Source organism: Abramis brama, assembly GCF_963993115.1.
Source record: "Abramis brama genome assembly, chromosome: 6".
NCBI lineage: Eukaryota > Metazoa > Chordata > Actinopteri > Cypriniformes > Leuciscidae > Abramis > Abramis brama.
Window position 1 is genome coordinate 14,678,955 of NC_139968.1, and position 72,089 is coordinate 14,751,043.

General features: G+C 36.8%; 2 protein-coding genes and 1 long non-coding RNA gene across 7 annotated transcripts in view; 1 reads left to right on the forward strand and 2 right to left on the reverse strand.

The window, feature by feature from the left end:
- Positions 1-14,592: 14,592 nt before the first annotated feature.
- LOC311084409 (uncharacterized protein) lies at positions 14,593-57,929 on the reverse strand. 2 transcript variants are annotated; one of them, XM_084116414.1, is made up of 5 exons: positions 57,745-57,929; positions 55,228-57,632; positions 54,851-54,891; positions 16,399-16,725; positions 14,593-16,191 (listed from the first exon to the last, which is right to left on the reverse strand). In XM_084116414.1, exons 2-5 carry the CDS (start codon positions 55,236-55,238, stop codon positions 15,956-15,958), a joined length of 615 nt encoding a protein of 204 aa, XP_083972540.1. In that variant the 5' UTR covers positions 55,239-57,632; positions 57,745-57,929; the 3' UTR covers positions 14,593-15,955. The 2 variants fall into 2 exon arrangements, with proteins under 2 accessions (XP_083972540.1, XP_083972539.1); XM_084116413.1 differs by lacking the exons at positions 14,593-16,191; positions 16,399-16,725 and adding exons at positions 51,001-52,123; positions 52,333-52,671 and having other exon boundaries at positions 57,745-57,911.
- Positions 31,655-33,864, forward strand: LOC311084653. Of its 2 annotated transcripts, none has more exons than XR_014606563.1 (7): positions 31,655-32,022; positions 32,529-32,635; positions 32,743-32,834; positions 32,948-33,030; positions 33,136-33,231; positions 33,365-33,427; positions 33,730-33,864. It is a non-coding gene; the product is annotated as an uncharacterized lncRNA (long non-coding RNA). The 2 variants fall into 2 exon arrangements; XR_014606564.1 differs by lacking the exon at positions 31,655-32,022 and adding an exon at positions 32,372-32,431.
- A 10,166-nt stretch (positions 57,930-68,095) lies between the features above and the next one.
- Positions 68,096-72,089, reverse strand: part of LOC311085074 (uncharacterized protein) — a 6,185-nt gene continuing 2,191 nt past the window's right edge. The window contains exons 1-4 of one of the 3 annotated variants that reach the window (XR_014606721.1): positions 71,794-72,056; positions 71,618-71,658; positions 70,149-70,472; positions 68,096-69,939 (exon numbers count right to left, since the gene is read on the reverse strand). Coding sequence is in view for 1 of the 3 variants with exons in the window: in XM_084117490.1 (XP_083973616.1) it covers positions 69,704-69,939; positions 70,149-70,472; positions 71,618-71,658 (601 nt within the window). In the remaining 2 variants the exon portion in view is untranslated. Of the gene's footprint in view, positions 69,940-70,148; positions 70,473-71,617; positions 71,659-71,793; positions 72,057-72,089 lie in introns of those variants that run through there. The other 2 variants (XM_084117490.1, XR_014606722.1) reach the window with 2 other exon arrangements.

Sequence of the window (72,089 nt, forward strand, 5' to 3'; positions counted from 1 at the left end):
CGGCTCTGCCAATATCCGATAACGGGGACAGTGATAACCTCCTATGCCCTGTAAGGGCGCTGAGAGTTTACATCACGCGTTCCGCTGCTTTCAGGCGGTCCGAGCTGCTCTTTGTTTCTTTTGGCGGACGCACCAAGGGTCTCGCCGCCTCGAAACAGAGCCTGTCCAGGTGGATAGTAGACGCGATTGCAGCAGCTTACGCCTCCAAACACCTGCAGTGTCCTTTGGGTGTCAGAGCCCACTCCACTAGAGGCATGGCCTCTTCGTGGGCCTGGTCCAGCGGAATTTCTATTCATGATATTTGTATGGCGGCGGGCTGGGCCTCCCCATCTACATTCGTGAGGTTTTTTAACCTGGAAGTTCCCGCCCTGCAGGCTAAACTGTTATCAGTATAAGTGGCATGTATGCTGCCCAGTCGCTTATGCGCAGACTATGTCCACATACTGGTTAATTTTCTGGTTGGCACCAGGGGAAGGATTCTTTTCCACAAATAGACCAGTGTTTCTGCTCTATTCCCTTTCCCTATACGTGTTTATGCACTGTGTGGGCCCGCGCTGCCGGCCACACCATTTCCACTGATGTATACAGACCGGCTATGCCGCTCTATCATTTATGTGAAGTGAAGTGCTTGGTACAGGTGTTGGCCCGACCGGCCACCTGTTTCAACGTTATGTTTTTCCCCGGTCTCCCTGGGATTCATGTGTTGGATGCTCGGCGCGCACGGCGTTGACAATGGGTTCCCGAAGCGTAAGCTACTTACGCAATACGAGAGAACCTCTCGTAAGAGAACGTACTCGGTTTTCTAATGTAACCTCGGTTCTCTCTAGAAGAGGGAACGAGTATTGCGTAACCTGCCGTGACGCGCCACGAGCTTTTGCGCTTCAGACTATGAAAACCAGAGTTCAGCCTGTGAGCCCTCAATATGTACACACTGGCCACACCCTTCTTGACGGTTAGAAGGGTGTGGAGGGCGCGAAGCGCCCTCATTGGGTGTGACGTCACACCGGGCTTACTGGTAGGCTTAAGCAGTTGCCGCCTGGCAACCAATGAGCACGCTTATACAGCTTGCTTTGGTCTGCCTGCCGCTGCACTGCGTTGACAATAAATGCAAAATTAAGGATAATTGTTTGGCTTCAGATCTCGAAGAAAGAGAACTTTCCCGAAGCGTAAGCTACTTATGCAATACTCGTTCCCTCTTCTAGAGAGAACCGAGGTTACATTAGGTAACCGAGTACGTTTTGTCTTGTCCAGAGAGTGATGGAGCTAGAGGCAGATGCCATGGGTCATGAGCTGCTTTTTGTGGATGAGGCAGGTTTTAACCTCACTAAAACAAGGAGAAGTGGCAGGAACATTATTGGACACCGTGCCATAATCAATGTCCCAGGACACTGCGGTGGTAACATAACTATGTGTGCAGCTATAAGTCAAAATGGTGTTCACCATCATGCAACGCTAGGCCCATATAACACTGCACAGTGCACACATTATTACATTCCTGGACACCTTACATGACATGCTCACTAATGTTCAGAGACCAGAGCAGACCAGATATGTCATCATATGGGACAATGTTAGTTTCCATAGGGCTGCTTTGGTCCGCAACTGGTTTACAGATCACCCACTCTTCACTGTACTCAACCTCCCCCCATACTCTCCATTCTTAAATCCAATTTAAGAGTTCTTCTCTGCCTGGCGCTGGAAGGTCTATAACCATCATCCCCATCAACACATAGCCCTTTTACAGGCAATGGAGGAGGCATGTGGGGATATTGACCGGGCATCATGTCAGGCCTGGAAACGGCATTCCAGAAGATATTTTCCCCGGTGCCTTGGACTAGAGGACATTGCATGTGATGTAGAAATTTTGTGGCCGGACCCAGAGAGACGACACGATGTAGACTGATTTTTTATTTTTATTTTTTTTCAGTAAAAATTACTATTTTGTGTTTTGACTTGGAAAAAAACACTTGTGTTTGTTTTGATGTGTGTAAATAAACAACAAAACTTGAAGTTTGGATCCCTGTATGTTTACAGAACTATGACAAAAGCATGACCTCAAACTGACATACCTTGTGCACAGAGAAAGCAAAAGCCAGATGTGTTTTTTATTCATACCATCAGTGTGTAGTTGGCGCATTGTGTGCTTATTAATGTGATGGCTTGTGTTAACTGTTTGATACGAAAATACCATTTTTACAAAGGTTTGAAGAGTTAAGCAAGGTTTATTAGCTTTTGCAAGAGAACTACAATGTTTTGCTGATTTGGTGAAAGGTTTTCTTATTTGTGTGTATAGAGTTTTGCAAAAATAGCCAATAGTTACAAAAAATGTGCTTAAGCCATCAGGAAAAAAAAACTGTATTATGAGGCCTACAATAGTAATACATTTCATAATTTTCTTCTAAAGTTAGTTGAACCAAACTTTTATTTTGATGGGTTGTGTCCTGTTTAAGATTGTATTTGACAATGTTTTTCTCAAATAAAATGATTAAAATGCTCATTAGTCGTTCTCAGAGCAGCTCTGGAAATGTTCATGTATTCATGTCTTAATATTGTTTGTGAGATACTGAAAACACCATGAGCGCCACGCGTACTTGTAGTGTGGGGAATTGTGTTATTTTAGGAACGGTTCATATAGATTTTTGAAACTGGTGTTTTTTTATTTGCTAGGACCCCACTGAGTACAAAACAACCTGTTTCCAATTTTTATCTTCATTTTTAGCGCCAAAATTCAAGATGGCAGACAATATATGCAGAAAAATCACAGAAAATAAAATATATAATCTTTTCACTTCTATAAAGGCTTTAAAATGGTAAACTTGTTGATGAATGTATTCCTAATAAGGCAGACAAGTGAGCCACAGACTATTTTAAAAATATTTATTGGATCATTTGCCAAAAAATTGGGTAAAAAAAAAAAAAAAAAATGGAAAAAATGAAAAAAAAAAAATCTGCATTTTGTTTCATTATTGAAGACTTCAACAAAACAGTCAGTCATTGTCACTCAAGTATTTATCCTCATCACTCTCACTGTCTGACTTTTCAATATTGGTGCATGTCTCCTCAGAGCCCTCACACCTGCAAAGTTGCGTGCATGCCATGGTAAGTTGTTGCTCTTGCAAGAACACCTTCTACTGCATTGGCTGGCAAGACAACAGCACTTCACAAGCTCCACAACAGCCTCTGGTGCTGGTGGAAGTTTTGACAGGACAGGAGCCCATTGCCCATCATCAATTTGCCTCCATCCCAGTGATAGTGCGTCAAGAATCTTTGGAGCAGGCACTGTATCTTGTGCCCAAACATGCGCTTGCCAGTGTGCTCTCAGAATGGGCTCTGTAACTGCTCCTGAAGTGGGACATAGTTTTTCCACTCCCTGGTTGGGTTTTAGAGTTTTAAACGTTCCACCGAAGGGCTTTAGCTGTTTCATAACCAGGTTTGAAGAGCTGACACATGAATTTCTCACATCCAGCTAACACGTCTGGAGATGGATGAGGACCTACACACCAAGCCTACAAAGTGCATTAATGACATCATCATCTGTCTCCATGAATGGAAACAAGAAACCTTTCCTTTCCCACGGATATGGCCTGTGGTATCGCAACCTGTGAGTGCATGGAACCCTGGTAATGGTTTTGAGGCCATAACACCTTTGTGTGTGTGAACTGTGATTGGCAGTTTACATAGTTCAACAGCTTGTTAACAATTTTTCTGCATATATTGTCTGCCATCTTGAATTTTGGCACTAAAAATAAAGAAAAAAATTGGAAACAGGTTGTTTTGTATTCAGTGGGGTCCTAGCAAGTAAAAAAAAACACCAGTTGCCCAGGCTGGAAAAATAATTTCCCTCTTCCTGCAAAAGCTCAAAAGTTTAATTTTGTTTATCGTTTCCTAGTAACAAGGGCTGGCTATCTTTCCCATCTTTCCCATTGGCTTCATGTAATCCATTCTCCCCAATAATTTTCCATGTCATCTGATTGTTAACAGAATTATTGTGGTGAGCGCAGAACATTATTTTAATTAAAATGATTATTAGGTTATATGAAGGAAACTTTTAATCAGTCAATGTGTTTTTCCGGGTATGCCAATAAATAGCATAATGGTGGTTACACCCATCATTGGTTGATAATCATGATAATTCATGTTACCCATGGTCATATTTATTACCCAAGTCATTCAATTAATTAGAAAATGTATGTATATAATGATATACCTAACATATATCCATTTGAAATGTTTAAAAAGGCGATTATTTGCAATTTTTGGTGATATATCCGCCATCTTGGATTTTGGGCCTGTGCAGCCCGGGAAAAAATCGGAAACAGGTAGTTTTGCAAACTATAGGGTCTGAAGAAGTCAAAAAACATAATTTGCAAAGATCTCTATGAAATGTTCCAAACACTTTATTTTGCTACATATGGCCCTGCATTATTGAGTATAGTAGACGAAACGGCACATCTTATTCGCACATGTTATACATTTATATAGCAGTCTTTTGCGCTTTAATATTCAATATTTGATTTATTATACAGCTTTACTTTAGTGTGTTTTACGTGACATCTACGTTAGGCCTAGTAACGTTACTGTAAATTCCATTTTCATGACTGGATTCCCGGATTTCCTCTGCATCACAGAAATGATTGGCGTCATAAACATAAATCATAAACGGACATACCTTTATCTGCATGGAGGGATGGTGTTCCCGAACATGTTTTATGTGTTTCCTCCTTTGCAGCCAAATTTGCGCCCACAATTTTTGCAAAGTGGATAGGCCTATATGCTCGATTCGAGGACAACCACGCGTTTGTTTTTCTAAATCCAAGTATTCCCATACTGGCCAGGGGTTCGCTTCACGTGTGTGTGTGTGTGTGTGTGTGTGTGTGTGTGTGTGTGTGTGTGTGTGAAGAATCGGTCTTGTCCGTCTCCATATTTGTGTGTCTGAAGAATCTGTCTTGTCCGTCTCCATATTTTTTTGTGATTTTAGCGCCTCTGTTCTCCCGCCCTTCAATCAATCAATGCTGCAGTTTCCGGAGCGCGGTCTTCTACCCACTAGTATTTTTTATTTTATTTGTTTAATTAGTATTATTATTTTACTCAGTAACGGATATGATTTAAAATGTAGCGTAGTGTAGTAATACTTCAAACAATAAAATACTTAAGTAAAATTAACATTACAGATTTAAAGAAAAATACTGTAAAAAGTAGAAGTAGGCATACACAAAAAAATATCAATTACAGTAATGTGAGTGTGTAATTCATTACTTTCCACCTCTGGTATTTTGTATAATTAGACTGAATGATGCTGTGCACTTGATAAGTGCACTTAAGTAAATTTACAGTAACACAGTGCACTATGTCGTTAAAATAAATGTCATCTGGTTTAATATATGTTGTTATAAAATTACATTTTAAAGTGTGGCTTAAGCATCAAAATACAGCTTCACTGTATTAGCATTTCAAAGATTTGGTTCAGGTGTTTATCCAGTAGAGGGCGCCACACAACAGTGAGAAAAACACTAAACAACTCCTCCTTCTTCACTGTATTTCTATATCTTTAGTTCTGATCATAGCCTGCACTGTATTCTGTTATATTTATGCTTAAAACAAAGAATAATGACTTTATTGAAGTAGTATATTCTCAGAAAAGTCATAACAGCTTAAACCGTTTGGATTCTTGAAGTCACCTTGAATTTATCTTTATCTTTTATTTTCTTGGAAATATGACTAAAATATGGTATGTTTGATATTCAAGGTGACAAGGAGCACATTTGCATCTTTCCCAGAAGAATGTGTACATAGAGGTGAACATGATTTCACCAAGGAGGACATTTTCTGAATCAACATCCTTGTTGGTCCTGCAAAAACATCCTTATCAACCAATCACATTTTAGTGTTAGGTTTAGGGCTACTGTTAGGTTTAGGCTTGGCTTGGGTAAGGCAGAAATATGACATGTTCTAGATGTCACAGAGAAGAGGCCACTTTGGGTCATATGTTCTGGACATGTCCACAGCCGGCGATGATGGAGGGAAGAGCCATGGAGGAATGGAGGAATAGAGGAATGGTGAAGAGGGCCGCCATGAGGATGACAGGATCAGCCTTGTTTATAGTCATATAATGCATATTTTAATGTATTGTTATAACATAAATATTTCTCCTGATTTTGACATACTGTACATTCTTTTGTACTGTATAATTGCATTTTGTATTGTGTTACTATATTATGGACAAAATGCTTTTGATTCCTATTGTCATCATACTGTTTCTGGTTTGACCTGATGCCATTATTTGATGCGTTTCATTGACTAGTGTGGAAACTCTCAGCACAATCTTTGTCATATACACACACAAAGCCCCAGTGCACTGCCTCAAAACACAACTCCAGGTTTGGCTTTAATGTCTTTACAAAGTTTTACTGACATTTTTAATTCTTGCATGTTTGGTTTGTCTTGCGCATTAAAACTTGTTAATTTTCCATATATAATAAAGAAATACTACAAAATAAAGGTTAAGGTCGATGTCTTCATGGCCAAACCAAAGCAAGACATCATATTCTGTAGAGAATACACTGCAGTTTCCTCTTCTGCCTCCAATAGGCTGATAGTGATAGTTCTCCACAAACTAAACCAGTTGAACAACTTCATAATAAACCTTTAAATAGACTGTATATTCAGTGTCTACAAAGTGTAGGTTATGATGAGGAGACATTTATTTGGAATTCAAACATTATTTTCAGAGAATCCTTGTGGTGTTTTTTTTTTTTTATTATTATTATTTTTTTTTTCAAGTAGAAACAATGTAAGGGAAGTGTATACCTAATGGGCTTTTTTATTATTATTTTGGTTATGAGAAAACATTTAGTTTTATTAAAATATTCAATATAAACACCCAAATAAATATCCAAAAACTTCAACAGATGAAAAAGAGATTGTCTGCGTACAATGAAACACAAAGCTCTGAATATACCTGAGAATACTGAGTATTTAAACAATGTCTGTAACTTTACAACAACTTTTTTTGGATGAAAAACTTAATACACAAATTAACCAATTTCACACATCACTGATGATCAGCTGTACAGTCTGAAGTTCAGATGAGTTTGTGATTTTAGGTGTATTTTCCAACATCAGCGTATTGAAGATTGCTGAGTTTGATGATCAAAAATCACCAGGGAAAGTTTCAGTTCTGTTCTCAGTCTGAATCCTGTTTCTGACTTTCTGCTGGGAAGTTAAAATGTCTAGTTAAAATTATGGAAGTAAAATAATGCCAAATGTTTTTGAAACAAAAAAGCCTGTTGAATTTCACAACTTGAAAAAAATAAGCATTGCATTAACCATGCTTGCATTTTTGCATTTTAATGCATTGTATTTTCAGGGCTTGCATTTTTATGGGCTGAAATTCAACATGGTTGAATATTTAAGCTGTGGATATTTCAATTAAAAACATTTCAAACCCATTTTCATTATTAAAAATTCAATAATCCATATTCACCTTTCATATTTCACTTCCAAAATATTCAAACTTTTTAAAAATACAACCTATAATATTCAACAGGCATTCTTCGGTCCATTTTATTTCGCTTTGCAAATTCGCTTACACAAATTCAGTAGTTCAAATTCGACAGTAAATTTAACATTGACATCCAGGAACTGCAGGAAAAGCAGTAGATTGCCGAGCATACTCTCCATCTGCTGGTAGTCAACCTCACCAGCAGGTGGTGCAAAAGCGCGTGTTGTAGACGAAGACCAGCAACAGTTAGAACAAGCCATTCATTCATAAATTGAAAATGATTATCTGTGTCATATATATCGGAAAAGATGATAAAGACACAAAAGCTGTGTTTATGTTTCATTCAATAACTTCATTGTTACTTTCCCTGTGTAGCCTACATGTCATCAGTTTTCTCTACCATGAACAGGAATTATAATCGGTTTCCCTCAATACCTCATCATACTCAAGGATTTCCCTTCCGTCGGGACAAAACGCTTAATGTAGCTTTATGGACTAATACATATAAAAGACCAAACTCTCACCTTATTGGGAATGTAGGCTGTAGGCTACTATATAGGCCACAGGCAAGCAGATGGACTCAGAATATGAACTTAACGCGCAAAGTTTCATGCTGAGCGTTTCGTGATATACTGGCACAAAATCAACACTTGATCAGTTAATACTAACACTTTCTCTTCTCTTCTCTTCTCTTCTCTTCTCTTCTCTTCTCTTCTCTTCTCTTCTCTTCTCTTCTCTTCTCTCTCTCTCTCTCTCTATATATATATGTATAAGCTATGTCTACGTGTATTGCATTAGCTTAAACTGGGAAGAGTCATAGCACTTGCATATTGTTGTCCTCCTATTGTTAGTTTAACTGTAAATCGCTTTGGATAAAAGCGTCTGCTAAATGATTAAATGTAGCCTAATAAATGTAAAATTGGCTTGACATTCGCACATTTAGGGACCGTCTCCAAAGTTGCATACAACATTGGCATACACGTTTCTAACTTCAATAGCAAACTTTAATTTATTTGAATAAATATCCAAAATCCAAAGGGTGCGCATTATGCCGGACACTAAATTAACACTTTACAGTTGTTTTTATGACTGTAAGTCGTTCTATTCAAATGCTATTGAAGTTAGGAACGTGTATACCAATGTCGTATAGGCCTACACTTTAGAGACGGTCCCTAAATGTGCGAATGTCCAACGTCAAGCCAATTTTATGCCAGTCTTTCACTGGGAAACGCTCAGCATTAAGCTTTGCGCGTTTTTCTGAGTCCATCTGCTTGCCTGCCAGTTTGGTCTTTTACATCACTGTAATTAGTCCATTAAGCTACGTTAAGCGTTTTAGCCTATATGTCCAGCAGGGGAATCCTTAAGTAGCCTATTGAGGGAAACCCTATAACCTGCATGCAGCACCCCACAATATAAAGTTAAGGCAACTAAACAACCAAGAAAAATATATGTCAACCTCAAAAATGTAACATTGGATCTGTACGTCCGCATCAGGGAATAACATTATAATCTCGTTCACGGTAGAGAAAGATGCATGTATAGGCTACAGGAAAAGTAACCGTGAAGACACTGAATTTAACATAAAACCGCCGTCATAATAATCACAAATACACTTACATTGCTGTAAATGAGTTTTATGAATGAATGGCTTGCTCTAACTGTTGCTGGTGAGGTTGACTAACAGCAGATGGAGAGTATGCTCGGCAATCTACTGCTTTTCCTGCAGTTCCTGGATGTCAGTTGAATTTACTGTCGAATTTGAACCACTGAATTTGTGGAAGCGAATTTGCAAAGCGAAATAAAATGGACCGAAATATGCCTGTTGAATATTATAGGTTGTATTTCAATTAATTTCAGCCCATATAATGCAAGCCCTAAAAATACAATGCAGTAAAATGCAAGCATGTTTAATGCAATGTCTATTTTTTTTCAAGTAGTGCAATTCAACAGGCTTTTTTGTTTCAAAAACATTTGGCATTATTTTACTTCCATATAAAATCTCCTTATAAAGTAATCTGAATTTGTGTATTTTTGTAATTACTAAAAAAGCCTTGCTATAAAAGCTTTTTATTTAAAAGAGTAAACACACAGATGTGATAATAAAACATAATCATAAATGGATGTCTTACAGTAAACAAATAGAAACATTTTTAAGATACACTTAAATAAACATAAATCTGTCTTGCTTCTGTCATGCTCACTTCATGTAAATATACAGTACTGTGAAAAAGTTTTAGGCATGTTAGTACCAAATAATATAGTTTTAAGACAGTTGTTTATATATTTTACTTCAGTTCGCCACAGAAGGAAATATAGTTTACATTTCCAAACATTAATTTTGACATTGATTGTAATAATCCAGTAACATGCTGGTAGTAACGTTTGTCTTTTTGTGTGTGTGTGTGTGTGTGTGTGTGTGTGTGTGTGCGTGTGCGTGTGTGCAAAAGCAGAGTATTTGTATGTATTACCGCATTGTTGTATTGTGTTTTTGTGTTATATGAACAATGCTAACTGAAGCCTGTTCTGGTCAGTCTGGTTCTTACATAGATACGTTCAGTTTGTCTTTGTCTCTTTTAGTTTGCAGAAGCGCATCACCTGATGCCATTGTTTGATGATTTATCAGAATAGTGTTGCTGAGGCTCCAGGATACTGTAGTTATAAACATCGCCACAAGTAAGAAGAGTCCAGTCCTATTTCTCCACAGATTTCTATACTGAAATACACCAAGAGCCTCATTGGGCCCTCAAAGAGCCCCAGTTACTGTAAAGAGCCCAACACCATGTCTCTGGACATTATGATCATTTGCTCGGTTCACTCTGTTCCTCTTCTGATTAAGCAGTTATCATTGTGCATGAAAAGTTACGTGTCAAAAGTTTGCAATATTCAGCACACAAGAAGGAAGTAGCCTGGAGTGAGTGACGTACAGTAAGACATGAACAAAGTTATTATGGGATTTGGGGAAAAAAAATATTAATTTGATGTGCTGTCAGGAATTAATCATTTTTTGTCTAAACGATGTGCAGTTTTAATCTTAAGAAATATAAAATGATAAATAAAATGATCTTCCAGTATTAGTGTTAGAGCTGTGTATCAGTTTTTATCTGTTTTATCTTCCGCACACTGTCATACAAATACATTGCTTTAATTGACATGATATCAGGAATTAACGAACATGTTTGGTAAATGATGTGCAATACTAACATGAAATTATACAAAATACATTTAATACTTTCAAACGCAGCGTGACAAAGAACACTTGTGGTAAAGATGGAAACTCATTTCCTTCATATACAGCAAAACGTACTCGGTTACCTAACGTAACCTCTGTTCTCTCTAGAAGAGGTTCTCTCGTGTTGCGTATTGACTTTCATCTGTGTGTTTGCAGTGCTGATAAACAAAGGTGAACATCGTTATAACTCATTTAATAGTCAAATTCAGGCCACATGAAGTAATGTCAGTCTTGTGTTTGGACAGTTTGTGTTGTTTCAGTGTCTCTGCAGGAAACAGTAGAGGCTGTTATTGGTGGTTCTGTTCTCCTGCCGTGTTCTTCCACTGAACATGATCTGAAACTTCAAGACACTGATGTACACTGGAGACACAATAATGACATGATTGTGTATAGTATACTTGAGGATAAATATTCAGTGTCTGGACCCGGAGTACAAGAACAGAACTGAAACTTCCCCTGATGAGTTTCTGAGAGAAAAACACACACTCAACAACCTGATGCAGGAAAACACACTTGCTTCATTACAGACCCTTATTCTGAACAGGAGACTTTAAGCCAAGGGCGTAGATTTGGTTTGAACATTGGGGGGGTTGAAGTTTGGGTATGCCTCCTGATATTGTGATCATGGTATAAATATTGGGGGGGTTGTAATGCATAGATTTAAATATTGGGGGGGTTATCTCCCCCCCATCCCCCCCACAAACTTTTCATCGACTGAAGCGAGATCAGCTCGTGGCGCGAGCACGGTAGGTTACGCAATACTCATTCCCTCTTCTAGAGAGAACCGAGTACGTTCTCTTACGAGAGGTACTCTCGTATTGCATAAGTTGCTTACGCTACGGGAACCCCTTGTCAACGCCTTGCGCGCCAAGCATCCACCACATAAGTCCCAGGGGAACGCCCGGGGGACACAGATAAGTACATATGTACATAAGCACACAATAGGGGACACAGAGCAGCGCAGCCGGTCCATACTGAAAGATTATCAACCCTTACAGTGCAGCTCAACCAGGAGAGCTAAAATCAAGTGAGAGTAGCTTGCGCACGAACATTCTGGGCAGAACATACACACGACTTAGACTGACAAAAGTCTAGCCTGCAAGGCGGGAACTTCCAGGTTATAAAACCTAACAAATGTAGAGGGGGAGGCCCAGCCTGCCGCCATACAAATGTCATGAATAGAAATCCCGCTGGACCAAGCCCACGATGAGGCCATGCCTATGGTGGAATGAGCCCTGACGCCCAGAGGGCACTGCAGGTCTTTAGACGCATAAGCTGCCGCGATAGCGTCCACTATCCATCTGGACAGACTGAGTTTCGAGGCGGCGAGACCCTTGGTGTGCCCACCAAACGAAACAAAGAGCTGCTCCGAGCGCCTGAAGGCATCACACCACATCACTAGTGAATATGATGAAACAAACCATAAGCACAGCGGATAATACAGCTGATGCAACACAAATATTAAAGGTCATTATATTTACACTCTCTGCTTCTCCTGTATCTTCTGCTTAGTTTTTAGTGGATTTGTTTCCTGTTTCCTATCATTTTCCTATCATTTACATACAGCAACATTCAGGCTGGAGGATCACTAGTTGGTCAAACACTTATTGTTTTTAGATTTAATAAAACTTTTTAAAATTAAAATCATATATTAATCAACCAGTTTTGCACACTATTGATCAACTTAAAGTCTCCTGTTCAGAATAAGGGTTTGTGATGAAACAAGTGTGTTTTCCTGCATCAGGTTGTTGAGTGTGTGTATTTCTCTCAGAAACTCATCAGGGAAAGTTACAGCTCTGTTCTTGTACTCCGGGTCCAGACACTGAATATTTATCCTCAATTATACTATACACAATCATGTCATTATTGTCTCTCCAGTGTACATCAGTGTCTTGAAGTTTCAGATGATGTTCAGTGGAAGAACACGGCAGGAGAACAGAACCACCAATAACAGCCTCTACTGTTTCCTGCAGAGACACTGAAACAACACAAACTGTCCAAACACAAGACTGACATTACTTCATGTGGCCTGAATTTGACTATTAAATGAGTTATAAAGATGTTCACCTTTGTTTATCAGCACTGCAAACACACAGATGAAAGTCAAAGTTTGATTCCCACACAGACGGGATAAGATGTCCTTTAGGTCCTTAATGATCTCATGTTTTGTAAGTGATAATAGTGATCATTAGATTTAAATAGAAACATGATCTGTCCTGTTTATAAGCTATTTTAACTATAGTGAGATCTGGAGCACTAGCTGGTGTTTAACAGGTTTTACTAGTGAGGACATTTTTTGAATAGTGAAGGACATTCTGGACGTCATAAACAGTAGCAGTCTTTACTTCACCAGTTTCACTTCAACATTTCTCTGAATGATGTCTTATATTTCTGCTGCCATTGAGTCTTAATAAAGAACAGCGCTGCTGGATCCTGATGAGAGAGCGCAAATACGACCATATCACCCTAATCCTCAAATCACTGCACTGGCTCCCTGTCTCACTCACACACAGTGTATTTATGGTAAGGCCGTATGGGAGATTGGGCTTTCTGTTCTCCCAGACTGTGGAATGCTCTCCTGACCATCTCTGAGGACTGTGGATGCTTTTACATTTATTCATTTAGCTGACGCTTTTATCCAAAGCGACTTACAATTTAAATGCTTTTAAATGCGGTCTAAATGCCAGTGACATCCTATTATTAATATTAATACATTATTATGTCTTGACTTTAGTTTATCATCACTGTAACAGCAGGACAAGATTGCAGAACTTCCAGTGACATCCTGATCGTAACCCACAGAGAACGATAAACGAGAGAGAACTGAAAAGAACAGGGAAATACAGCCTGACCTTTACATGAATTTGCCTTTCAAATGGGCTCAGAAGTAAGATTGTACAATAAGAGACTGTGTTCTCTGATTGGAGGAGAGATTGAGAGATTCAGGATTGTTGTCAGACTAGATGTGTGAGTGAGTGCGCAGGTACAGTGTGTCCCATATACACGTCATGTCTTGGTTTTGTTTATTATTATCGGTTTCCTCATTCTTACAGAGAAACTGACAGAGACATATTTATGCAAATATAAGAAAAAATAAAGAAGTTTGATAAAATATTGAGACAGAACAGGCAAAAAAAGTACAGTATGATTGGCTTTATTGTATAAATGTTATTCAGGGTTGATATTATTGTCATATTTCACTGGTTACTTTTATCATGACAGGAACTCACAAACCTGACAGACAGGTTTTGTATTTCTCTTCTTTTTAACTTTTGTATTGTATGTATTATTGCGTTATGCGGTGTGTTTTGCAGTATATTAAAATACTTTGATGCCTAATCTTCATACTGTTTCAGTTTGATTGTTCTTCAATAGTTTGCAGAGGTTTGACCTGATGCCAGTATCTGATGCGTTACATCAGTAAGGAGAGTGTTGATGTGGAAACTCTGAGCATCAGGATGTTTGTCTTACACACACATGAGAAAAGCCCAGTCCCATGTGTGTATTGTGATGTTCTGGTGCTGAGATACAGCTGGGCCCTTAGAGAACATTCAAACCCTCACAGGTCCCTCAAAGAGTCCCAGTGCACTGCCCAAAACACACCAAGCGTCAGGAAGGGGTTAGTGTTGATGAGGAGACACTGGCGTTCAGATACTGAGTTTTATCTAAATGTGTGAACCAAACTAAACTAATATACCACTGATGTGCTGTTTGTTTGTTTTAAACAGAAACCACATTTCTGCTTTCACACTTTAGATAAAAGCGTCAGCCAAATGAATAAATGTAAATGCAAAACATTTGGTGTTAGACAAAAAAGTATAAGATTGTAAATATCCAAACAATTCTGACAGATGCATTATTTCATCAAAACAATTTATTGGGTCTTGATCATGAGATCATGCAAATACAATGAATCTATGCTCCTTGTTTCCTCTGTTTATACATGAGAATATGTTAAACACTTTACAGTTCCTGCAAATAAAGCAATATTTTCAAGATGTATGTTTACATAATTTAAGGCCACAACATATTGACAGACAGACCTTTTCACGATCTCATTCTGTTATACAGTAAGAATGTAGTGCATAAGGCAGGAATATAACAGTACAAAATAGTCTTTTGCATCAGAAAACTGTAAAAACTAAATATAACTTACAAAGTGGAAAGATAAGGCAAAGTTATTTATAGCACACTTTATACAATGGCAAGTAAAAGCACTTCACTTTAAAGTGATAATCATAAATGGTACAAAATATCGAAATAAATATTAAAGCTAGAATATGTAACGTTTGGTCCTTTAGCAGTTGCAGAATAAAATACTAGTGGAGGAAAATTAAGTTCTGGGAAATAAAAGAGTTGCGAGTCACTTCACTTTTCTGCACAGATTAATCTGATGGTTTGAGGTCCAGCACTTTTGACTTCATCATCATAATTAGGACTTAGTCAATTTAGATTTTTTAAATATGATTTCAATTTTTTAAGTCATAATTTCAACTTTCTTCTCATAATTCTGACTTATTGCATAATTGACATTTTATGTCAATTTCAACTTTTTAATCTCATATTTATTATCTACCAGATATTTTTTTTCTTACGTGCAGGAAATGTTTCTACATTGTGATCCCATGCTTACAGGCGATGGTCTTTAACTCAACATTAACAACATTAAACTCTCTCACTCCTAACAAATAAAATAATAAATAACGAAAGACATTTAAGAAAACGTGTTATGATCAGGTCAGTAACTTATATTCTGCTGTTGTTTTGACTGGGCAGTGTTACCAACATAAACACTGTTCTGTGAATCTTGTCTGTGTTTCCCAAAAGCATTGTAAGCTTAAGTAGATCGTGGAGCCTTTGCCACCATTTGTGGCTTTAAACAACTTCCAACGCGCACGGATGAATGAAAGGAAGAATGCTGTTTCCCAAAATCCATCCTAACAGCTGTAAAATAAAACTGTTATAGGCTTAATGTGATCAGCAGGAAATACAGTAACACACACTCACTCAATCTACATGATTATATTCTGTTCTCTGTTATTCAACAAAATCCTTTACAGACTTGTATAATTATATCTTACTTTTTCAAACTAAACATTGTGGCAGCAAGACTGAAAGCACAACCTCCTCCACTGACTCTGTGTTTAGCGCTAAAGATGCAGTTGCTGCTGTTACAGTTATACAGTTGTGTCACATACCAAATGCTTTATCATTATTATCAGTTATTACTGATTCATGTGTGCAGCCTCATGAGCGTCTGAACCCTTGTCGTGTCTGTCTGCCCTACGACAGATTGAGGATTTTTTTCTCAAGTAAACAATGACTATAACTATAACTATAACTATAATTACAGGTACAATGCCAACCCAGAGCCAAGGCGATGATGTTTCCACTCTGTCTGGTTCTGTTTCTCCTTGGTTTTCTTCTTCAGTCGATATGGTTACTTTTTCTGCTGTTGTTTCTGCAACAAAAACGTATAACAGGAAACTTTACCTCACTGTGATAAAGATAACAGATCCAACTATAATTTATATACAGAAACATTCAGACTGAAACATCACTAATGAACTTCAAATATGGGATCAACTTCTTGCAGTATTTAGATTTTAAAGCTAACCACTTTAATTCAATTAAAAACTTCATGCCCTAAACTACTATTTTCACACACCCATAATGATCAGCTGTACAGTGTGATGTTCATCCAAGTGTGAGATGAGGCAAGTGTATTTTCCTCCATCAGCATAAATAAGATTGTGGAGTTTGATGGAGAAGTTTCCTCTCTCGTACTCCTCTGGAAAAGTTTCAGTTCTGTTCTTATACTCCGGATCCTGTTTCTCTAGTGAACGACTGCTGGGAATTATATCACACACAATCTTGCTGCCGTTGTGTCTCCAAAACACATTAATATCTTGAAGTTTATGATCACGTTCAGTGGAAGAACACGGCAGGAGAACAGAACCACCAATAACAGCCTCTACTGTTTCCTGCAGAGACACTGAAACAAGAGAAACTGTTATTGTAACTGTACTTTAACAGTCAGTAGCATTAATTTATCTTTCAAAAGTAGTTTAAGTGCTTACCTTTGTTTATCAGCACCGCAAACACACAGATGAAGCCGCAACTGCAGAAACAGAAAACACAAGTTAATTTAACTTCCTTTAGTTCAACTTGAATAGTACGGTACAAACACTAAAGTCATGAGTTTGATTCCCACATAACACACATAATAAAGGTAAGATGGTAAGATAGGATAGTGTGTCCCTCCCATACTGAGTTTTATTACTGATCACATACGTCACTAAATTCATTTCTAAATGTTACAAACTGGCAGTAAATGTTCTTAAGGGGACAGCTTTACCCTTCTGACCCTATTGGTAAACCCTTGAATTCACTACAAATAAAACTACTATCACATAACTTACCAAAAAAATTAAAAAGATGTGCTAATGCTAACTGCTCTTAATCAAAATAATAGTTACAGCAGATAAACCATGCATATAAACTTTATAATCATTAGGCCTACTTAACCAATTCATGTTTAATATTTTAACTACACTAAAAATTCCCTTTTAATTCTAGTTTAAATAAAGCATTTGACAACCAAAACACAGCAGGCCAAACACGAACACGAGCAACAAGCTAATGTTACATCAGGCCTTCACTGCTGAGAAGTACACGTGTGTCCAAATAGCGTTTCATTCTGCATTCAGCAAACATACCTGATTATCATGTTGGAACAATATTATCAATATATATTTTATTTGACTATACTGCATTAAATACTTTTTTAATTAGGGTGAAATAACGTTACTACTGTTTACAAAAGAAACTGTAGTAGCTCGTCAGCTTCCGTACGCCATGCGTTCTACGTATGACATCAGACGTAAGTGACGTCAACAGAAATCACGTGAATGATCAGACATGCGCAGATATTCGTTCATCTTAAATTTACTTCGGTAGGCTATAATCAACTCATGATCTTCTGCTGAATTTTCCCCATTATCAGAATATTTCTGATCTTAGTAATTGAATGTCTAATCTGTCTGTAATATATACACTTTAATTCATCAATAAAATAAATGATAAAAGCTTTTTAATTTTATCTTTATTGTTTATTCTATTTTAAAAGCATTTTATTTATCATTTTCATTGGTTAGATTAGACTGTAAAAAAATATCTTCCAGTTTAGTTCCAGTTTAACAGTATGCCAACTTTATATTTCATTAAGTGATATATAATGTTAATATACCTACTTTAACTTTCAAAATTTGTCTTTACTTTAAAATGTAGGCTACCAATAACCACCATAATAAAACAGGTAGCACAATAGAAATGGCCTGGTAATAAAACATGATTAATACTCATATAGACGGTGCACAGGGTCAAACACAAAAACAAAACACCATCAGGGTAACACACAACACTAATGCAATAAACATTTATTAATTTACATCAAATATCACTCAAAACACACTAATGTACATTACTGATAAGAATTATTTATAAAAAAAAATGTAATCATATAGGCCTATGTGTAACGACTTGAATACACTGTGCGATTTCAGCAAGGTACCTATACTCACACTGAACGAGTAGATCGCATGCGATGTAAAGCCAAAGCTCAGATTTATGTGCTCACACTATACGGTCTGAACGTCGAGCTGCGACTTCACGGCTCACACTATAGGCTACGTGTGAAATATGCGCGAATCAGCGTGATAAACCCTCGTGCCGGGTTGCGCCTAGACGATATCATGTATCCAGAGTAGGGTGACCACCTGCTAATAAGCCCAAGGGGGGACAAGGGGTATGTTTCTGAGGGACAATGTGGGACACTGCCTGGCGCGGCGGTGCCCCACCCCATGGGCAGACTCACTGTGGATAGTGGTTTACCCATTTCTAGCACATACCACCTTACATCATCATGGTATATTAATAATGCCCTATTCCCCTAAACATGTATAATTGCTGATGTATGCTCATGAATAGGCCAACCAATGTGTATTTTTTTCTAAATAAAGATTCATAATATTTTGAACATTCAATGAATTGACAGATGCACTTCCACTTACGATTTAGGCTACTATTTAATTTAATTTATTTTTCATTACAATTTATTCACTTTAAATAAATTATAATATAAAATTATAGGATTAACAGGAATTGTAGTTGTTCAACACCACAGGAACAGTAAAAAAAAAAAGTATTTTCAAAAAAAAAAAATACGATTGACATCGTATTCCCCTCCATGTCCGATTGAGAAGGACGTTTTGCAAAGGTCACAAAAAGCCCTCTCGGTATCCCCCTCAACACCTTTCAGCCACAAATATTCATTTTACCAGTCTTTCTTGAACCCACACCTTCTCTTTTTAATTGATGATGGCGGTGCCTCTCAGACAGTCTCTTTCTCCATTTTTCGAATTGGAAAGCGCGCATCTAAAAGTTCCTTCCCGGTGTGTCTGGTATGCGCGTGCGTGCGCTGTCATGACAACAACGAAAAAGTTGACAACAGTCAGCAGTTCAACTGAGGGGTGGGTGTGGCAACAATAGCGTGCTGAACTGTCAAGTAATGTTCGTTTGGCTGCCTGAGGCTCGAGGATAGAGAGACCAACTTTTTTTTTTTGAGCAAGCATGGATTATGCGTGACACGGTCTCAATTTGCGGGACGCATGAATTGGGCTTCAAACGCTGTGCGCGCACGCGCTACGCGGGACGGGTGGTCACCCTAATCCAGAGATATTGGCAAGCATCAGCAATCAATATCAAGATGATTCTTTCCATTGCATTTCCAATTTATGTATTAAATTATTATTATTATTATTATTATTATTAGGGAAGGCCTAGGCTACTTTTATTATTAAATTGATAGGCTATTATAATTAAATTGTCACGCAATAATTTCATAGCGCATCACCGCATAACCAAGGATGTGAGGATAATAAAATATTAGAAGCTTACTCCTCCTCATTGAAAATTGTCTAAAACATTTAGGTCGATTACAATGAACTATAGGCATATCATTATTATTAACAGTCTATAATATGTCCGAACACTGCAATAATTCATCAATGAAAATTAAAAACAACTTTATTTCAAAAACATTGTTTAACATTAATTAAAGAGGCAAAAAAGTGTGGCATACATTGCAGGTGGCTTGGAAGAAGTGGGTAATAATGGTTAATCCATTTTGCAACACGAACTGGAGGTAAGCAACAGTAATTTGTAGCTAGTTTGAACTACAGAACTTAAAGGTCTCCCTCTTTTCGTTTCGCTGCAGATGAAACTTCTGTTTTCGCGCAGGCGCAGTGAGGGAAAAAACACTGAGTTTACGACAAACGACGCATGACAAATTTGAAAATCAGCTCGACCCGAAAAATACATAATTTGGCTCAAAATCGGACGAAAACCGCACAGTGTATGCCCGCCTTTAATTATCTGGTAATTCACAGTTTTTACTTGCCAAAACCATACATTTATGTCACAATTAAATTACATAGGCTATAATATGATGTTTAAAAACATTTGCAGTTTTTTTTTTTTTTTTTTACCATGTAAAAATCAATTTATTATAGGCTAGTTGTTATTATTATTATTTGTATCTATAGTAAACCAATACATTTTTATTTTATTTTTTACTTTAGTATACCAAATATTGTGTATAAAATTATATTGAAATAATCACGTTTGATGTAGGCTATAATAAAAATAAGCTGGTCTTTTCAGCAGGATGCTGTACTCGTCCTTCTGTCTGATGTGACGTTTGATCCAGTATTAGTGAAATGAACAGCAGTAAATGAGTAAATGTTCTCAGACTTACATGAGTATCTGAGTGAAGCTTCTTTCTTAAACTCCTCTGAGAAAACACTGTGTTCTGGATCCTGATCCTCAACTGAAACATTTCTCTGAATGATGTCTCATATATTCCTGCTGTCACTGAGTCTTTAATATACTGTCATGTCTTGACTCTATCACTGTAAGAGCAGGACAAGAACACAGAGCTTCCAGTGACATCCTCATTCTGACCTACAGAAGAAAAAAGAAAGAGAGAGAACTGAATTTAACAAGGAAATACAGCCTGGCTTTTAAACATGGTTTTCAAAAATGAATTAACAAATGAATCTTCTACAACAGATATTACCTTTTTCTTTTTCATATCTGATCTCAGTCCAGAAAGATCTTCCTCACAGTTCCTCTCTCTTGTTTTCATCCTGACAGACTGAACAATCTCTGAGAGACTGAGGCTGATATTCTCTGATGAACTGATGGGAGGAGGAACAGACTGATGGGAGGAGGAAGAGACTGATGGGAGGAGGAAGAGACTGATGGGAGGAGGAACAGACTGATGGGAGGAGGAACAGACTGATGGGTGGAGGAAGAGACTGATGGGAGGAGGAACAGACTGATGGGAGGAGGAACTAGGTTACAAGTATGTTTTGTTTATTCATCTAAAGAGAGAGAAAGCAAAAGCTCAGTCTTGCAATGAATTTGCCTTTCAAACTTTGTTTATAATCATACAGTATCAGCATGTAGGTTTGGTTGCGTGTTGCTTGTTTTAATAGGCCTATTTCACAAAAATGGCCGCCGAGACCGGAAGTAGGGTAAACTCTTTTCCGGTGAAAGCGCTAGCAGTAGCAGTCGGAGGACAAATGCGGAGACTAAAAGCGGCCAGTCCTGTTGCGTACCTTTTTATGTTTGCACTCATAGAAGAAACAACCGTATTTATTATTGCACAGCTTTTCTTGTGACGAAATGTTGAAAAAGCGCTGGATTTGGGCTATACCGAGAGAAGAGGGGCACTTTTTTGTGTGTTAAGCACTTCACGGAGGATGAAGTCCGTGTAACTTACGAATCTACGATCCGTCGTAGATATCTTACACCGCAGGCCGTGCTTTGCAGGTTTTCATGGAACAACTGGGGGAGAAGTTAAATCAGGCCAGACACAGACGACAAAAAGACGTGTCTGTGGTGTGAAGGAAGAAGCAGATGTTGAAAATGGAGTGTTGATGCCGGTGTTACGGATCAACTGGGGATCATGTTAACTGGGGAAACGCGCGTGCACACAGATAGTTTTACCTGGATTTCCAGCAGATGTTAGACGGCTACAGATTCGTCGCAGCCATTTTTCACGGATCCATGATTAAAAACGTATGTTTCACCAGTTGTATACACACTGGTATGCATAATAAAGCGATTTGTTTTTGAAGTGTGTATTCCTGCGTATTTGACGCAATTTCAAATAAGTTTAACATACTTAAGTGTCAAGCTCAGAAACCACGCCTATGTTAACATGGGGCATTTCGGTTTCATTGGATGAACAGACTTGTCAGTGCACTTCAGAAGACGTGTAAGAATCTTCTTCTCAACATTAGTGTATCATATTTTCTGTAGTGTGTTGTCATGAGTTCTAATCACAAATAACAACAGATGTAGATTAAATTAAAGTAGCTAGACTACCTAAAAGAAACATAAATTGCAACGTCATTTACATTTTTTTCAAGTTGCATTTATTGATCTGCATATAGCCTAATTTTATAATGGATCTATTATTTTTTATATAAAAACACTTATCAGCTTATTTTACTGATTTTTTTTTTACTTACTTTGCTGATTATATTAAGATCTCTTTTCTGTACAACCAGCTCTGACGCCTCTGTATCCTTTTCCCTGGACATAAAGCAGCTATGCTTATACACGTAGGGTCATGAAGTTAATTATCTCATGAACTTGTAACATTTTCAACAGATTTATAAAATAAAAAATAAATAAATAAAAAATAAAAACGAATTTTGACTCTTCTTCTTTCAGAACAATTCTATATAGCAAATATATAGTAATATTGAATTGTACATAGTGTCGAGCTTTCCTGTAGCTCAAACAGTAGAGTTACTTACAACACCAAGTTCATGGGTTCGATTCCCAGGGAAACTAAGACCTGATAAATGTAAATGTGTACTTTGAAACGCAATGTAAGTCGCTTTGGATAGAAGTGTCTGCCAAATGTGTAAATGTACATTATGCTCAGTAAGAGTATGAACTTGAATGTTGTGTATCTAATGTCTTGTATTGGACATGTAGAAAACACTTTGTCTTTAGTGATTAAAGTCCTGTGAAAAACACTGAAAGGCAACCACAAATTGTATTACTGAAATAAGCAAAATATATGATATAGTGATAATGAATTATTACAAATATATACTGATATTCTCTATGGCTAATATTCTCATAGGCCTACTGTCACTCATAGGCCTACTGACCTCTTAATCATTTGTCACCTCACATGCATAGCATGCCCCTCTCTAAAACAATAGGAAATGCTTTATTGTTTACTTTTTTGCTGACCTCTTTAACAAAAGAAATATGACACAATCTTTTTATGTAATATAAATTTAAATTATGCCAGTTCTCTTCATTTGACTGGTACCATGAATCTCATTAACATATTCTCTTGTTATCCATCACATTATGTGCTTTCATTATTGTTGTCTGCTAACCATTAGGAACAGATTAAAAGGTATATAAATGAAGTGTCATTGTTGTTAGGCCATATACTGCCACAGCAAATGGATGCAATTAAAGTTAGACAAATCAAAAACTTTGCAGGATAACCAATATCCCGATCGCTGCTCAAGAAAGGGGCGTGATTTATATAAAGAGGAGATGTGAAAATTTCACAATGAAGGGTGATGGTGTGTTAAATTGTTCTTGTGTCAACAAGCTTGGCCCCCCCTCTGGCCCCCCTAAATTTGGAATCGTAAAATCACACCAAACAACTGCGCATTTTATCAGTTGCGGCGCCTTCATCTATAGGCTACACTGCAGCACGACGTATATTCACATCAAATGTTAACGCAGAGGAACGGGACACTGCAGTTCACAAAAGTTCATTATTTGCATGTGCTTTAAAGCCTTGCCGGTTAAACATGTCATTCGCTGCTGATGCGCTGTTCAAACATGCGCTTTACTGAGCGCGTACACTCGACGCGCACATGCACTAAAAGCCTGTTACTGGACTAAGTTATCTTTTGAGTCTTATATTGCGCTAATACTGTCAAATACAGACAATGTTTACATAAACAAAGTTGGTTATGTCTAAAGTGAAAGCAAACAGAGAAAATTAATTAAAATCTGATTGTCATATGCGTGTATATTAGACGCGTCGCGTGCAGTTCTTAAAGAGACAGTAGCCCTAATAATAAACATGCTGCCGCTTGTCCTTAAAGAGATAGTTCACCCAAAACCAAACAGTTGCTGGTCCCCATTGACTTCCATACATAGTAGGAAAAAAAAAATACTATGGAAGTCACAGGGGTACATCAACTGTTTGGTTACTCACATTCTTTCAAATAACGTTTATTTTCAACAGAAGAAAGAAACTTATTCGGGTTTAAAACAACTTAAGAGAGTAAATTATGACTTTTTGGGGGGAGAACTATCCCTTTAATGTTAATAAAACAACAAAACACACAGAGGAAATCATTCACTGCTCTTGACTGAGAACTTTAAGTCTGTTGTGTTTTATTTTCATATTTGTTTATTTAATTACTTTCTTCAATTCTACTGTTAAATACACCTATAGCTGAAAAAATAAAGCACTGTTTATTTCATTTGTATATTAAGTTGTGTATGTGTAATATGTATCTCTGTTCATAATTTTTAATAACAAAGAAAATAATGACAAAGATTTTTTATCTTCGCCACTTTGGCCTAAATGTCTGCCATTCTTTTTTATTTTATATTTTGTTACCTATAAGGCTTTGTTTTTAAAATAGGGACATTAGTTTGGCTGTAATGCTCAGTCACATGCAAAATAGTAAAACCAACATGAAAAAATAATCGTGATAAAATCGTGATATGATATTATTGCCATATCGCCCACCCCAGGTGTAAAAAAGTGCCTAGATGTGCTTAGATGCTAAAAATGTGTTATTATTGATCATTATATCACACTACAATTAAACATAATGAAACATTAATTTGAATTGAAATTGTTTTATTAGCTTAGCTAATATAATTTATTAGCTTTTTCTAGAGATTGCAGTCATGCATGACATGGTGAAAAATGACTTGAAATAATACTGAAAATAGGTTAAGATGAATGTTAAAGGTGTGCCCCCTAAAAACACAAGTGGCCCCTGCCTGGCCCCCCCAGTTACTGTGGTCTAGAACCGCCACTGGTGATGCCCTGACAAAACATGTTTATATTGCACTTGATTGTTATCTGATTTCCACGTCATGCACTTTTATTTATTATTATTAACTGTTGGCAAATTAAAATTGTTTGTAGAAGTTGTTTTCTGTAACTTTCTTAAAAATGAGTGAACACGGAGCAGTTTTTCCGTGAGCGGGACTGGAAAACCCGGACTGGATCAGGAGCGGAGTGATAACAGAACGCTTAGAGTGGAGAGAGGAACATGCTTTTGCTCCACTCCAGGCTTTGATCACACCCCCCTAAGCAGGGTGAATCACCTCGTCTTTCCCATTCAAACTAAAATTAAGACATTTATTACACTATTTGAGAAATGTAAGCATATTTACAGCATTAAAATTATGAACAGTGAATTTCAGATATAAGGACGGGGGGAACGCTGATATTGACGGAAATCCGTCGTATACTCTCGTAGCGACTGAGAACTTTAATCCCTGTATATTATGAAGTGTATTACTGAATATAAAATTACATACATTATGATATATTAGTAAATATATGTCTCACATTTTTAAATATATGAAAATTCTTTATGTATTATTCACTATTGTAATATTAACACAATATATTATTCTGTATATTTTCAAATATACTGTTAAACCATTCAATATATTGATCATTCATATATAGGGAAATATATTTTCTTTTCATAAGGGGACCCGACAGTAAAATGTGATTTTGTGACATCATGATTTTTTAAAACATGTAATATCACTCACTTCATTCATGTTTTTAGTCTAACCATTTTTTTAATTATTTGCCTTAATTTCATTATTAGACCCACTAGCAACGTTAGGTCAAATTCACTGTAAAGATGTACAATTCTTAGTTTCATTCATGGTGGTAACATGAAAAATGAGCCATAATCTAGTCACTAGTGGAAGATTGCTGCAATCTCCGGGACAAACTAACACTAATAACATGAAATTTTAACAAAAGCCACTAGATTTCAAACATAGCCTACAATCAGACATCATTTCCATTTATTTATTTATTTTGTTTAGCTATAGTAAGTGTGAGCTTAGTCATCAAGTGCCATGCCATTTAAATGAATGGAACTTTTTTTTTTTTATGTAAGCAAACGTCAAAAATAATTTGTAACCTTTGTCCAATTTCGATCTTGTCACAGCTCCATGAAAACTATCAACAAAACGGACAACATCTGCTATTCTTACTTTTGTCAGATATATTAATGACAGAGAAAACAAGCTGTTCACAGTCCATTTTGAGAATGAATGGCGATCGTAGCGGGCGGCGGCGCGACCGGAAGTATCGTTACCCTACTTCCGGTCTCGGTCGCCATTTTGTGAAATAGGCCTATTAAGTTGAACTTTTTTTAATTCATTGGCACACGTACATTACATTTGTTTAGCTGTATACATCTATTATTTACATTAATAAAATGTTAATAGATTCAAGATTCGAGTGGCTTTATTGTAATGGTAAAAAGCTTTACATTGCCAAAGCATTGCTAACAATAAATTACATATTTACACAGTTTGATAAAATAATAACAATGAGACAGAAAAGGCAAAAAGTACAGATTTGTTTTGTTATGTAAATGTTATTTAGTATTGATGCACTTTTTTGGGTTTTAAATTTTTATAAGGCTTGGAGGAGCCAGGACATTTATATTAATTAATATAACTATTCGTCTGAAAAAAGAATGTCATATACACCTATGACTTGAGGGTGAGTAAATCATGGGCTTTTTCAAATATTTTCATTTTTGGGTGAACTAACCCATTAATGCAATGCTAATCAACATAGCCTGTATTATAGAATTGAATAAAATAATATATTCTCACACATGAAACCACAGAAGTAATTTCAAGTAATTTTGATTTCAAAGCAAAACATGATATTAAACTCATAAATTGTAGTTTTTGACGGTATGCTAAGCAAACATACTAGCTTTCCCTGTTGTCAAGAGCAAATGTTTTATTACTAATCTTTAAAAGTTAGTCCAGGTAAGATAATTTGAATGTTTTCATTTGAATCATTTCATAACGAACTAACTTACACTTTTACATGCATCTTGACAGATAAATCATGCAATCTTATTTCACTGTTGTTGAGGGTTTTTCAGCTTTGTACAAAGTTTGCTTCGTACAGTTTAGCACAGTTTACCTGCTAACTGTATTGTTAAAGAGTTTTACCTTTCAATTGAACTGTGTTAATGTTTTCAAGACACTTACATTGTTCTTGCTCCGTCCATGCAATAACGGTGTCCATGTTATGAGCCGAGTTTTTTATTTACTTCAACTGCTCAATGCTCTGGTAATATCAATGGGATGACGCATTTCATGAGCAGAGTTGCCATAATTACATTTTAAAATCAAAATATAAGCATAGCTCACTTACATTCACTAAAATATTGAAACGTTAGCGATACGGATTCTAAACACGAGCGCCAGTGATAATTGAATGTCAAAGCGCGGTTTTAACGCCCCGCCCCCCAGCTGAACTGGAAGTTTTGATTGGTTTTGCACCCGAGTCAGACCTGTCTGTTATTGGCTGAAGCGCAGGGCTGAGGGCTCAACCTCCACCGCACGCAGTTTGAAAAGTGTTTGTGAGCTCGCCCTGTCTAGTCGGCACCTTTGTCAAAGTACTCTGTACTTTCGGTGAAAAATATTTGTAGCGTAAAAGTAAGTAAAAGTAAAAGTACCACAATTTAATTATACTCAAGAAAGTAGAAAATAATAATATTTGCTATCAACATAATAACTGTTTTAGTATATTTCTTTCTTTTTTTTATTCTTTTTTTTTTTTTTACTTTTCAGCACTGTAGGGTTTTTAATTCCCATTGTACGCAAAAAAACAACAACTAAAAAACAATGGCCAGGGCTTGTATTATTTGGTAGCCTGTTATTGTCTTATTTGCCATGCATGGTTTAAAATAAAATAAAACACACTTTCGGAACTGTGTCTTACTGAAATATAGCTTATCATCATTTGTGTAAAATCCAGAGTTTGTTTTTATTTACCGATCATAATGGAAAAATGAAGAAGCATAAATTAATGATGTAAAATTATGGAGCCCTACAAATATGGTCTACTATCAGCCTAGGCTATCTCTCCTTGCAATGCTAATTATATAATGCAGTCATGCTCTTTGCTCACTTAAAGTGTCACTGACTTATCTGCTGGGTAAATTAATACATATAATGGTGGAGGTCTGTGCGCGTTAACAGAGATGGATGCTGGCGTATGACGTATGACGTAGCGTAGGAAGCGTCGTGACGTAGAACGAACGTTGAGTTTTGTTTTGCTCTGCTCTCTGGCTCCGCTGTCACGTTCATTCTACGTCACGACGCTTCCTACGCTACGTCATACGTCATACGCCAGCATCCATCTCTGTTAACGCGCACCGACCGCCACCGGAAGCCAGTTATTTTAGTTTATAAAGTTTTAAATATGTATATTTTTACGACAAAACTGCATGGATTACCCTCAGAAGGCCTTCGTTTATCCCCCTGGAGCCGGATGGATTATTTTTGAGAAGGATGCATGTACATTTTCGTTCTTGAATCAGCTGGACCCCATTGCTTCACATTATAACCACTGAAAGATCTAAGACATTTTCTAAAATAACTGAAAATGTGTTCGTCTGAAAAAAGATTGACGTATGCATCTCGAACGGCTTTAGGGTGAGTAAATCATGGCTTAAATATCATTTTTGGGCGAACTATCCCTTTAAGTATATGTCTATGTAGGGACTAATTACATGCTTATTTAGTGATATTAAAGTGTACTTTATTTGTGTTACAAGTACATTACAAATTCATTACGAGTGTCTTCGAAACATACAAGGAATATAGTAAGTGTATTTATATTTTTTTATTTAAAAACAATATATCTTTGGCATTTTATTATGATAGGACAGTAGCTAGACAGGAAGTGAGAGAGAGAGAGAGAGACGCTGGGATTCGAACTCGGGTCTTCCGAAGCGCATGATGGCGCACTTGCCCTCGAGGCTGTCGTGGTGTGATTCATTTGATTAATATTCCAAATACTACAAATTGTATATTTTGACTTCAATAACAAATGTACATTATTAGACAAATAAAACTATACTTTGTACAAAATACTATTATATACTATAATGTATTTTGAAAGTACACTTTCAATGCATTGTTTGGGATGGCTGACGCGAAACTGACGTTCCGAAGCTTTTCGAGATCCCGAAGCGCAGATGTTTCGAAACACTGATCCGAAGCGTGATTCAAAACACCCATGTCACGTGCTACGGCTAAATGAAGCTTCGGGTGTTTCACAAGTGTTTCGACAGGTGGCATGGTCCGCCGAATCAGCGTTTGATTGACAGGGTCGGGAACAGACCACACAATCGCACATCTGTATAAAAGTGAAGTCAACGCATCTTGACCTCGTGGGTTTTTGTGAGAGGAGTTTGATTTTGAGATAGCGGATTTTTGGTGATATAGTGACATTTATAGTGCGATTTGTTTAGTTATATTTAGGCTTACATTTAAATTGACACACTGACTGATAGGCTAGAGACAGACAGAGTACATATAGTGACACATTAATAGATGCATAGATAGATAGATAGATAGATAGATAGATAGATAGATAGATAGGCTTAGTCCTTCCACAGCAGAGAAATTAATATTTTTGAATAAACATCTATAAAAAAGTGAGACATTGTGGCTTGATTTCTTTTATTAATATTCTTTTTTCATGACCAAAATAACATTATGCACTATGAGGAGCCTACAGGTTACAAGCTTCACATATTAGAAAAATACAATAAAAACAACACATTTTTTTACATTGTCAAGGTTGTTTCAGATCAACACCTGCAAGTGACCACTAGGTGTCACCGTTGAGACGGGTGTCGGATTGTTTCGAAGCCTCGACACAATATGGCACATTTGCTTCAACTGTTTCATTGTTTCACGAAGCCTCGATCTGCCCACTATGCATTGTTACAATGATCATTCCAGCACACAGTTAAAATATATGTAACGATGAGGTAGGAACAAAGCGGAGAGAGAATCCACATGCAAGCACTACTTTAATAAAACAAACAGGTAATCCAGGGCAAACAACGGAACTCAGGACAGGAACATGGAAAAGAAACAAGGAACAGCTACAACAACCGACCAACAACAACTGAAGCACAGAGGTTTAAATACACAGGCAAACAAGCTAAACAAGATAACAAGGGGGCGGGGCTAATTAGAAACACCTGGGGAGACTAATAAACAAGAAAAACTACAAGGGACTACAAAACATGGTACAGGACAGGAAATGACAAAAGTCCACACAGGACAAGGGGAACATAAGACAGGAATCATAAAGAAAGGAACTTATACCTAAAATATATTTTTTAATAAAGTGCAAATAACCCTTCTGAGGCCTAAAATGACAAACGGGACACCCGGTCTCACGGACTTAGCGGACACGCGCATGCGGCAGCCATTGTAAGTCGATGGTGAATCGACGCTTTTAGCCAATCAGCGATCAGCAGGCAGGCGCGATAAGTTGTAGCTGTATATTCAAGTGATCACTAATGCCAAAGTTGTATCTATACAGTAAAGAGTGAGATAGTGACCAACTCTAAAAACGTACACATGTGGTGGGAGATGACTCGATGGTGAATATAACTCTGAGAGGAGAGCACAGTTGAATGACTTGAATTGAAATCGAATATGGGACGACTCCTGTCCATGGTCATGTGCACACTAGCCTAACCAGACATCTGCAACTTTTACTCCGTCCAGACTGCACATACTTGTCCCTGACAGCTGCTGAAAAGGTTTGAATCAACGATGAATCAGTTTTGACTGCTAAATTCTGCGTTATGTTCTGCAATGTGTACTTCTGAGGGTTAAAGTCATCGGTTCATTTCTTGATTGCCGTTTTGACAGTGTCCACCTGGACATTTTTGTCATATTTGCTAATTCTCCTTAACCCTTTCATGCATGAATTATGATATCCTCAGTCAGGATTTTTTTCCTATGTGTTTTTATTGCTCTTAGGGCATGAAAAACAAGAATTGATTTTTATTTTATTTTTTTACAAATTTTTCAAAGAGATCTTCAGATGTCCAATTGAGTGGACAGCATGCGTTTGGTTTAAACTTAAGATATACTAGATTTAATATAAGACAATAATCAAACACATAAAGTATGTGAATTTAACGAACTAATCAATACAATTATATCAAATCATGTGAAAACTATAAAATATATACAAAAAATATAAATGCAAAATATTGCAAAGGCTTCATACAGCTTCATACAAGTTGCACTTCGCGTATCTTTGATATCAGAACATGAGGATGTGATTCCATCAGATTTTTCTACAGGCTGTCAAGGTACAACTGTGGAAACCACTCAGATGCTCCCTCCAGTGCACCAGAGTATGGAGAGTTACCCTTATTAGCTGATAATTCTGATTATGTTCAAGATGGACATGCACATTTCTATCATAGCCCTCCTCTGAGAAAACCTAGCGATACGTTTTTTCAATCTCATCTGAAATGATCAGTGTTGACGGTAACGCACTACAAGTAACATGCATAACCCATTCAGATTACTTTTTTGATGTTACAAGTAAAGTAATGTGTTACAAGTAACATGCATTACCTAATCAGATTACTTTTTGATCTAACAAGTAATTAACTACAAGTAATGTGCATTACCTACACTGTAAAACCTAAGACTGAAAGTTACTAAACTAAATGAGTACATTTAACTTATTTTTTTTTAAAAGTTAGTTTAACTTAATAAAATATGTGATATTAACTCAAAAACTGCAATGTATTAAGCAGAACTTAAACCGAATAAGTTATGAATAACCTATTTGTTATTTTAGCTTTTAAATTTTATTTTTCAAGAAATTACTTTTGTATAAGGAGATGAAATAAACACTTAAATAAATACATTTAACATTTTCTGCTTCATTTGAAGCCTACATTTAGGTCTCTCTACGGCGTTCTCCCTCACGCACCGGAAAACCCCGCGTATTTATTTCAATCTGCCCATCCCCCACAGCTCAGCTCACACACGAAGTAACTCGGAGTCGGAACAGAATGGCGGCCATGGAGAGATTTAACAGGTAAGCACGGCAAAATGCTTCGTCCTCTTTAGAGCACTTGTACGTTTAACGTTGTATTGTCGTTACTCTTCATCTTAAGAAGACCGACTAGCTAAAGTAACGTAGGCTACTAACTACTGTAATAAGACTAAGTTATGCCATTTGTGTCACGTCACAGAAACGCCAAGCCAACGCGACATTGCATTTAGCACTAACTTAGAGATTTTTTTTAATCAGCGGCAGTAAGTTAGTTGTACTGTGAGTACACGACAGTTTTGTCACTGGAACAGTAATTTATATGTGTGTGCGTTTTGTCACATTTTTACAGAGCGTGTCCCGCGCAAATTTGGATATTTATCAGTGAGGACGAGACTGACTCCACTAGTGCTAACGTTAACCGTCATTCACACGGCAAAAACTAAAGAAATAGGTAACGTCAATACAAGCTGACATACTCTTTTATTTATTATGTCGTGAGTAAACCACAGAAGTGGAAAATTAATATTTTTTGTGTTTTCTCATTTTAGCGTAAACAAACGTGTCCCGCGCAATTTTGGATATTGTGAGGAGACTAGCAGCTATAACGTTATCGTCCACCGACCGACATTTACCCGGCAAAAACTAAATAAAAAAGGTAATACAAGCTGACCTATTTCTTCATTTATAATGCTGTGAGTAAACTTAAGTTTTTTCAGTGGAAGATTAATTAATTTCTGTGTGTTTTCTCACATTTTTGCTTAGACAAAAGTGTCCCGAGCCATTTTGGATCATTATCAGTGATTGAGACTACCATCCACCGCCCGTCATTCACATGGCAACAACTGCAGAAATAGGTAATACAAGCTGACTTATTCCTTTATTTATTATGCTGTGAGTAACGTAAACCAATTTTTTGACAGTGGAAAACTAATTAATATTTTGTGTTTTTTCTCACATTTTGTCATAGACAAATGTGTCCCTTGGGCAATTTTGGATATCGGTGAGGAGACTATCAACCACCGACCGTCATTCATACGAAAAAAAAAAAAGGTAATACAAGCTGACATATTTCCTCATTTATAATGATGAGTAAACTACAGTTTTGTCAGTGTAAGAGTAATTCATATTTTTGTGTTTTCTCACGTATTTGCATAGACAAACGTGTTCCGTGCAATTTAGGGTCTAGTGAGGAGACTGACTGACTATCCTCCACATCGACTGTCATTCACGTGGCAAAAATGAAAGAAAAAGGTACTACAAACTGACCTATTCTATTTATTATGCTGTGAGTAAATTACATTTTTGTCAGTGGAAAATGTATTAATTTTTTTTTTTTTTTTCAAAATAGACAAACGTGTCCTGCGCATTTTTGGATCTATTTCAGTAAGAAGACTGACTGACTATCCTCCAGTGACTGTCATTCACATGGCAAAAACTAAAGAAAAAGGTAATTTCCCAGGGAAAGCAAGAACTGAGAACTGATAAGAATGTAAAATGTGCACCTTGAAATGCAATGTAAGTCATTTTGGATCTTGTCAAATATAGTTGTACTGTCAATCTCAAAGCTCTTTTCCATTTTAGATGTGTTTGTGTGTTTTTATAGTGAAAACAAATGCTGCCGCTCAGTCTTTTTGCCACTTAGCTGACGGTGACGTCACGCATAACCTCTATTCTAGCATTTATGCTGTGAGTAAACCAGTTTTGTCAGTGGAAGATTAATGTTTTTTTTGTTTGTTTGTTTATTCACAGTTCGCCAGACAGAAGTCATGTGCAGTTTTGTATTTTGGACAGTGAGGAGACTGACTGACCATCTTTCACAACATTCATCACTGAGAACCTTTTGTAAAATAAATTATTTTTCAATAAATACTATTAATAACTGCATCCTTTTCTTTGACCATTTCTTTATACCAGGGTTCCTCAAACTCGGTCCTGGAGGGCCACTGTCCTGCAGAGTTTAGCTCCAACACTGATCAAACACACCTGAGCAAGCTAATCAATGTCTTCAGGATCTCTAGAAACTCACAGCTAGGTGTGTTTGATCAGGGTTGGAGCTAAACTGCAGGACAGTGCACCGAGGACCGAGTTTGAGGAACCCTGCTTTATACCAATGTTTTTCCTTTGTCTTATAAAACTTTATTAATTTGAGTTTAATCAACTTAAATCATTTACCGCAATCGGTTTCCTAAAACCATTTGAGTAGCTATATAGTTGTTATGACTTGATTAGATTTATTAAATGAACTCAAACCAGTTAGTTTAAATGGTTTAAATTACTTTAAAAGTTTAATGGAATGAACTTAAAATATTCAAGTTACATATACTCAAAATGAATGACTAAACGAACACTAAATTATGAGTGAATATGACTCAATATATATAAGTTCACAATACTCATATGTATTTATTTTAAAACTTAAATGGTTTGCCGCAATTAGTTTCCTTAATCGGTTTGAGTTGAGTTAACTTGTTGGGTTTTACAGTGTAATCAGATTACTTTTTTATGTAACAAGTAAAGAAACGCATTACAAGTAACATGCATTACGTAATCAGATTACTTTGTGATGTTATGAGTGAAGAAACGCATTACAATAACGCATATTACATAATCAGATTACTTTTTGATGTTATGAGTAAGGAAACGCATTACAAGTAACATGCATTATGTAATCCGATTACTTTTTGATGTTATGAGTAAAGAAACACATTACAAGTAACATGCATTACGTAATCAGATTACTTTTTGATGTTATGAGTAAAAAAACACATTACAATAACGTGCATTACGAAATCAGATTACTTTTTGATCTAACAAATAAAGTAATGCATTACAAGTGTCATACATTATGTAATCACATGACTTTTTTCAATGTCAATGAAAATTACTTTCTAATAATAGAAGTACATTTATTTACAGTAAAAAAAGTCACTGCAGATTAAGTTTTTAAGTTTTAAATTTCAAAAACAATATTCACATTATAATTATGAATTGTAGCTGAAATATAGCAGTTGATGCATGACGTCCACTACAGTGGACATGTGATTAATCAGAGTTTTCTCTCAATCTAAAATCAAAACTTGGAAAATTTTACTGTGATATGACTCATTAGATATTGCTTGATGCTGCAATATTTTTTTTACCTACAAGAGTCTCCTAGATTAGAAGGAATGGGTGGATATTCTGGAGCAACTTGGCATGTCTGACTGACCCTTGGCCATCTTGGTTTGGAGGGGGAAAAAATCGAAACACAAAGGCTTGCCACTTGATTGCAATTTATAGGATGATGCACAAGGGTCCAATGAAGAGATTGATGTGCAACTTTGCCATAAAAACCTGTGCAAATTCAAGAAAATGCATTTTTAATAGCTGTCCACTGTAGTGACCACTATGCGTGAAAGGGTTAATTATTGCCCTGTTTTGATCTGTTTTCCTGGAATATTTATTTTTTTTTATTTATTTTTTTATCATCGTAATTTTGTTTTAAGGAGATAAAAATGGTGCTTATCAACTTTGAATGACAAGGTAATAAAATTATATCACATTATTTTGGCAGTAAAATTTTGGGGGTTTTTTTCTTGGAGTGGGCGAGTTTTGGTGAGCTTCTGGGCTGGAAATCACAGTCCCAATCTGGCAACACTGTGCACCATTACAATACTAGTCATCATATCTTCCACTCCATGAAACATGTTAATGCTCAGTAGTACACATATATGGTTCTTTAATGTATTTGCATTGTACTAAAATGTGTTCATTTTGGGCATGTATGCAGCTGAAACAGAAGCCTAGTGCATCCCACATTTTTCAACATTAACATTTTAAAGGTCCCGTTCTTCGTGATCCCATGTTTCAAACTTTAGTTAGTGTGTAATGTTGCTGTTAGAGCATAAATAATATCTGTAAAATTATAAAGCTCAAAGTTCAATGCCAAGCGAGATATTTTATTTAACAGAAGTCGCCTACATCGAACGGCCCGTTTGGACTACATCCCTCTACTTCCTTCTTTAATGACGTCACTAGAACCGTTTTTTGACTAATCTCCGCCCACAGAAATGCTCCCTCAACTCTACCGAAATTCGTTTACGTACTTGCGCACTTCTTATAACTTACTGTGTTTACTCAGCTCTTACGGTGATTTTCTGAAGTAAAACTGACGCTTCATCTTTTGTGTGATGTACAATAAAAATTAAACTCATCAGTAAGTTATATGTTTGATCATCATTCAGACAGCAGACTTGTAGGCTATTAATAAATAATGGATACATACAAGCAGATGACATACGTTATAATAACCGTAATTAAACTACTAAACTATACCTGTTTCATCTCTATACAGCACTCTGACTCTGTAGGCATTATTGTACGACTCGAAATGAACAGCATTACTGAGAGTTTCTGATATTATCATCATTCCCTGAGATGAAATTGTCCTGAGAGACTGAGCGCGGGCTCGTGAAGCTCCGCCCCCTGGGTCGTCCAGCAGCAGCTTATTTGCATTTAAAGGGCACACACTAAAACAGCGCGTTTTTCTGAGCCCCAAAAAATGACAATTTAAACATGCTGTAAAAAATGATCTGTTGGGTATTTTGAGCTGAAACTTCACATACACACTCTGGGGACATCAGAGACTTATTTTACATCTTGTGAAAAGGGGCATAATACGGGACCTTTTTTTTTTTTTGAGGAGGTGGGGTAGTGACACCTACTTTTGACACCTCTGACACTAATACTTTTGACACCTCTGTGATTCAGTAACATTCAAATATTTATCCAGTTCCTTTTGCTTGAAGATCAGATTCATTGCGCTGGTATGGAGCCAAAGTTGACCATAGGATTTGTGTGGAGGACTTGTCTGGTTCTTGTGGTCTCTGCTAAAGATCTGTGCTGATGGCTGTCTTGTCACAAGGCCTTCACAGGGGATTGACTAGTAAACACAGTCTCTGCTAGGGTGACCATACGTCCGGATTTTGGCAAAGTGTCCTCCTTTTTGGTGTTATGGAAATGGCCACCCTAGTCTCTGCTGACATTCAGGGCTGAGTTTTGGTCGTGTCTAGGTGCAGGTCCAACATCTAATCTGGATATGGACCGGATCCGGCTGACTACGGTAACCTCTGGATAAGGCTGAGACAGACAGACTAATATTAGGGCAGATACTATACCATTCTTCTTATGATGTAACAAGTACATTGGGTGTTATAGGAATATTAACTACAGTGATGTGACGTTCGACACTGAGGCTTCAAAATCTTGTATCTTGTATCTTGAGGCTTGTATCAAAAAAACGAAACATCGAAAGGAGCTTGATTCATTTTGCCATAACCAGGTGATCTGTGACATCCGAAGCTTCGTTTTTGCACACAACCACGTGACTGCTTCGTATTCTGATTCAAATAATGGGAACCCCTTCAGCAGATGTCAAGTGTCATTCGCTTCTTTGATCAAAATAAATCATTAATATCAATAAATATTTACATGTGTAGTTTTGTGCAGGTTCAGTTTGTATTAATTCCTGGTTCATAATGCTTCAACGGACCATTCTATGATAATCTTCTTTTATTTTAATCATATAAACTTTACTGTAGCTCAAACAGAGTGTTGGCACTTGCAACGCCAAAGTCATGGGATCAATTCCCAGGGAAAGCAAGAACTGATAAGAATGTAAGTGTACCTTGAAATGCAATGTAAGTCGCTTTGGATAAAAGTGTCTGCCAAATGTGAATATGACTACTTGAGCCTTGGCTATTCATCCACATTTTCCTATTTATTCACAGACTCATGTATTCATAAATGTAAGTACAATGATATGTGGAAGACTAATATAGAAGTATATTTTTTTTGGTTTTCATAGCACAAACTTATTTATTACATGAATAATGGCTGGGTCCTCTGGGACACAAATGCAGCTTTTTCTACCTTTTGACCACAAGATGTCATTAGTGTCACTGTGTTGAGAAGCTTCAAGCAATGAACCCTTTTTCGGCACAATTTGATGAAAGCCTCAAACGCGTCAGAAAACCTTGGTTTCCCATCACTAACAACACTTTTGTTTTTTATATATATACAAATATGCATATATACATATATATACAAATTAATATAATTTATTTGAATGTACCATTACATTTGTCCGAGATCAGGAAAAAAACAAGTCCTCAAGACTCTTCTTTGCCCCTGCTAATTTGGTTTGTAAGAATTTACCAGAAATCTTTCCAATCCTCATTGAAGTTTTATAGGCAGTTTTAAAAAGTTTTTCTACAGAACATAAAAGTGAAATTGAGACTGAAATTGGATGGAGACAGACTGTTTGTTCCCTTGGTGAAGTTGTGGCCTACAACAAATCACCCAAATCACACAAGATGGCTGGTCGTACGGAAAAAGAAAAGGAAAATATATCTCACATGACATGAGCAGGTGAGTGAATTGATGGTGCAACAGAAATAACTTTTTACAGTAAAACAATAAGAAAGCAATTTTATATGCACACCTTCATGGAAACAACAAACACTAGAATGGATGTCATTTTGAAAGAACTTCAGGAACGCACACCCCAAAAAAAATAATTTTTTTTTTTTTTTTTGAATTAGCATATGGTCAAGGATGAAATGTATTGCATTGTGTTTTGTTTGTGTGTTTTTATTGTCTCTTGTATTGATGTAAAGCACACTGGTCAACTGGTGTTGTGTTCAGTAGTGCTAGAAATAAAATTGACATTGACTATCATAAGCCATTGGCTAATAACTTATTTTACTCAGTGTGTGTGTGTTAGAGGCTAAGTATAAGTTTAGCATAGATATATTTTTCACTCACTCTACACTCTGACTGAGTTTCACTCTCCGATCTGTACTATTTCAGCTCAATGGATACTCAGTGTCTGTATTTGACGTACCGTAAACTCTAGTGTGAAGGCGAGAATTATTATTATTATTTTTTTTGCCTTCTTTGTTTTAGTTGGGATTGTTTAATAAACTTTGTTTGGCTGCTTCAGGATCCACCTTTTCCTCTCTTTGCCTCCTTTGCTGGACCTGATGTGGCACTTATCTTTGACTATTCAAATAATTTTATTAAACAGATGTTTTTGTAAATGTTTTTGACATTTTAGTAAATTTTTTAAACATTTAGTGAGTTTTTAATCTCTGACCTCTGACAGTTGTGAAAAGTAATTTTATTATATTATAAATTTATATAGATTATAAAAGTTTTAATACAATCTTAGTTGTACTTTATAATATCATACGGTTTTGGCATCTTGTACAAATTATCATGAGTTGTCATGAGAGTGTGTTGGCTTTATGTGAGTTTGCTGATGTTATTGCAATTATCTGGCAACTTACTGTCATGTTTAACTTGATAAAGTAATGATGATGGTGAGGCGTTAGGTGTTGAAAAAAAAAGTGTGTACAATGTGGTCAGAGCAAACTTGACTTCCTCTGCTGTCTGCTTCAGAGCTGTAGACTTCATCATACATGTGTGGAGGGAACCAGGTTTCAAGATTCAATGGTTTTATTCAACCAGTAACATGAGGATCATTCAGCTTCAGCTCTGTGAGTTTATAATTTCGAAAATATTTACATGAGCTTAACTATAAATTGTTTCATGTTAAAGGTTCACAGTGGTTTTATGTGGCTAATTAAAAATGAATTTTAATGCATGTTTATTTATTTTTATCTTATAGATGTATTAATCTGTTGTCGAGCTGCAGACTCAGATCAACTCACTGATTTAGGATCAAATGTGACCATAAACTGTGATCTTGATGAAAATGAGGTTTATTGGATTTTACTGAAAACACCAGATCCTCCAACAGTGATTCTACGGTCAACCTCAAATCCAACAGCGCCTTTTTACTCAAATAAAACATTCAGAAAGAAATATTCACTGCAATTTAATCATAATCTAGTTATAAATAATGTGACCGCTGATGAATTAGGAGTTTATTACTGTATGAACACACACACACCTCTAAAACTCAGCAACAGCACCAGACTGCACTTCACCGGTGAGTTCATTTACTCCTCTATTGATCAAAACATATTGATGATCAGTGTGAAATTGAGTGTTGATTATTTATTACTTATTTACTACTTCAGTTTTTTTATGAAAATCATAATTATCACTCTCATTGGTTGCTGAGAGATTAATATGTTACAGATATTAAAGGTTTATAAAATGACAGTCATTGTGTTCCAGCTGGAGACTGGCATTAATAAACTCTGGACACTTTCTTTACAGAATCAACTCAACTAACTGAGTGTCACAATCATACAGCGCTGGAGTTTATTAATCAGAATCAGACACAATGGCAGATTATTATCATCATATCTGCTCTGATGAACGGGCTTCTGCTCATTGTGCTGATCGGTGAGATATTACGCTTATTGTTTTAAAAATGATCAAATTAAACATACAATAATATGTACTGTTTTATTATAATATATAATATTATATATTAAATATATATACACAATAGTGCAAAAAAAGCAATATAATGATGTTATTAGGCTGCTGAAGTTTTTTATTACTTTGTTTAGCCTACTTACATTAAACTATTTTTGCTTATATAGCCTATATATATATATATATATATATATATATACATATATATATTTACAATTTACGAAAAAATAATATAAGCGTTATTGAATCTGAATTTACTGTTTCATTCTTAGTTTTTGCTGCTGGAAAAACAGAAAAGTTGGACAAACACATTCACACTGATCTCCAGACACAAGTTATATATCAGCTTCAAGACCCAAACCAGCTGTAATGTAAGTTCATTAATATAATATTTATTGCTAAATTTCATTACCCTAAGTTTTAACTATTGATTTTAATTTTAATTAATTAATTATAATACAATTCTACTGACCTGTTATGCCAACAAAATATTGTAGCTTTTTGTTTTTATTCGTATCAACTGCAGGTGAATGCCAAAAGCAAAGTGGAAAATATTCAGCAAGCAAACAGCATCTGTCTTTGACTATATAACATGTTCTTAAAATATCATGTGCTTAATTCAAGAATATAATATTTGATGGTGTAATATATGGGCACATACTGTCTTGGCTACAAAAAAACTATTGAAAATGTAATTTGTAAACAGTCCATCTTTTATCAAGCTTCAGTTAATAAGTTTTTCAGTCAGGATTTGCACGTGTTTGTACCAATAAATTGACTAAAAACAAGTCTACTGGGGTTTTTTTTAAATGGCATGAGTCACACCTCCATTATACATATTTATATCAATATGTAGGCTATATATATATATATATATATATATGTAAAATAATTTATATTCAGCACAAGTCCACACAGTGTAACTACACAGGCTACACAGTGTGGTTAAACTCAACTGAAGTGTTAAAGCAAAGCCAGAAATATGTTCCACTGGTCACTTGAAAACCAATGACAAACAGAGTCTCTCACCTTTGTCTAGAGTGGAGGTTTAACCTTAAACCGAGTGCCAGTACCTTCATACATTTATGTGTCTCAGTTCTCACAGTCGTCTTAAACTCTAATGGAAACAGCAGAATTGCAGTATCTCTGCTTTGTACTGTATATCTACAAATTTACTGACAGAGAATATTGAAACACAACGATAAGGATTTTATACGTTTTGAAGCTATTTACATAGCTGGGTATACATAACGGTATATTGTTGACACTTCTTCTTCATAACCTTTGTAATTCACTCTGGTATGCTGGATATCAGCTTCTGGGACAAATCCTGACTGATGAAGATCCATTCTTACCTTATTAGTGCTTGTGTTGATCATAGTCTGTGGGCTTCTGCTTGTCCACTCGCAGATTTTTACATATATATATACATAATCTACATGAAGAAACAACAACAATCATTCTATCAAACTGTTAAATCCCCACTCACTGACTGCACCATTTTTTTGTTTGAGGATAAAAAATGCAGAGATGTCTAAAGCAAATGTGAACTCTGCTCAAGGGTAAACCACCTGTCAAGAACAACATGACACCATATGAGTCATTTATTGTCAAGTGACCAACTCAGAGGAACTGATGGTTTAAGTACTGAGCTTAGCTTTACACTTTATTTGAGCTAAACCACACTGCTTACACTTCTGCTAAGAAGAGCAAAAGATTGAATGCACAGATTTAATGTCTATTATCTTTTAGGAGATGCAATACAACTGCAATACAACTGATGCAACTGTACCAACTTCAGCTACAAGCAAAACAACTCTGAAATGTTCAACGTAATTATGCACAACATACACTGTGAATAAGTTTACAAAAAAATGTGAAATGCTTAGTGAAAAAAAAAAAAAATGGAAAAGAAGCTGCTAAACCCTCGTGTTGCTGTCCTTCACACAACAAACCCACACTACTTACAGGAAGTCAGACTGAACTCAAGTAAAAAATGCTACCACTGTACAGGTTACATATTTAAACATTATATTTCATATATAACATATATTTCAAAGTTTAAAGGGTTAGTTCACCCAAAATACAAATTCTATCATCATTTACTCACACTAATGGTTATTCCAAAACAGTAAGTTCATCTTCGAAACAAAAATAAAGATCAAGACCAGCCGACAGCTGTGAGTGTGTGTTATAAATGAGTGTTTACACTATGAAAGTAATCCGGTTGGATGTGGTTTCGACTACCTCTGGAAGTGTTTGAAAGTGGACAAGCTCAAAACTTTTTAGACCCTGTTTACACCTGTATTTAGCGTCGTCCATTTGTGATCCGATCGACCAAAACACATCTTAATACCAGGTGTAAACAGGGCCTAAAAACATTCACAGAAATGCCATTGTGTGTTTTTCTAATTTAATAACTAATTAATCCTCACAGAGTCAATCAAACCTGGACATCTTTCCGGGGCTTCGCCTCCACTTTCACCTTCATCAGTATCTATAAATCCTGTACTTTACACTTTTGCTGGAAAGTCCTACATTAAACGTGAGGGCCTGGCCTTCATGGCACGGCTGTTTGAGAGCTCAGGGATCGAGTCCACACGAAAGATCCGGCAGAGTCAGAGCAATCGAGAACGAGAGAAGAAAGAAGAGGTCGACTATCCCAACAATGAAATCTGATTCCACCACTAGCACTAATGCTAGCTTGTACATTAAAGTAGAGAAATGGAAAGTGACCACAGCATAAACTTAGCAGGAAAGTTCTGTCTTGTTTGGGTTATTTTTGAATCTTTGTATTTGCTGTGCTTTATGCATTTGTATAAGTTAGACTGAATGATGCACTTGACAAGTGAACTTAAGTAAATCTACAGTAACACAGTGTACTTGTGCTATATGTTGTTAAATTAAATGTAATCTGGTTTAATACTTTGTTATATGATGACATTTTAAAGTGTGGCTTAAGTATCCAAATACAGCATCACTGTATACAGTATTTCAAAGATTTAGTTCAGGTGTTTGTCCAGTAGAGGGCGCCACACAACAGTGAGAAAACACTAAACAACTCCTTCCTCTTCACTGTATTTCTATATTATTTTCTAGTTCTGAGCATAACCTGCATTGTATTCTGTTATATTTATGCTTAAAACAAAGAAGAATGACTTCATTGAAGTAATGTATTCTCAGAAAAGTCATAACAGCTTAAACAGTTTGTATTCTTTGAAGTCACCATGAATTTATCTTTATCTTTTATCTTCTTGAAAACATGACTAAAATATGGTATGTTTGATATTCAAGGTGGCAAGGAGCACATTTGCATCTTTCTCAGAAGAATGTGTACATAGAGGTGAACGTGATTTCACCAAGGAGGAAGTTTCCTGAATCAACATCCTTGTTGGTCCTGGAAAAACATCCTTATCAACCAATCACATTTTAGGGTTAGGTTTAGGGCTACTGTTAGGTTTAGGCTTGAGTTAACGTTAGGGGCTTGAACACCATCTTTATCAACCAATAATTGTCCACTGATCTGAGGGCTAGTTTATGGTTTGTGTGAGGTGTGGGCTTCTGGTTTGACTGGAATGTTGTTTCAGGACCAACAAAGATCTAATGCAACAACAAACCATGACTATAATAAAATGCAGTGCAAATGGCAAGAATATAACAGAACTGAATCAGATCGATATTTCAATGAGCTTCTGCAAACTTGCGGTATGTTTGATGCATGGAAATATATGAAACCAAACTTCAAGGCATTTTTCTGCAGCTCATCAGATCTATTCAAGCATTGACTTCATCTTTACAGACAAGAGAATGTTACCATAACTCAGATTATGTGAATACACAGGTATAGTCATTTCTGACCATGTAGTGATCACTCTCTGCTTTCAAAACAACATACCATCACGGTGTGTGTGGAGATTCAACTCTAGATTACTGGCAAAATAGAAGTTTGTTGAATTCTATATAATCAGATATATTACTTTCTTGTAACAAACCACACCGGTATGACTGACTGTAACTTCTGGGAGACGTTGAAGGCAAAATCATTTCATACAGTGCGGGCATGACGCAAAAAGGAATTGAGTGAAGAATGAAGGAAAATCAGATTATCTCAAGGATAAACGATATAGATCAAGAGCATTCTAGATCTCCACCGCTGCCCTATATAAGGAGAGAGGATTACAGTCAGAGATACCTTAATCATGGAGGCAGAGGAGAGGTTATATCTGAGATCTAAACAGCAAGAATGCAAGTATGGCGAAAAAGGCTAGCAAGCTGCTTTCACACCAACTGAGACAGAACAATTAATCTAGTTATATAACAGAAATGTAGACGTCACATGGAATAACCACAGACCAGTTAAGCATTAAAAAGCAGTTTAGTTTTTGTTTCATGAGGAGCTGTACACACCAGAGTCATGTGACAGTGAGAACACAGCACACTGTTTTGTCACTTTATCAGTGAACAGGATAAAGTCAGTCTTCAACAATCCATATCAACAGTGGAGATCGAACAAGCTGTTTGTTACATATTCCCTGTGTGTGTTCCTGGACTTTTATATTGAAGTGTGTTCTCAGAGTCAGCATTTAGGCAAATTCATTCAACATCTGTTTGTGTCAGGCATGGATTACTGCAATTTAAGATAATCCATAGGCTACACTTTTCTAGGAGTAAACTGGCAAGAATATTTCCAGAAATATGACATGTTCTAGATGTATAGAAGAGGCCACCGTGGGTCATATGTTCTGGACACGTCATCATGCGATGATGGAGGGAGGAGCCATGGAGGAATGGAGGAATGGTGAAGAGGGCAGCCATGAGGATGACAGGAGCCCACCACAGTCCTGTTTATAGTCATATAAGCATGTAGGTTTGGTTGTGTGTGTGTGTGTGTGTGTGTGTGTGTTTGTGTGTGTGTATGTACTTGTACAACTATCTATGTGAGGACCAGTTTGAGTTTTGGACCATTGGAGTGAGGACAAAGAGAGTAAAGTGAGGACATTTTGGCCTCTGGACTTTCTGAGAGCCTTTAAAGGCCTGTTTGAGGGTCAAGACTTGGTTTTAGGGATAAGGTTATAATTAGGTTAAGGGTAGGTTTAGGGTAAGGGTTCAGGTTAGGCACTTAGTTGTGATGGGTAAGGTTAGGGTAAGCGGCTAGAGATTGCATTGTGTCAATGATCGTCCTCATAAAGATAGATGTACAAGAATGTGTGTGTGTGTGTGTGTGTGTGTGTTTGCTTGTTTTACTTCAGTTGAACTTTTTGAATTAATTGATATTTGTTTGGCTTATACATCTTTATATATTTTAATGTATTGTTATAACATGAATATTTCTCCTGATTTTGAGTTATATTCTTTTGTATTGCATGATTGTATTGTGTTACTATATGAACAAAATGCTTTTGATTCCTATTGTCATCATACTGTTTCTGGTTTGGCCTGATGCCATTATTTGATGTGTTTCATTGACTAGTAAGGAGTGGTGTTTATGTAGAAAATCTGAGCACCATGTTGTCATGATTCTGCCATGTAGTCCTTGTCGTTCTTTAATTCTTGAGGCAGAATCATGACAGACCCATGTTTTGTGTGCAAGCACATGGCCTTTTGTTTGGGCCATGTGCTTGTGTTGTCTTGTTACTTTACCCCGCCCCCTTATCCTCGTTTTGTCATTGATTTACCTGTGTCACCTGTTATGTTATTAGTCTCCCTATTTAATCCCCTTGTTTGCTGTCCTGTGCCGGTTCATTATCATACTTTGTGAAACCTTGTGAGTATCCTGTCAAGAGTATTATCTAGAAGTTTCTGATTCTGTATTTGCTGTTGGTTTATTGTCTAGTTATCTGTCAAGTCTTAGTCTAGTTTAGTCACTCCTTGTCCTGTCCATGTTTTGCCCCCTTGTGGGTTTTGTTTTCCCTGTTTTTTGTCCATAAATAAACTGTGTCAAGCATCCTGTCTGCGCTTGGGTTCATCCTCAAATTCATGACACATGTTTGTCATACACACATGAAGAGTTCAATGTGTTTATGATGTTCTGATGCTGAGATCCGGCTCGGGCTCTTAGAGGCCATTAAAGCCTCATGGACCCTCAAAGAGCCCCAGTGCACTGCCTCAAAACACACCAACAGTTAATGTCTTTACAAAGTTTTACAGACATTTTTAATTCTTGCATGCTTGGTTTGTCTTGACCATTGAAACTTTTCCATATATAATTAAACAAATACTACAAGGTTAAGGTTGATGTCTTCATGGCCAAAGCAAGACATCATATTCTGTAGAGAATACACTGCAGTTTCCTCTTCTGCCTCCAATAGGCTGATAGTGATAGTTCTCCACAACTAAACCAGTTGAACAACTCTGATACTTTTCATAGTAAACCTTTAAATAGACTGTATATTCAGTGTCTACAAAGTGTAGGTTGGTTATGAGGAGACATTTATTTGGAATTCTACATTTAATAGAGAATCCTTGTTTTTCCTAGTAGAAACCATGTAAAGGAAGTGTATACCTATTTTTTTCTTTCTTTTTGGTTGAGAAAATGTTTAGTTTGATTAAAATATCCAATATAAACAACCAAATAAATATCCAAAAACTTCAACAGATGAAAAAGAGCCTCTTCTAAATATACCCTGAAGATTTAGACATAATCTCTGTAACTTTACAACACAACTTCTTTTTTTTTTTTATTAAAAACTTGTGTATTTTCCTACATCAGCGTATTGAAGATTGGTGAGTTTGATGGAGTTTCCACTCAGAAAATCACCAGGGAAAGTTTCAGTTCTGTTCTCATAGTCTGAATCCTGTTTCTGACTTTCTGCTGGGAATTATATCATACACAATATTTGCTGACTCTGTGTCTCCAGGTCACATCAATGTCTAGTTAAAATCCCCTTATAAAGTCATTTGAATTTGTGTTTGCAAATGTGTGTGTGTGTGTGTACGGAGCCCCCAAAGGGAAAAAAATTTAGGTTGGGAGAATTTAAAAAAAAAATATTTTGCGTTCCCTCGCAAAGATATTTGCGTTCCCACGCAAAACCTGTTTTGAGCTCGGACATACACGAACTTCCCTATTCTTGAGCTAAACGTTGTTAAAACACAAACGACAAGTATTTACAATCACAGTAACCTAGACAATGAGCTACAACCCAATTCTCATCAAGACAAGCTTTATAATATTAATTTGTCTCTAACCAGACGAATGAGAGACAAGTCCAAATAAGGGGCCGTTTGTAAAGTGCAAATCCCAAAACCCTTCTGCACATTTTATATTATTAAACATATTCAATAGCTTCACTGTGACACACTGTACTGTCAGTACAGTGTGTCACAGTGAAGCTATTGAATATGTTTAATAATATAAAATGTGCAGAATTGTCACCAAATTCAGTTCACACATCACTGCTCTCCTGCTGGTTATACTACATTACTTAGTTTGATAAAAAATGCATAATTTTTATGATTATTTATTCTGAAATAAAAGCAATAACTTCACCCTTTTTAGAAAAAAATATTAAATAACTTCACACTGTGTGTGAAGTGTAGGCTACATACAGTGTACAGTGTAATGCCATCAAATTCAGTAAGCAAATATAATGCAAAATCTGCGTAGCCTACAGTACCAATATAATTTGTGTTAAGAATAGGCCTACTTATTTTTTATGTGCAATTACTTCCCAAACTAATTGTTGTAGGCCTATAACCAACATTAGAGCAGTGATGTGTCATGTGTGAACCAAATTTGGTGTGTTACAGTGAAGTTATTGAATATTTTTCATAATTTAAAATGTGCAAAAGCAGTGTAGTATGACCAGTGGGTCACCATTGATGTGTAAACTGAATTGGGTGGCACTACAGTTTGTAACATTGAAGTTAATGACTATTTTTGTATTTTTGACTATGAGTTGATGCTGTAGTCGTTTTTTGGGTTATATTGCACTTTGCAGACGGTCCCTTTGAACTAGTCTCTCAGCCGCCTGCTCATAGAGAAAGCACTGACCGCATTTCTTTATATTTGAGTCCAAGTTCAAACACTATGAAACGCTCCATTAACGTACAGAGCTCTGAAACACTGCCAGCGGGACATTAAACAGGAAGTGTCTGTCCGAGCTCAAAACAGGTTTTGCGTGGGAACGCAACAGTTTTGCGTGGGAACGCAAATAACTTTGCGAGGGAACGCAAAAGCTTTGCGTGGGAACGCAAAGTTTCTCGGGGGAACGCAAAAGATTTGCGAGGGAACGCAAAAGATTTGGAAAAAAAAATCTCCCGTCCTAAAAAAAATTTCCACCACCACGTCCCTTTAGGGGCTCCGTATGTGTGTGTGTGTGTGTGCAAAAGCAGAGTATTTGTATTACAGCATTGTTGTATTGTGTTTTTGTGTTATATGAACACAATGCTAACTGAAGCCTGTTCTGATCAGTCTGGTTCTTACATAGATACGTTCAGTTTGTCTTTGTCTCTTTTAGTTTGCAGAAGCGCATCACCTGATGCCATTGTTTGATGATTTATCAGAATAGTGTTGCTGTGGCTCCAGGATTCTGGAGTTATAAACATCGCCACAAGTAAGAAGAGTTCAGTCCTATTTCTCCACAGATTTCTACTGAAATACATCAAGAGCCTCATTGGGCCTCAAAGAGGACCTTAGACAAACCCTTCTGTTGCTAGGTAATGATTCCTTCATAATCACATGGTTTCAAACCTAGTCATATAGTTTCATTTCCCCTTTTGTTATTTATACACACACACTCAAAGTCATGAGTTTTCCCTTGGTTTTGAACACTACATTTTGTTCAAATGTTTGAATGTTAGATGTTAGAGTTACAAAAACGTTGATATACAGTTTACTATTTTATTGATAAAAAAATCCATCACAACTGGCAAACGCAGCGTGACAAAGAACACCTAATTTTCTTTAGATACAGCAAAATCATGTTCCTTATTCAGTGTTTGAAGATCTTATTGTGTTACACAATAAAAACAATGCGAAGCATTTGACAAGAATATAATAGAACATAACAATGTCTTTTGCACCAGAGAAGAACCAATGAAAGATCAAAATAAAGATAAAATCAAAAAATAATCAGAAAAAGCTTATACATGTTTGTCATTTGAGAGAGGCTGAACAGAACGAGTCAGCTTGAGCTGTTCTGTTTTTCAATAGAAATATGATGAAACAAACTGCAGATAATACAGCCGATGCAACACAAATATTAAAGGTCATTATATTTACACTCTCTGCTTCTCCCGTATCTTCTGCTTAGTTTTTAGTGGATTTGTTTCCTGTTTCCTATAATGTTCCTATCATTTACATACAGCAACATTCATACTGGAGCAGCACTAGTTGGTCAAACACTTATTGTATTTAGATTTGATAAAACTTTTTAAAAATAAAATCATTAAAAACATCATCAACCTGTTTTACACACTATTGATCAGCTTAAAGTTTCATGTTCAGAATAAGGGTCTGTGAGGAAGCAAGTGTGTTTTCCTGCATCAGTTTGTTGAAGATATTTCTCTCAGAAACTCATCAGGGAAAGTTTCAGCTCTGTTCTCGTACTCCGGGTCCAGACACTAAATAATTAGCCTTAATATACACAATCATGTCATTATTGTGTCTCCAGTGTACATCAGTGTCTTGAAGTTTCAGATCATGTTCAGTGGAAGAACACGGCAGGAGAACAGAACCACCAATAACAGCCTCTACTGTTTCCTGCAGAGACACTGAAACAACACAAACTGTCCAAACACAAGACTGACATTACTTCATGTGGCCTGAATTTGACTATTAAATGAGTTATAAAAATGTTCACCTTTGTTTATCAGCACTGCAAACACATGAAAGTCAAAGTTTGATTCCCACACAGACGGGATAAGATGACCTTTAGGTTAAATGATCTCATGTTTTGTAAGTGATAATAGTGATCATTAGATTTAAATAGAAACAGGATCTGTCCTGTTTATAAGCTATTTTAACTATAGTGAGATCTGGAGCACTAGCTGGTGTTTAACAGGTTTTACTAGTGAGGACATTTTTTTAATAGTGAAGGACATTCTGGACGTCATAAACAGTAGCAGTCTTTACTTCACTTTACTTCACAGTGTTTGGATGATTTTTTATTTTGGTTGTTTCTAAATTTGGCACTTTGGGTTTTTGCTTAAATATAAAGTGAGTTACAAATAAAATCTGTTATTATTATTATTATTAATACATTATTATGTCTTGACTTTAGTTTATCATCACTGTAACAGCAGGACAAGATTGCAGAACGTCCAGTGACATCCTGATCGTAACCCACAGAGAACGATAAACGAGAGAATTGAAAAGAACAGGGAAATACAGCCTGACCTTTACATGAATTTCCCTTTCAAATGAGCTCAAAAGTAAGACTGTACAATAAGAGACTGTATTCTCTGATCACGGGAGGAGAGTATTGAGAATTTGAGTATTGAGAAGCACCCTGAATTTTATCTAAATTAAACTCAAATCACTGATGTGCTGTTTTTGTTGTTTTTGTTTTAACCAGAAACCACATTTCTGCTTTTACACTTAGCATAAAAAAAATGATTACATGTAAATGAAAAACATTTGTTTTTTCGTAAAAAGTACAAGATTAGAAATATCCAAACAACTGACAGATGCATTATTTCATCAAAACAATTTATTGGGTCTTGATCATAATGAGATCATGCAAACACAATGAATCTATGCTCCTTGTTTCCTCTGTTTATACCTGAGAATATGTTAAACACTTCACAGTTCCTGCAAATAAAGCAATGTTTTCAAGATTAATGTTTACATCATTAAAGGCAGCAACATATTGACAGACTCACTTGTCTTAACTTCAGCCAAAAATGTACATTTTCAAGATCTCATTCTGTTATACAGTAAGAATGCAGTGTAAGGCAGGAATATAACAGTACAAAACAGTCTTTTACATCAGAAAACTGTAAAAACTAAACGTAACTAAACAAACAAAGTGGAAAGATAAGGCAAAGTTATGTATAGCACACTTTATACAATGGCAAGTAAAAGCACTTTCCTTAAAACTGATAATCATAAAGGGTACAAAATATAAATATAGTCATTAAGGCGAGAATATGTAACGTTTGGTCCTTTAGCAGTTGCAGAATAAAATACTTGTGGAGGAACATTAAGTTCTGGTGAATACTAGAGTTGTGAGTCGCTTCGCTTTTATACACAGATTAATCTGATGGTTTGAGGTGTAGCACTTTATCAAATTGGTCAATTTTTACTTTTAATACATACATACATCTAAATTTTTAAAGTCATAATTTCATAGTCATAATCTACCAAAACATGATTGTTTTTTTCTTATGAGCAGGAAATGTTCCTACATTCTGATCCCATGGTTACAGGCGACATTAAACTCTCACACTCCTAAAAATAAATTAATAAGTAAATAATGAAAGACAGATATTTAAGAAAATATGTCTAATGAGCTTATATTCTGCTGTTGTTTTGACTCGTCATGTACCAAATGCTTTATCATTATTATCAGTTATTACTGATTCATGTGTTCAGCCTCATGAGCGTCTGAACTCATGTCATGTCTGTCTGCCCTACGACTGCTTGAGTTCTTTCTTATCCGCCAAGCTACAATGACTATAACTATAACTGTAAATATAATTCCAGATGCAATGCCAACCCCGAGCAAAAGCGATGATGTTTCCACACTGTCTGGTTCTGTTTCTCCTTGGTTTTCTTGTTCAGTCGATATGGTTACTTTTCCTGCTGTTGATTCTGCAACAAAACAAAGTATAACAGGAAACTTTACCTCACTGTGATAAAGATAACAGACCAGTCTATAATTTATATACAGAAGCATTCAGACTGAAACATCACTAATGAACATCAAATAAGGGATCAACTTCTTGCAGTATTTAGATTTTAAAGCAAACAACTTTTATTATATTAAAAATGTTATGCACAATTCCACTAGTTTCACACACCGTTGATGATCAGCTGTACAGTAGATTGTTCATCCGAGTGTTGTTCAGATGAGTGTGTGATGAAGCATGTGTATTCTCCTGCATCAGTGTGAGTGAGATCTGTGAGTTTGATGGAGAAGTTTCCTCGCTCATACTCCAATGGGAAAGTTTTGGCTCTGTTCTTGTACTGATGATCTTGTTCTGATACTGTCTCTTCACCCTTGACTATATCATACACACTCTTGCCATTGTGTCTCCAGTGTACATTCATTTCTTGAAGTTTATGATCATGTTCAGTGGAAGAACACGGCAGGAGAACAGAACCACCAATAACAGCCTCTACTGTTTCCTGCAGAGACACTGAAACAACACAAACTGTTATTGACCATTCACAGTTATTTCCTGGTTTTCAATAAGCCAGCTTTGGTATTTCCAGTGAACTGTTAGTTATCATTCTGTTCTTCAACACAAAACCATCAATGGTTGACTTTTTAATGTTGTTTTATAATTTTAATGCAGTTATTACACGTTTTGCAAGCACACGTTTTGTTGATTGCAATAAAGACTTGAATCTAATGGGAACGTTGGAATAAGAAACACTGTGTGTGTAATTGGACACACACGCAACATTTTTCCAGTACTTTAACAGGAGATGGGGGAGAGGAGTGTTTATTGGGTCAAATTAACCATTTCCTGTAATATTTTTTTTTGAATTAATATTAAACATGATAAAAATCACTAGGTTTAATAATAAACTGTAATGGTGAAGTATGACGTACTCACAAAGTCTCATAAAAACAAAAAGTTTTCTTGTGAATAAATGACACAGAGTGAGCACTGCGCTCTCCCTTTATAACAGAAGCTGTCAGTCAGTTTAACGCAAGCTCACTGATTTCAGTGCACTTGTGAAAACTCCCATTGTATTCAATGAATCTAAATAAAGTGCACAATAAATATGTGTGTGTTACAGTGTTACAATAAATCTGTTACAGTGTGTAGATGTTTATTTTCACATGAAAGTGTGAAAACTGATGGTTGAATTGAATTCTGCTGAGGAGGAACATGTCTTTTTATGTTGTCTTGCGTTTGAATAACTAAATTAATGCTAGGCCTGACTAATTAAGTGACTATAATCTGATTATGAACTAAGTATTACACTATTGATAGACCAACGCTACTTTTGCGTCATCGAAGGGTAACGCCCCTTTTTGGAGGAAGACAAACGGATTCCCCTGAGAACAGAACTGCTCGCTCTAGATCTGCAAAGTTTCTTGATAGCAAAAATGGCACAAACATACACACTCTCTTTGCCGGCCGAGGACCGTGAGCGGTATTTAAAGAAGCTACTGGATACGGGGTTACAGAGGTGTCCCTTTGAAATGGTCGAAAACTGGATTAATAATCAAATATGGACTATTCAGACATCTACCACTATCTCGTGGAATCACCAAGTAAGTAGCCTATTTTTTTTGTCATTAACACACTCACAGTATGACAAACTAGACGATGAGGCCATGTCAAGAGGAGTCGGTGGTTTACTTGGATCATATTTCACTTGATTTAAGCTATTGACATAGTTTTGTTGTCGACTAGCTATACTAGTTAGAAAGACGTGATTAACGTTAGCTCTCACTAGGCACACTACCTTGGCTGTTAACTGATTTTACTGTTGAAATAGTGGCAGGCTAGGACTAAAGTGGACTTGGCTGGTTTCTGCTTGTGTCTAGAAAGTGCTAGGACTTTGAAAGTTGTAAAAAGGTTTACAGTGTACGGCAAAATATGTATGGGACCAATGTATGCATGTATGGGGCATGTTTTTCATTGTCTCTTCCCCACTTAAGGTAAGGACTATTTATGTTTTTAGCCTCTGACATGATTGCTCTGATTACAGTGTTTGAGGGTTTCTAACTAGTATAGCTAGTCAACAACAAAACTATGTCAATAGCTTAAATCAAGTGAAATATGATCCAAGTAAACCACCGACTCCTCTTGACATGGCCTCATCGTCTAGTTTGTCATACTGTGAGTGTGTTAATGACAAAAAAATAGGCTACTTACTTGGTGATTCCACGAGATAGTGGTAGATGTCTGAATAGTCCATATTTGATTATTAATCCAGTTTTCGACCATTTCAAAGGGACACCTCTATAACCCCGTATCCAGTAGCTTCTTTAAATACCGCTCACGGTCCTCGGCCGGCAAATAGAGTGTGTATGTTTGTGCCATTTTTGCTATCAAGAAACTTTGCAGATCTAGAGCGAGCAGTTCTGTTCTCAGGGGAATCCGTTTGTCTTCCCCCAAAAAGGGGCGTTACCCTTCGATGATGCAAAAGTAGCGTTGGTCTATGCTGTTAAAACTACATCAGGATATTGAAGATACCGACACACCAGCAAAAGACATTTCACAGGAAGTTTTCCAGCTGGATTATAATATTGCAGAAGTTCTTATAACATTCTGTGCAGATGGTCAATTTTAACTGTAACTTTAACAGTCAGTAGCATTCATTTATCTTTCAAATGTAGTTTGTTCAGGTGCTCACCTTTGTTTATCAGCACCGCAAACACACAGATGAAGCCACAACTGCAGAAACAGAAAACACAAGTTAATTTAACTTCCTTTAGTTCAACTTGAATAGTACGGTACAAACACTAAAGTCATGAGTTTGATTCTCACATAACACACATAATAAAGGTAAGATGGTAAGATAGGATAGAGTGTCCCTCCTATACATAGTTTTATTACTGATCACTGATGTCATCTCTAAATATGTTACAAACTGGCAGTAAATGTTTTTAAATGGGCAACTTTACTATTCTGACCCTATTGGTAAAACCTTGCTAACGTTACATCAGGCCTCACTGCTGAGAAGTACGTGTGTGTGCAAACAGCGTTTCATTCTGCATTCAGCAAACATACCTGATCATCATGGTGGACCAATATTATCAATATGTATTTAATTTGAGTATAATGCATGAAAATACTTTTGAAATTAGGGTGAAATACTACTGTTTACAACAGAAAGTATTGTAGCTCTTCAGCTTCCGTATACTCCATGCGTTCTACGTCATGACATCAGACGTAAGTGACGTCAACAGAAATCACGTGAACTGATCAGCCATGCGCAGATATTCGTTGAGTTTGAGTTTCATAAAAGTAGCAATACAACATTATTACAACTTCTTTGTCAAGGATAACACAATAAAGTTGATTAACTTATTTCTATTGTGGTCCTTGATTTTTTTTTTTTTTTACGAGACATTTTCATGACAAAACTTGCACACACAAAAATAACTATCACCAAAAACACAAAATGCACATATATCCAAATCTATAAAGCCATCCTATCTAAAAACAATCTCTTTACTCTTATACTAAAACCAACATTATTCATTAAAACCTTAATGTCCACTTATTCCACTCTTGCGCACCTGTGTATTCAAACGTCCTATTACCATACAAAGCTTACACTTACATAGATTTAGATCCATTATACTTTGTCTAGTAAAATGTCCATGTCTTACATTAACCCGAGAGAAATAGGAGTTAAAATACACTGGGGCCCAATTATTAATTTATACCATTTGTAGTTTCAGGAATGCTAACCGTCTTTCAATGGGTAACCATCCAAACTGCTGAAAGTGTCCATTATCCACATGAGTAAAATAATGATTTCCTAAAACTACTTTTGGGTACTTTAGACCCAAAGAGAATAGATTCTGTTTTACCCAGATGTAATAAAAGCTTATCATCTATAAATTATCATGTATTCTATTTGTCTCCTTATCTGCAACTAAAGCATCATCATCTGCGTATAAAGACATATTACACTCACACACCTCTTGGATAGGCTATCATTTACATAGCCTATAACAAAAATAAAGGCAGAGGTGGGCAGTAACAAAGTACATTTACTTGAGTACTTAAGTACACTTTTTGAGTATCTGTACTTTACTTGAGTATTATTTTTTCTGGAAACTTTTTACTTTAACTTCACTACATTTGAAAGACAAATATCGTACTTTTTACTCCACTACAATTTTGTCAAGGTCCTTGAGTAGAAAGTAACATCAGTCAGTGGATGATTTTGGTTGCAGGGGTTGCATTTTGGTTGAAAATGAAAGTCGGGTGGACGTCAGAACCCTGCATCTGATTGACATCAGAACCCGACGTCAGATTGACGTTGGATATTGATTGAAAATAAAAGTCGGGTTGACGTCAGAACCCGACTGATGTTGGTTTCTGACGTCAACCCGATTTTTATTTTCAACCACAATACAACGTCTGTCCAACGTTGGAGATCAATGTCAATCTGACATTGGATTCTGACATAAACCTGATTTTCATTTTCAACGTTGGGTTTGGTTTTCTAAATGCGAATTTTGTCACTTTTTTTGGAGCACACTAGCTTATAGATAACAGTAAGGTTAACATATTCATACTAAAAGCCAAAAAACTTTAAATAGGGCAATATTTGAGGGAACAGCCATTTGTGTGTCCGAAACCATTGTGGACGTTATTGGGAGCACTTATTCAATCTCACATTCAATCCCACCACTGGAACTGTGTTCTAGAAATAAATTTGATATTGATATGAGGGTAGGCAGGCGTAGATTCAGAGGCATACGGTACTTTAAGTATTACATACAACAATGCAACAATAATAAAAAATGCATTGACATTTACTTTTTACTTTTGATACTTAAGTACTTTTAAAAATGAGTACTTCTGTACTTTTACTTAAGTAAAAATAGCTCTTTACAACTTTTACTTGTAACGGAGTAATATTTGACCAGCAGTATCTATACTTTCACTCAAGTAAGGAAGTTGTGTACTTTGTCCACCTCTGAATAAAAGAGGGCCAAGTACATCTCTAATCATCTGTCTCTGCACTTTAATTCATCAATAAATAACATGACAAAAAGCTAGACAAAAGTTAAACACAATATTGTGCTAGTTTCACTGAAAAATCATCAAGTTTGATGTATAATAATAAAAATAAGCTGGTCTTTTCAGCAGGATGCTGTACTCGTCCTTCTGTCTGATGTGACGTTTGATCCAGTATTAGTGAAATGAACAGCAGTAAATGAGTAAATGTTCTCAGACTTACATGAGTATCTGAGTGAAGCTTCTTTCTTAAACTCCTCTGAGAAAACACTGTGTTCTGGATCCTGATCCTCAACTGAAACATTTCTCTGAATGATGTCTCATATATTCCTGCTGTCACTGAGTCTTTAATATACTGTCATGTCTTGACTTTAGTTTATTATCTCTGTAAGAGCAGGACAAGACTACAGAGCTTCCAGCAACATCCTCATTCTGACCTACAGAAGAAAAAAGAAAGAGAGAGAATTTTAACAACACTGTTAAATTTTATGATAAAATTAATATTTTTAAAACGAATTAACAAATGAATCTTCTACAACAATAAATTACCTGTTTTCTTTTTCATATCTGGGCTAAATCCAGAAAGATCTTCTTCACAGTTCCTCTCTCCTGTTTTCATCCTGACAAACTGAACAAGAGCTGAGAGACTGAGGCTGATATTCTCTGACGTCTGATGGGAGGAGAAACTCAGGACTAGATGAGCATGTGATTGGGCAAGTATGTTTTGTGGTTTTGTTTATTGTACATCCTCATTCTAGAGAGAGAGAGAGAGAGAGAGAGAGAGAGAGAGAGAAACTTCACAGTCTAATGAATTTGCTTTTCAAACCTTGTGGTTTAACATACAGTATTTGCATGTAGGTTTGGATGTGTTGCTTGTTTTAATTCAGTTGAACTTTGTGAATTCATTGCTACACGTACATTTGTTTTGCTGTGTACATCTATTCTTTTACATTATTATAATGCTAATAGATTCAAGATTCAAGTGGCTTTATTTGCCTGGTAAAAGGCTCTACATTGCCAAAGCATTGCTAACATTAAATTACAGACATATTCACAGAAACAAAAAAAAGTGAGCATGGTGCTCACTTGCCAATGTGCTGTGTGCCATGCCAAAATGTTTATCGTTTATTTTTTTTATCTGCATGTATGTTGACTTTGAGCATTTGCCTGTGCTTTTTTTGTTGGGCTCTAAAGACTCTTATTAGGATGAGCCGAGGGATAAAGCAAAAGGACTTTTTTCCAGCTGGAGGATAACCTGTGTTTTGTGGGGCCTTGAACCAGTGGATTTATACGTTTTTCTCTTTTTGGGGACATTGTTTTTTCATCAGGACTTTAATTGCCTACATACCTCAAAGCAGAAAAGGACAGAGACAAGACTGTTGAGTATTATCTTTGTTATTTATATTTTGCTTGCATGGACTCTTGAACTTTCTCTATATAGACTATTTTGTTTGAGTGTTATACAAAGAGTCAACAGATTTATGTTATGTTTGCATGTGCTTTACAATTGTCTAAGTTGCCTTTTTATTTTCAATACAATGTTGTTTGGGGTCTTTGATGTCTTTGCAATCATGCTGTTTTTGTGTAGTACGTTTGACAAAGAGTAAAAGGGAACAATAGGCAACTCCCCTTGTGATAATGATTCAACCTTTTATGAAGAGTTGAAGTTGTTATAATGTTCCAGGTAAGAGGTTGCAAACCGAACTTGGACCAATCAGCTGTGAGCAAAGTGACACGTGTCTGATGCGAAAAAGTCACTCCACCTAAATTAAAGGTCACTACATAGCAAATGATTTTTAAAGACAAAATCGTCTGGCTTATAGTAATGCTTATTTAGAATAATAAATTTGTATGATTTAGATATTATTTATGTAATTATTATACCCTTAATCGATCACACTTGTACAATTTTATTTCATCAGTTATTATTATGCAGTTTAAATGAATAAATATATAAAGGTAATATAAATACGCTTTAGAATCAATAGATAAAGCTATAAAATGACTACATGTGAGCTTAAATCTTCAATTCTCTCTATACCTTTATCAACTGTATAAACTAACTTCACAACTTTTTCTTTTAGTTGTCCAGCTATTTTCTTACTGTGTAAATTTGTTTAAAATTCTTAATATTTTAATACTTTTATTTAATAAGAGAATTGCGCTGCTTCTCTAGTGAGAAATTAATTTCAATGAGTTTTGAATGAGTTTCACTCTTTCTCAGCATGTGATTGGCTGTTCGCTACTGATGTCACACCTAAACTTCTAAACTCAGGATCAAAGCCTGAGTTGACAGAGAAAGCTGATGATCAGCATCATGGTACCAACAAAGCCTGGTTTGGTTTGGTTTTGTCAACTCGAACCTAATACTTCAACCCTGAGTTTGTTCAACTACCATCATGGTACAGGCCCCAGGTTTGCATTTCTCTTATTTTTGACACATTTTTCTGTATTGTATAATATAATTTTGTATTTATTTATTTATTTATTTTTTCTAAATGGACTAATGCCTATAATCATCACACTGTTTCTGAAATACACACAGGCATTCAGTTTGATTGTTCTTCAATAGTTTGCACAGGTTTGACCCGATGCCATTCTCTGCTGTGTTTCATCACTTGATGTGAAACTCAAACCTAACACAGCTCTTCACATCATGGGATGCAAAATAGGACTACAGTGTGTAATATGTTTCCTCTGCTGCCCTCAAGAGGCTGCAATTGTTATGTTTATATAAACCCAATGAATCCCTCAGATACTATTCAAAATAACATTTTAATGTAGGCCTATTCAGCAACTATAAGAAAGGGGTTGGACATGATGATGAGGAGACAGATGCATTCAGAAACTGATTTTTATCCAAATGTGCAGAATTAAAACTCGTATAACTACAGATGTGCTGTTTGTTTGCTTTTTTATTTATTTATTTTCGTTTACCAAAAATGATGTAAGAGACATAAAATAAGGATTTGTTTGGGTCAAGATATTTCTGAGAAAAGTGACTTTTATTAAAGCATCTGTTAAATGAATAAATGTAAAACATTTGGTTTTAGTAAAAAGTAAAAGAAATATCCAAGCAACTACAATTTATTGGGTCTTTAACATCATGAGATACAGTACATATAAGTACATTTCAAAAACTTCACAGTTCCTGCAAATAAAACATTAATTTCAATATGAATGTTTACTTGTACAACATTTTTAAGGCAGCAACAAATGACTTGTCTTTTAACTTTAGTCACACAAAAAAATGGTCAAAATTGTCATGCCCTTCACTCGCTAACTTCTCTCCGTCTTGTTCACTCGGATGTACGTCATTGCTTACATTGCGCGAGTGCCCACTACTGGCGGAAACTGTAATGGAACGTCCTAAGCCCTTTATCACTTGGAATCAGCTATGGAGTTGATTTATTTATTTATTTTAATAAATTTCACTTACGCTAAAGCTTTCATTTCCATTGTAAAAAAAAAAAAGCATTAGTTATCTATTTAGTTAATACAGCCGCTCTGGAGAAAACATTGATGTCATCGTCCAGCTCAGTTCAGTTCTCATATAATGGTGTCAATGCAGGCAGATCAATATTATTGTTGAATATTAAGTGACAAAAAAGGGCAAACTTCAGCTACAGGTTTTAGAAAAACTAAAAAGCTCACAGGAGAAAAAAAATCACATTGTCTGCAACATGGTCATTTATCTTCTCGTTTTTTCATGTAACGCACACAGCGTAGAGGAGAATGACAGAAATATATGAAACCAAACTTCAAGGCATTTTTCTGCAGCTCATCAGATCTATTCAAGGATTGACTTCATCTTTACAGACAAGAGAATGTTACCATTACTCAGATTATGTGAATACACAGGTATAGTCATTTCTGACCATGTAGTGATCACTCTCTGCTTTCAAAACAACATACCATCACGGTGTGTGTGGAGATTCAACTCTAGATTACTGGCAAATTAGAAGTGTGTTGAATTCTGTCTAATCAGATAATATTACTTTCTTGAAACAAACCGCGCCGGTTATGACTGACTGTAACTTCTGGGAGACGTTGAAGGCAAAATTCATATAGTGCGGGCATGACGCAAAAAAGAATGGAGTGAAGAATGAAGGAAAATCAGATTATCTCAAGGATAAACGATATAGACCAAGAGCATTCTAGATCTCCACCGCTGCCCTATATAAAGAGAGAGGATTACAGTCAGAGATATCTTAACCATGGAGGCAGAGGAGAGGTTATACCTGAGATCTAAACAGCAAGAATCATCAGATATATTACTTTCTTGAAACAAACCGCGCCGGGTATGACTGACTGTAACTTCTGGGAGACGTTGAAGGCAAAATCATTTCATATAGTGCGGGCATGACGGAAAAAAGAATGAAGGAAAATCAGATTATCTCAAGGATAAACGATATAGATCAAGAGCATTCTAGATCTCCACCGCTGCCCTATATAAGGAGAGAGGAGTATTACAGTCAGAGATACCTTAACCATGGAGGCAGAGGAGAGGTTATATCTGAGATCTAAACAGCAAGAATTCAAGTAGGCCTATGGCGAAAAAGGCTAGCAAGTTGCTTTCACACCAACTGAGACAGAAAAATTAATCTAGTTATATAACAGAAATGTAGACGTCACATGGAATAACCACAGACCAGTTAAGCATTGACAAGCAGTTTAGTTTTTGTTTCATGAGGAGCTGTACACACCAGAGTCATGTGACAGTGAGAACACAGCACACTGTTTTGCCACTTTATCAGTGAACAGGATAAAGTCAGTCTTCAACAATCCATATCAACAGTGGAAATCGAACAAGCTGTTTGTTACATATTCCCTGTGTGTGTTCCTGGACTTTTATATTGAAGTGTATTCTCAGAGTCGGTCTGGAAGTCAGTAATTAGGAAAATTCATTCAACATCTGTTTGTGTCAGGCATGGATTACTGCACTTTAAGATAATCCATAGGCTACACTTTTCTAGGAGTAAACTGGCAAGAATATTTCCAGAAATATGACATGTTCTAGATGTATAGAAAAGGCCACTTTGGGTCATATGTTCTGGACACGTCATCATGCGATGATGGAAGGAGGAGCCATGGAGGAATGGAGGAATGGTGAAGAGGGCAGCCATGAGGATGACAGGAGCCCACCACAGTCTTGTTTATAGTCATATAAGCATGTAGGTTTGGTTTTGTGTGTGTGTGTGTGTGTGTGTGTGTGTGTGTGGGTGTGTGTGTGTGTGTGTGTGTGTGTGTGTGTGTGTGTTTGTTTGCTTGTTTTACTTCAGTTGAACTTTTTGAATTTATTGATATTTGTTTGGCTTATACATCTTTATATATTTTATAACATTAATATTTCTCCTGATTTTGACTTATATTCTTTTGTATTGCATGATTGTATTGTGTTACTATATGAACAAAATGCTTTTGATTCCTATTGTCATCATACTGTTTCTGGTTTGGCCTGATGCCATCTGATGTGTTTCATTGACTAGTAAGGAGTGGTGTTTATGTAGAAAATCTGAGCACCGTTTGTCATGATTCTGCCATGTAGTCCTTGTCTTCTTTAATTCTTGAGGCAGAATCATGACAGACCCATGTTTTGTGTGCAAGCACATGGCCTTTTGTTTGGGCCATGTGCTTGTGTTGTCTTGTTACTTTACCCCGCCCCCTTATCCTCGTTTTGTCATTGATTTACCCTTGTCACCTGTTATGTTATTAGTCTCCCTATTTAATCCCCTTGTTTGCTGTCCTGTGCTGGTTCATTATCATACTTTGTGAAACCTTGTGAGTATCCTGTCAAGAGTATTGTCTAGAAGGTTCTGATGTATTTGCTGTTGGTTTATTGTCTAGTTATCTGTCAAGTCTTAGTCTAGTTTAGTCACTCCTTGTCCTGTCCATGTTTTGCCCCATTGTGGGTTTTATTTTCCCTGTTTTTTTGTCCATAAATAAACTGTGTGTCAAGCATCCTGTCTGCGCTTGGGTTCATCCTCAAATTCATGACAGAATGAACTGGCCAACCCAGCAGACAGTATGTCATCGCTTGTTGATCATCATTCGGACGATCTTGTACATTGATGGCAGAAGATGATTTCTGATAGTAGGAACGGCAAACTTCCATTTCCTCCCCAGGGTGAGTGGTCCCTGAGGGAGTACGCTCGGGTCGCGGATGAGAGGAGGTTTTTCTTGCCTGACATCCTCCTAAATCGCTACCTCATCGTGGGCCTAAATGACCTCCCTCCTCTGGCTGAACGGGAGAGGCTGGTTCATCGCCCTTTCCAGGATATGGTGGCCTGTTTGCCACGGAAAGAATTGCAGGCCCCCAGCATGTCGTCATCACCTGGCATGCTGCCCGTGATCCCGGAGGGTTGCATCCTCGCTGTGGCTGCGCTGGGGGACCAGGCTCATCCCTCTTCGAATCCCGAGGCATCTTCCGCGCCTATAAGTCTTCGTGGAAGACGGCTGTTGTGGGAGTTGGCTTCTGAGTCTTCCTCCACAGAATCTACAGTACCTGCGGTGGTTCCCGCTGAACTCTTCCAACCGGTCTCAGGTCCGGCTATGGCCTCTGCTCCGCGGCCGAGGAGGAAGAAGGGAGCTTTCTGTCCAACGTCTCTGTCTCCCCTGAGTCCGCGATGGCTCTCCAACCCGCCACTGTAACTGAGAGCGCTGTTCCTGAGCCTGCTGCTGTAAGCGCGGTTCTAGACTCTGCTGCAGGAGAAGCTGTTCCTGAACCCGCTGCAGAGAGCGCAGTTCCCCAATCAGCTTCAGAGAGAGCTGCGGCTGACGCAGCTGCAGAAGCACTCGTCTGGTCTGTATCAGCTCGTCAAGAGATGCCTGTCGTCGTTGCTGCAAAAACTTTATCTGACTATCTGTCTAGTCTTGTCAAAATTCTTGAAATTCCTGCCGGACCTGTCATGTCCTCAAGTCCTGTGCCCACAGCTGAGGAAAGTGCTGTTCTGTTGATTCCGGGTCCGTTTCTGTGAGCCCAGCACCTTTTCCAGCTCCACAATCGTTTGTAAAGCACCCTGTCATGCATCCTGTTTTGTTGCCCGTTGTTCCCCCCGTCAAGTCACCGGGGGCCCGTTCTTCGTACGTCGCTAACTCACTTAGCTGGATTTGATTGTTGACGATTTGGCATGATCTTGGATTGTTTGGTTCTTCGACGCTCATCCTGGACTTGCTGTCATAGCAACATGTGCGCAATCTTAAACCTGCTCGGGAGCAGGCTTATTTCATGTAAACAGGATTAGATCCCGGCTTCATAAGCGGAGCTGATACGGGAAGTCCAGCATAGCGCGATAGTGCACTTTCTGAGAGAGATATTTTTTCTTGTGACTCGTGAGATTGCCATTTACATTATTAATTTGTTGGAAACGCACATTTATTTTCGACTTGTCGGAGTCGGGCTTTAACTACAGCACAAACTGTACCCTAAGATTATTTGCGAGTGGCTCTTTCCTTTACACTATTGGAGATGCGGAGAACTTGATGGAAAGTGCTGACTGTCGTGTCATTCGGAGTTTACCTGGCGCTTTAAGGTTTAAAAAACAGTTTTAGGTTTTTTTGTGGCATTTCCAAGCCACTTAAGACCCAATGTTGTAAAGCAGTTTTTTTAAGCAGTTTTTTTATTTTTTTATTTATTAGGCTGTCATAATTTTTTATGAAGATCATGCAATCATGACCACGCCGATTACAGTATATGTCACTCAGGCTTCACTAACGTGATTGGTACCATAGACTATAGGTTAGACCATAGACTGCCATCAAGGTCTCAATGAAGGGGATTATGTGAACAGAAAGGGGGTTCACAATGTAAATGTGCAGCCCAGTTACTATTGTGACTCTTAATATTCCAGATTAATAATATTATATCAAATAAAAAAAAGGCAGTTGACAAATCTTCCATATTACAAATGTGAAAGCAAAATGGCCAGGATCTGTGCATGACTTAAGAATTTTCAGAGATTCACATTTATGCACATTATTTGAAAGTGGTAAGAAAAGTTCCACAATTAAATATCAAGCTCACTGTATTACATACACTTATGCTGATCCTAACAGAACTGCATTTTTTCATATTTTTTCATAATTTCAAATTACACTTCAAATATCTTTTTTCCAAAGGTGGTTTCTTTAATTTGCTGTCGTTTTTATCATGCTGATGTTAGTTCAAGTGTCTGTTTCAAAAATAAGTTGGTTTTTAGTTAGTTACGTGATGCGATGTTGTAACGTCATGATTGACAGGTTCTCGAGCGAAGTAGTCACTGAAGCACCAACAGACATTTTTTCGGGATCTTCGGAGGACTGAGGAGATTATATTTACTTTATTTTAACAAGTCTCTTGTCGTACTGCAATCAATTTTTTAAAAAGTGTGCAGAATCCACTCTCCCTGAGTGCATTCTGCGAGAGTGAGGGCGGAGCGTTGATTTCGCGGCTTTACTTCCTGCTCACTACTGCGCAGGTCTGGTCCCGAGATCGCTACTGCGCAGACTCAAGTTCCAATATGTCAGCGCCATATCGGGACTCTGGCGGCTTCAGTTCTCATCAATGGAAGAGAGCGAAGGGGCGTCGTCCATCTTTTTTTACAGTCTATGATTAGCACGATGATATCATCTTGGATGTGTCATTTGATCTCGGATGTAATAAGCAACGTACGAAGAACGAGCCCCTGTTCCGCCACCCGCAGTTCCCCCTGTGTCGGCTTCTGTTGCTTCTCCCTCCTGTTAAACCTCGGTATCTGTCCCCGTCCAAGCCTGCCCGGATTCCTCGTCCTCAGCCCTCATCCCGTGGACGTAAGACCCCCAGTACTCCTATCCACCCTGGACAATCCCCCATGAACTCTTGTTCCTCCGCCCTCATGTCCCGTGTTTGTTCCCTTGAGGAGCGTCTGGAAGCCGCTCCTTAAGGGAGGGGTTCTGACATGATTCTGCCATCTAGTCCTTGTTTAATTCTTGAGGCAGAATCATGACAGACCCATGTTTTGTGTGCAAGCACATGGCCTTTTGTTTGGGCCATGTGCTTGTGTTGTCTCGTTACTTTACCCCGCCCCCTTGTTATCCTCGTTTTGTCACCTGTTATGTTATCATTAGTCTCCCTATTTAATCCCCTTGTTTGCTGTCCTGTGCCGATTCATTATCATACTTTGTGAAACCTTGTGAGTATCCTGTCAAGAGTATTGCCTAGAAGGTTCTGATTCTGTATTTGCTGTTGGTTTATTGTCTGATTTACCTCAGCTCGACGAAAATGCAGTCCGTTTTCAAACCGACGACTACTTCAACGCAGAATTATGACGTTTATCTCGTATCAATGACGTGCGGGTCGGATACATGCGACCTGGCCGTTCAGACTGAAGTCGCATTTCAAAAGATCGGATACGTATCGGATTTGGACCACATAACCAAGTGGCCTGGGTCGCATTTGAAAAGATCGGATCTCTGTCGTTTAGGCTACGTTCACGCTGCAGGCTGAAACAACCCAATTCCGATTTTTTTGCCCCTATGCGACCTGTATCTGATCTTTTCATGACAGTCTGAACGACACAGATCCGATCTTTTGAAATGCGACTTCAGTCTGAACGGCCAGGTCGCATGTATCCGACCCGCACGTCATTGATACGTGAAAAACGTCATAATTCTGCGTTGAAGTAGTCGTCGGTTTGAAAACGGACTGCATATTCGTCGAGCTGAGGTAAATCTGCCGAACGGGTCGACCTCGACGAGCCCGTTAATTAAAAAAATAAATAAAAGCCCACGGCCACCATCATGATCCAATGTGAATAAGAGTAGACTAACCATCATTATATATGACTAACGTTATGTTAACTTATTTGTGCTGATATTAGATAGGTCAGCGGCTGCTGTCTGGCTCTTGTGTAACGGTCGCTGCGCGCGCTCGTGTGTGTGTGTGTGTGAGAATCACAGTTAGTTAAAGTTTAGCTACTTCCGCAAACAACAAGTGACGTCGTTGACCGTTGAGTACTCTTCTGCGCATGCGGGTCACTTCTGGGTCATTTCACGTTCACACAGGAGATCACAAAAGGTTGCATTTAATTGGAAATGTGAACGGCCTTGCAAAAAAATCTAATTTTTTCAAAAAATCGGAATTGAGCATTAAGCCCTGCAGTGTGAACGCAGCCTTAGACTGTCATGAAAAGATCAGATACAGGTTGCATAGGGGCAAAAAAATCGGAATTGGGTCGTTTCAGCCTGCAGTGTGAACGTAGCCTTAGTCTAGTTAAGTCACTCCTTGTCCTGTCCATGTTTTGCCCCCTCGTGGTTTTGTTTTCCCTGTTTTTTGTCCATAAATAAACTGTCCAGCATCCTGTCTGCGCTTGGGTTCATCCTCAAATTCATGACACATGTTTGTCATACACACACATGAAGAGTTCAATGTGTTTATGATGTTCTGGTGCTGAGATCCGGCTCGGGCTCTTAGAGGCCATTAAAGCCTCATGGACCCTCAAAGAGCCCCAGTGCACTGCCTCAAAACACACCAACAGTTAATGTCTTTACAAAGTTTTACAGACATTTTTAATTCTTGCATGCTTGGTTTGTCTTGACCATTGAAACTTTTCCATATATAATTAAACAAATACTACAAAATAAAGGTTAAGGTCGATGTCTTCATGGCCAAAGCAAGACATCATATTCTGTAGAGAATACACTGCAGTTTCCTCTTCTGCCTCCAATAGGCTGATAGTGATAGTTCTCCACAATCTAAACCAGTTGAACAACTCTGATACTTTTCATAATACACCTTTAAATAGACTGTATATTCAGTGTCTACAAAGTGTAGGTTGGTTATGAGGAAACATTTATTTGGAATTCTACATTTAATAGAGAATCCTTGTTTTTCCTAGTAGAAACCATGTAAGGGAAGTGTATACCTATTTTTTTCTTTCTTTTTGGTTGAGAAAATGTTTAGTTTTATTAAAATATCCAATGTAAACAACCAAATAAATATCCAAAAACTTCAACAGATGAAAAAGAGAAAAAACAGAAACTCATCAGGGAAAGTTACAGCTCTGTTCTCGTACTCCGGGTCCAGACGCTAAATAATTAGCCTTAATTATACTATACACAATCATGTCATTATTGTCTCTCCCCCAGTGTACATCAGTGTCTTGAAGTTTCAGATCATGTTCAGTGGAAGAACACGGCAGGAGAACAGAACCACCAATAACAGCCTCTACTGTTTCCTGCAGAGACACTGAAACGAGAAACTGTCCAAACACAAGACTGACATTACTTCATGTGGCCTGAATTTGACTATTAAATGAGTCGTTCATTCACCTTTGCTTATCAGCACTGCAAACACACAGATGAAAGTCAAAGTTTGATTCCCACACAGACGGGATAAGATGTCCTTTAGGTTAAATGATCTCATGTTTTGTAAATGATAATAGTGATCATTAGATTTAAATAGAAACATGATCTGTCCTGTTTATAAGCTATTTTAACTATAGTGAGATCTGGAGCACTAGCTGGTGTTTAACAGGTTTTACTAGTGAGGACATTTTTTGAATAGTGAAGGACATTCTGGACGTCATAAACAGTAGCAGTCTTTATTTCAGCTGTTTCACTTTCATCAAAACAATTTATTGGGTCTTGATCATAATGAGATCATGCAAATACAATGAATCTATGCTCCTTGTTTCCTCTGTTTATACCTGAGAATATGTTAAACACTTCACAGTTGCTGCAAATAAAGCAATATTTTCAAGATTAATGTTTACATAATTGTTAAGACAGCAATATTGACAGACTCACTTGTCTTAACTTCAGCCAAAAATGTACATTTTTAAGATCTCATTCTGTTATACAGTAAGAATGCAGTGCATAAGGCAAGAATATAACAGTACAAAACAGTCTTTTACATCAGAAAACTGTAAAAACTAAATATAACTTACAACGTGGAAAGATAAGGCAAAGTTATGTATAGCACACTTTATACAATGGCAAGTAAAAGCACTTTCCTTAAAACTGATAATCATAAAGTCTACAAAATATAAATATAGTCATTAAGGCAAGAATATGTAACGTTTGGTCCTTTAGCAGTTGCAGAATAAAATACTTGTGGAGGAACATTAAGTTCTGGGAAATACAAGAGTTGTGAGTCGCTTCACTTTTATACACAGATTAATCTGATGGTTTGAGGTGCAGCGCTTTTGATCAAATTTGTAAATTTTTACTTTTAATACATACATGCATCTAAATTTTTAAAGTCATAATTTCGTAGTCATAATTAACATTTTATGTCAGAATTTCAACTTTTTTATCTTATATTTATGATCTACCAAAACATGATTGTTTTTTTCTTATGAGCAGGAAATGTTCCTACATTGTGATCCCAAGGTTACAGGCGACATTAAACTCTCACACTCCTAAAAATAAATTAATAAGTAAATAATGAAAGACAGATATTTAAGAAAATATATCTATTGAGCAGGTACCTTATATTCTGCTGTTGTTTTGACTCGTCATGTACCAAATGCTTTATCATTATTATCAGCTATTACTGATTCATGTGTTCAACCTCATGAGTGTCTGAACTCATGTCGTGTCTGTCTGCCCTACGACTGCTTGAGTTCTTTCTTATCTGCCAAGCTACAATGAAACCTATCACTATAACTATAACTACAGATGCAATGCCAACCCAGAGCCAAGGCGATGATGTTTCCACACTGTCTGGTTCTGTTTCTCCTTGGTTTTCTTGTTCAGTCGATATGGTTTCTTTTTCTGCTTTTGATTCTGCAACAAAACAAAGTATAACAGGAAACTTTACCTCACAGTGATAAAGATAAGAGACCAGTCTATAATTTATATACAGAAACATTCAGACTGAAACATCACTAGTGAACATCAAATAAGGGATCAACTTCTTGCAGTATTTAGATTTTAAAGCAAACAACTTTTATTATATTAAAAACGTTATGCACAATTCCACCAGTTTCACACACCGTTGATGATCAGCTGTACAGTAGGTTGTTCAGATGACTGTGTGATGAAGCAGCTGTATTTTCCTGCATCAGTGTGAGTGAGATCTGTGAGTTTGATGGAGAAGTTTCCTCTCTCATACTCCTCTGGAAAAGTTTCGGCTCTGTTCTTGTACTGATGGTCTTGTTCTGATACTGTCTCTTCACCCTTGACTATATCACACACAATCTTGCCATTGTGTCTCCAGTGTACATGAATTTCTTGAAGTTTATGATCATGTTCAGTGGAAGAACACGGCAGGAGAACAGAACCACCAATAACAGCCTCTACTGTTTCCTGCAGAGACACTGAAACAACACAAACTGTTTTTGACCATATTCACGGTTACTTCCTGGTTTTCAATAAGCCAGCTTTGGTATTTCCAGTGAACTGTTAGTTATCATTCGGTTCTTCAACACAAAACCATCAATGGTTGACTTTTTATATTTTTAATGCAGTTATTACACGTTTGCAAACACAAGTTTTGTTGATTGCAATAAAGACTTGAATCTAATGGGAACGTTGTAATAAGAAACACAGTGTGTGTAATTGGACACACACGCAACATTTTTCCAGTACTTCAAATGTTATTTTCAATGTGATAACCAAAAACATTATTTGTTCATCCTTCTGAGAATGTCTCCATTTGTAAAACCGAATGTTTCAAGATGTAGGAAATCCAACATTTGATAGAAAACACTTTCATTTAATAATAAAAAGACATTAATAACCACTTTAACAGGAGATGGGGGAGAGGAGTGTTTATTGGGTCAAATTAACCATTTCCTGTAATATTTTTTTTAAATTAATATTAAACATGATAAAAATCACTAGGTTTAATAATAAACTGTAATGGTGAATTATGACGTACTCACAAAGTCTCATAAAAACAAAAAGTTTTCTTGTGAATAAATGACACAGAGTGAGCACTGCGCTCTCCCTTTATAACAGAAGCTGTCAGTCAGTTTAACGCAAGCTCACTGATTTCAGTGCACTTGTGAAAACTCCCATTGTATTCAATGAATCTAAATAAAGTGCACAATAAATATGTGTGTGTTACAGTGTTACAATAAATCTGTTACAGTGTGTAGATGTTTATTTTCACATTGTGAAAACTGATGGTTGAATTGAATTCTGCTGAGGAGGAACACGGCTTTTTATGTTGTCTTGCGTTTGAATAACTAAATTAATGCTAGGCCTGACTAATTAAGTGACTATAATCTGATTATGAACTAAGTATTACACTATTGATGCTGTTAAAGCTCAGGACAAGCATCAGGACATTGAAGATACCGACACACCAGCAAAATACATTTCACAGGAAGTTTTACAGCTGGATTATAATATTGCAGAAGTTCTTATAACATTCTGTGCAGATCGTCAATTGTAACTGTAACTTTAACAGTCAGTGGCAGTAATTCATCTTTCACATGTAGTTTGTTCAGATGCTTACCTTTGTTTATCAGCACCGCAAACACACAGATGAAGCCGCAACTGCAGAAACAGAAAACACAAGTTAATTTAACTTCCTTTGGTTCAACTTGAATAGTACGGTACAAACAGTTTGATTTCCACATAACACACATAATAAAGGTAAGATGGTAAGATAGGATTATAGGGTGTCCCTACCATACTGAGTTTTATTACTGATCACTGATGTCATCTCTAAATATGTTACAAACTGGCAGTAAATGTTTTTAAATGGGCAACTTTACCCTTCTGACCCTATTGGTAAAACCTTGAATTCACTACAAATCAAACCACTATCAACTAAAACTCCCTGCACACCAGTTCAAACAGCTAATGCTAACTGCTAACCACTGTGGTAGATTTTTCTCTATTTCTCACAAGCATTTCTCAGAGAATCTCTCCCAAGAAGAAGAATAATACCCACCCACATAGAATAATACATCAGGTTTTATAGG

Bases quoted from the DNA above. Each gene is read 5' to 3' on its own strand.
- LOC311084409 (XM_084116413.1), bottom strand. The intron at 52,672-54,850 runs GTGAGCACCTGA...GTGTTGTTTCAG, and splicing joins TGCGGTGCTGATAAACAAAG to TGTCTCTGCAGGAAACAGTA. The intron at 52,124-52,332 runs GTGTGTGAAACT...GTTTTGTTGCAG, and splicing joins TGTACAGCTGATCATCAACG to AATCAACAGCAGGAAAAGTA.